The 67,565-nt window shown below is 60.9% G+C and overlaps 3 protein-coding genes across 4 annotated transcripts; all 3 read left to right on the top strand.

Moving 5' to 3' along the window:
• The first annotated feature begins 15,641 nt into the window (after positions 1–15,641).
• Positions 15,642–16,645, top strand: OTOS (otospiralin). Its single transcript, XM_037161373.2, has 3 exons — positions 15,642–15,783; positions 15,864–15,890; positions 16,461–16,645. Exons 1-3 carry the CDS (start codon positions 15,642–15,644, stop codon positions 16,643–16,645), a joined length of 354 nt encoding a protein of 117 aa, XP_037017268.2.
• A 2,547-nt stretch (positions 16,646–19,192) lies between these two features.
• On the top strand, positions 19,193–22,728 carry COPS9 (COP9 signalosome subunit 9). Its single transcript, XM_037161509.2, has 3 exons — positions 19,193–19,307; positions 20,746–20,818; positions 22,476–22,728. Exons 1-3 carry the CDS (start codon positions 19,245–19,247, stop codon positions 22,511–22,513), a joined length of 174 nt encoding a protein of 57 aa, XP_037017404.1. The 5' UTR covers positions 19,193–19,244; the 3' UTR covers positions 22,514–22,728.
• A 9,826-nt stretch (positions 22,729–32,554) lies between these two features.
• NDUFA10 (NADH:ubiquinone oxidoreductase subunit A10) lies at positions 32,555–50,680 on the top strand. Of its 2 annotated transcripts, XM_037161458.2 has the most exons (10): positions 32,557–32,701; positions 34,948–35,116; positions 35,819–36,034; positions 36,789–36,875; positions 37,788–37,909; positions 38,629–38,708; positions 40,171–40,225; positions 41,755–41,840; positions 47,294–47,402; positions 50,275–50,680. In XM_037161458.2, exons 1-10 carry the CDS (start codon positions 32,633–32,635, stop codon positions 50,341–50,343), a joined length of 1,062 nt encoding a protein of 353 aa, XP_037017353.2. In that variant the 5' UTR covers positions 32,557–32,632; the 3' UTR covers positions 50,344–50,680. The 2 variants fall into 2 exon arrangements, with proteins under 2 accessions (XP_037017354.2, XP_037017353.2); XM_037161459.2 differs by lacking the exon at positions 47,294–47,402 and having other exon boundaries at positions 32,555–32,701.
• The last annotated feature ends 16,885 nt before the right edge of the window (positions 50,681–67,565 follow it).

Genomic DNA, 67,565 nt, shown 5'->3' with positions numbered 1-67,565 from the left:
ACAGAGAGTGGCGCTTTCTTCTGCACTTCTCCGCTGTTGAGGCCCGGGACATAAACACATGTACGCGTGAATTATGCATGTAAATCACGTCTCCAAGGACACACCCATCATTTGTGAGTTATGTACACACAATCCGTTTATAAATTATACATTGTAGTTATACATCAATATATAAAGTGTATCCATATTTATGTCTCATGCATTTGTATCTAATATACTGCCTTTCTGCTTTCTATTTTCGCTTAATAATTAATGTTGCAATTCTTCCCTGCGGGCCGCACAGAGCAGCCGGAGCCCTGCAGAGGGCGGCGCGGCAGGCCTGCGTGCAGACCACCGCGGCCTGGCCCGTTCACTTCGCCTCCCGCGGGAGTTCGGCGCGCACTGGTTTCACGGGCGCACCCCGCGCTGCGGTGAGCACGCGCCTCCCCTGTTTCACTGCTGACGTGTAGAACGAATGGGTTTCTGGCATTGAACCATCCTTGCTTTCCTGGAGTAAATAAAGCAGTAAGTAAGGCAGAGCCCCGCGATTTTCAATGTACTCACAATGCCTGCTTCTGAATATTTTATTTAAGATGTTTATTGCAAAAGTTCATAGCCACGGCACAAGTGCCCCAGAAGCATGGTTCAGCTGAGCTTGCTGGGGGGTGCGGGGTGAGGGTGGGGCCAACCCTGGAGCCCGAAGGCCATCAGAAGCTCCCTGTCTCTGTTCCAGCTGCCAGTTAATTATTCATCGCAAGCCCCATTAATGCCAATCAAGTGACCTTCTATCAGGAGAAGAGGGGCTGACCAGGCACAAGGGCAGCTTTGGCTTCTCAACAGCAACCTGAAAGCACAGAGGGAACAGGACCATCCAGAAGCTCAGAGGGCAGGGAGAGAGCTCTGAGCAAGCAGAGGGCACTGCAGCGGGGGGGGGGGACGGGGCTTGGGGTCCCCCGATGCCAGCTGCACAGAGAGCATGGCACTTGGTGCCCTGGGAGACAGCGCGGCAGAGGTGAGATTCCCCCGGCACGCGGCACGGAGAGTATTCCAGGAGCCACACGCACCCCAGTGTGCCAGCCCGTTTTCAGGAGCCAGATTCGTACCACAGGGATTTCCGTGTTCCCAGCCACGCCCCGGCCTAGGGCAGCTCTGCTGTCTGGGCCACAGCGCTGACGCCATCCTTTGATGTCCTGGGATTTCTGAGCTTGGCTGGATTGTGAAGAGGCAGCTTTCCAGTCTCACTCTTACGAAGGAGTGACCTGGGTGCTCTGAGGATGCCAACCCCCAGGAAGGGGCTGTGCTCCGGAGCTCCCCCATCCGGGCGGGTCCTTGGTGGGGGTGGGCAATGGTGTCAGAAAACATTTCCGCCGGAGAGACTGCGGTTTAGTTTCTGTGGCCGATAAGCTCCCCTGGCAGGTCTCTGCCGGCTCCGCACACTTCTGTGCCCCCACCGCCCTCCAAGGTGGCCTTGCGCCTGCCAGTCCCCACGGCCTCTGTGATGGCCGCTTCAGAGGAAGCCAACAGCCATCCCGGGTTTCCATGCAGAAGACGTGCCCCCATCTGCCAGGTGTGCACGTGTCTCTGTTCCAGGCCCTCGAGCCCGGAACGGACATTCCTCCCTGGAAGGTGCCCACACAAGGCACCAAGGTGCTGGGCAGCACACGTGAACCAGGGGGGCAGGGGGAGTCCCATGGCTCCCGTGTTCACATGCATCTGCCCAGGGTGGGGGCTCTGGGGGTGTCACACACTGAGGGTGAGCAGGAGGCCCCGGGCAATGCTCAGGGGGCCTCTGTCCTGATGCCACCCCCCGCCTCCCCCACTTTCCTCAGTCACCCCTCCTCCAGGGGGCCTCGAGGGTCCCAGCACAGGCCATGCCAGCTCCGCCAAGGGTTGGGGACTGCGGCTCTGCAATCTGACTTGGAGGTAAGCGGCACACAAGCCATGGCCAACCCTGGCTCATGGCCACGGTCCTGGAGTGGCCGAGGCTGTGCCTGGAAAGCACTTCTGCCCTAGATCAGGGGTCCGATGTCGGGGGTGCAGGGTGGGAGCCTGTGGACCTTCTTTGCTTCTGGGGAATGAGGTTTTGGGGGGCAGTGAGCGTGGCTGGTGCCGGGAGAGCCCTGGTGGGGGGCTGGGCCCCAGGGCGCAGGGCCCGGGGGCAGAGGGGCCCAGGAGGCAGGCTTGGCTCACAGCACACTGGGATGGGAGGTCCCTCCTCCGTCAGACATTTTTAAAGCAGAAAACCAGAGGGGATGTGAGTAATTTCCAAAATGCATCAAATTAATAGGCATGTGAAAGCCGAGCCCACAAAAAATTCATTTCAAATCCACTAAGTTCTGCCACGTTCTGTGAGTTTCCGGGAGGCTGAGCGCTGAATACCAACCCCGTTTCCAGGATGGCGATGGAGCTTAACTAAATCCGCATGCGCAGAATGGCCGTCACGACGGCCCCCCAGCCGACTGCGTCGAGAAGACGCATTCTCCCCGCCTCTGTAATCAGATTTCACGATTTCCAGCGGATGCGCCGGGAGAGGCTCTGTTGCCTCTGGCGCAGAGGCTGGACCACTCCAGTCTCCCCCTGATTCCGGGGAAGGAGGGGAGGGTCTTTCCTAAGACCGATGGCACCACAGGTTAGAAAATCAACAAGGAGCCAAAGTGTGGAGAAGGTGTTTACGTGAAGGCAAAGAACACGGGAAGAGCAGATCGGTGGCAGACTCTGGAACCGCCTGGAAAACAGGCACCTCACAGAGGCGCAGGTCAGCGGAGACGCACTTCGAGGTGGGCGGCAGGTCGCCGGCCTCCAGGACAGCTGAACTGTGGTAGTGGCTCCGTGTCCAGCTCAGGTCCCTTTTACGGGCCCTCGGGCTGCCATCCAGCCACCTGCTACTCATAGCTGCCCCCTCCCTGGGGAACTTTCCGGGGACACGTGGAAGCCACCTCATCCCCAAGGGCCAGGCAGGGGCTGGTCTCCATGGAGACCACCTCCTGGTCCCCGAACCACATCCCTCTCTCTCCAACTCCTAGGATCACAAGCACCCCCGTTTCAGGCTCTGTTTGGAGGGACACCAAGATCCACCTGACACCTCGGCCTCCGGTGAGGACGGCAACCAGCCACATGAAGAGACAGGGGTCAGACGGGTGAGGAGGAGTGGGAGGAGTCTGGGGGGCACTGGGAGGCAGTCCCTCCGGAATTAAACACCAGATCACCGTGGGACGAAGCGCAAAAGCGGAAGCAAGTCTGGGACAGACACGCGGAACCTTGTCCGCAGCTGCATTACTGAGAGCTGGAGGGCAGAGGTGAGGCAGAGCCGGGGACGCCCCGAGGCGCAGCTGGACTCGGCCTTGGAAAGCACAGACGTCTGTCGCAGCTGCAGCGGGACGGGCCTGGAGGACAGCGTGCCGAGTGAAATGAGCCAGGTGCAGCAGGACGAACGCCGTGTGACCCCGTGAACGTGAGGTGCGCAGAGCGGCCAGATTCAGACACAGAGTAGGATGGACGTGGCAGGGGCCAGGCTGGGGCGGGGCCGGAGGCGGGGACAGAGGTTGGGGAGATGCAGACGTTCTGCAGATGATGCTGGAAATGGTGCACAATGACGTGAACGCACTTACGCTGCTGACCTGCACCGTAAATACGGTGAAAAGGCAGATCGTACGTCACGTCTATGCTGTAGACCGAGTGGCACCAGGACGTGGTCCTCGGAAACCTCCTAGGCCACAGGGCCGTTCTGACCCTGCCGCACCAGACAGAGAAGGAAAGGAGGAAAGGGGAAGGGGAGGCAGAGCATTTCCTGAAGGTTCTGTGCGGGCGGGAAAAGGGGCGGAGACTCGGGGGGGGGGGAGGAACCAGGAAGAGAAGCAGCCGCTGCCTCTGGGACCCCTTTTCCCGGCCCCCCCAGTTGACTTCCGCTCTCTGCTCCTTGAAGAGCTCTCCCCGCTCTCTCTCCACGTGTGGCTGAGCCCCCGCGGTGCCGGACTTGGGGCCCCGACTTCTGTCTTCCCTCTGACGCCGCCCCCTCTGTCCTAACACCAGTGGGTGGGGGATGTGCACGAGTCAGGAGTGGGTGAGTGTCCACCCTAAATCCCTTGGTGACCTCTCAGGGTGGAGGGAGCAAGCCCGAGCCCACCCAGGTATAACCCGCCACACAGGTGCCCTGACCCTGGTGGGGGTGGGGCATTTTCGAAATGGGGGTGGGGTAACCGACTTGACATCATACCCGTGGATCAAAAGTCCTCAAGTCCCATTTCAAATATTTATCCGGTATACCGGGCCCACATTTATCAGAAATATATTTTTAAGTTTTTTGTTTATTTATTTTTAGAGAGAGAGGAAGGGAGGGATAAACAGAGGGAGAGAGAGAACAATGTGTGGTTGCTTCTCATGTGTCCCCCACTGGGGAGCTGGCCCAGAACCCAGGCATGTGCCCTGAGTGGGAATCGAACCAGTGACCCTTTGGTTTGCAGGCCCATGCTCAATCCACTGAGCCACACCAGCCTGGGCCAGAAATATTCTTAGATCTTGCTCTTTTCTCTAGTATCACAAAGGATGTTCCAAGTCCAATGCTGGGAAGGTTTGCAGCTGCCGTCAGCGTGAAGTGCGGCCACGTCCAGCTGGTGGGCACAGTTCCAGGCGGCCGTCAGCATCTCCGCCTCCTGGACGCGGGCCAGCAGCAGGCCTGGGGCTGGAGCGCGAGGCGCTGGCGCTCTGGAAGCCATTGGGGAAAGAGAAGGGTTTCCGATCAGTAAGAAAACACGACTTCTGCAGACAGAAATCTGAGAACTGATGGGACCACGGAAAAAGGAAGCATGAATAACTGTTGTTAGGACAACAGGGGCGTACCTGTCTGCCACCTGTCAGAGGCGTGTGACGTGGGTGCAGTGGTGCGTGCTTTCTGGAGGGCCACCTGGTAACCCGCGAGAAAAGTGGCTTTACTCAGCCTTCATAGATCATAACAAAGCGCGAGTTGGACGGGGCCGGCGGTGTGTGTGGCACTGTTCGCAACAACAGCAGCTTGGAAAGGACCTTGTCCTCGCACACCCACACAGGGGATGCTGACCGACTCTGAAAATCTGGGTGCGGGTGTGGCTTCGCTGGCTTCGGAAGCTGCTTGCGATATGTCCTGAGAGGAAGGAAGGTCCGTTACAAAACCAAATGCGGAGGGTGTAGCTAGAAAATCCGAAGTGTCGGATTTGCAGACAGCATATACGCACAGGGCTGGGTAAATGCGGACGGGAAGGCCCTGGTGGTCACCTCCGGAGGAGGGTACAGGTGTGCACATTACCCTGACATCCTTCCTTCTCAGCGTCGCTCCACTCTTCCTGCCATGGGCCTGTGTTGGGCTGTCACTGAAACACAGACTGGGAGTTTCGCTAATGCTGTGGGTTGGGAATCTGGACTCTGGCTCGAGGTCTCTCGTGAGGCTGCGGTCGAGTTGCTGCGGTGGCCGTGGCCCCTTCTGAAGGCTCAGCTGGGAGACAGTCCACTTCCTCGCTCGCTCAGGTGGCCCCCAGCTGGACTAGATTCCCAGTGGCTGTGGACCAGGGTCCTTCCCTCATTCCCTCCACCTGGTGGCTCAACACCACAGTGGCTTCCTTAGAAAAACTGGGCATCAGGGCTGGAGGGGCCAGTGAGGCAGAAGCCGGGGCCTCCTACACTCGCTCTCCAGAGGGGGCCTAGCCACCTAAGTGTGCCTTGTTCCCTTAATTAGAAGCAGCTCACAGGTACCGCCCTGGCGAGGGGGCTGCACAGGCTGAGAAGAAGTGGGGGTCACGGGGCCACCCTGAAACCGCCTCTGTAGCAGGGAAATTCCTCCCTGGGGACCAATGCTCCCCAGCTGTTCCCCCAATGTCCCCAGGGAGCCTCTGAGGGGCTTCTCCTGGAGAACGCAGACACTGCCTCTGGCCCCTCACCCCACCAGCACCCGGCTCTCACTAAGGGTGGCTCCCGCGTCTCCCCGCACCTTCAGGTGTTGGAACCTGCTTTCCGCAGGTCTTGAGCTGGGAAAGACTGTTTGAGGAGAGGCTTTTGCAAAATTCAAGCTGAAGTACTCCAGAGCTAACACTCCTCATCATGGTGAGGCAGCAGGTGTAAAGATTTTCAATTTTCAGTTCGATCAAGGCGGCATCCGCTGGGGAAAACCTGCCAGGTCACTTGGAAGAGAGCTTGACAAGTCCTGGGTCCTGGGGAGACTTAATTAAAGCTGTGAAAACAGGGCAGGGAACTGCCAGCGACAGGGAACCGGCGCAGCAGCAGCAGAGCCATGGCGCACCCGTGCCGGCACCCGCAGACCAGAGCACCTCGCTCCCCGGTGCAGACAGGGCGCCACCAGCGAGTCCTGAGCGCTTGCCCGCCACACCTGCCTTCCTGTTAGGCCCTTTCCCTCTTCTCGGCCCGCCCCCCGCCACGGCCCCCTTTCCCAGTCTGGGCTGTCACCTCTCTGCTTCCTGTCACATCCTATTGGACTGGAAACTATGTCCAGTAGGGTCTCCTCTGAACCCTCACACCCATGCCTGTGCCCGGGTGCGGGTGGTGCTGTCTGCGGGTTAAAGCAGAGTGTGCACTTGGCCAAACCAGAGAGCAGCGGTGCTGCAGGCTGGCCTGGGCGGGGACAGTGGCCAGTGAGCAGAGGACCGCAGACACGGGTGACGGCCACCTCGTTTTTACGTTCTGTCTGCAGTCTTCTTCTTTCCATTCAATAATTTATGGATCCCGCTTCTACGTGGTTCTCATCAATCTGGGGCAGGCAGGGCGGTAGCCCCTCCAGGGCGCACACGGGTGGTCCAGCCACGTGGAGCGCAGGTGGCGCGCCCACCACGCTTCCAGCAACAGTCTGTGTCCTGCACTGGCTTATCTTGGGCTGCAGGTGGCGCCACAGAAAAACCCGCTGAACCACGTGGCTCCGTTTCCGTTTCCGGCGCCTCCGTTTCCGGTGCCTCCGTTTCCAGCCAGGCAGCCTCTAAGGACGCCGAGGCCAGGGCGCTAAGCCCAGCGTTGCGGCAGCTCCAAACCGGAGGTGGCTGTTCAGGGGCCTCACAGTCTGGGGACGCGAGCCTTCCCCATGTGGCCGCAGAGTCAGGAGAGCTGGGGGAACGGGCATGCGCACACGCGGCGGCAGAAACGTGGTGTGATGCTGCTTTCTGGGAGAAGGTCCCCAAGAAAATGCAAAGCCCTTTAGCAACGCACCTGGGTGGGACAGACCGACGCCAGGCCGCAGGCAACTGCGTGAAGATGTTCAGTGCAGTATTGTTTGTGATCCTGCAAATGGGGGGAAGGGGGTCTAGTGGACACTTAATACCCCCCTCTCTCGGTAGCGGGGGACTGAACAAGCAAGCAGAGCATTTGGTAAGGACGGAGAGGGAGCTTGGACGCGACCAACATGCACAGAACGCTCCCCGTGAGAGCAGCAGGACAGGCCTTCTCTTCAAGGGCGCCTTTGAATCGAGATGGACGTCCTGGGCTGTAAAACGAGCCTCAACGAATCTAAAAGGATTCAGGGAATACAAAGCACGCTGCCTGACCAAAGTGGGACTCAAAGTAGAAACCAACAGCAGAAGGATATCCAGAAAATGCGCCAATATGTGGGAACTAAACACTTCTAAGTACCCCGTGGTTCAAAGGAGAAATAAAAAAGAAAGAAAAACTTCTGAGTGAAATGAAAATGAAAGTAGAGCCTGTGTAAGGTGGTGCGGACGCCGCCAAAGCAGCACCTGCCCAGCCCAGAATGCCCGCCCTGGCAGAGCAGCCGGCCGCCTCAGAAAACCAGGAGAAGGAGAGTGGGCGACCCAAGGCGAGCCGCAGGGAAAGACGAAAGAGCACAGTGAAAGTCGATGACACAGGAGGAAAATAAATGGAGGAGCTCTGTGCAAGCAAAGCTGGTCCTGAGAATCGATCAATGAAAGTGATAAATCTCTGGTTGGACTGATCAGGAAGAAAAGGGAGAAGACAAACAACCAGGGAGAAGACAAACAACCAACACCAGGAACGAGGGGCTGACGTTATGATAGATTCTACTGATATTGAGAGAATAGAAAGGGAGCATCGTGCACAGCTTTGTGCTGCCCTGACAGTCACTTCTCCATTGTCTTTGAGCCCTGGCCCGCTGGTTCCAGGGTGCTGGGGTCCGGGGCACGGAGAGAGGGCCGGGATGGCAGTGGGTCAGGGTTCCTGCAGGTCGCTGTGCCTGGGGCCCAGAGACAGCGGGGGACAGGGCAGGGCTGACAGAGGAACCTGTTGGCGGCTCCTCAGAAATGGATCCCACCATGGGTGGAGGGTGAGTGGACCGTGAGCCAGGGTTTGTGTGGTCCATGCCCACAGCTGCAGACTCCGCAGCTGCTCCTGAGCAGGTGAGGCTGACTCCGTCTTCTTCACTCAGAGCCCACCCTTGGCCAGAGGCACCTCGCAGACACACCCTGACATGATGTGAGCGCCGTCAGGGGGACATGGGAATGAGCCCAGCCTGTGGCGGGAGGGGACTTGCCGATGCCTTATTGAGCCCCGTGGCCTCCACTTCAAACGATCTGAGCAGCTTCTGGCTCTCCGTGTGCCAGGCCTTGCCTCCCTCAAGGCGCACACATAGCTCAGCTCCTGGGCACCAGAGGGCTCAGCATTGTGGGGTGGTGTGACCTCTGCCCCGCCCCTCACCCAGGCTGACTAGCACAGTGCTGGCAGGAACCCCAATGCCAGCTCGTCGCTGCCCCAGGACTGCCAGTGATGTCACCTGGCTTCTGCCCAGAAGGGACTGCTGTCCTCATCAACCCATCCTGGGAGGCTGCAGGTACCCTCAGTGCTGGACGTGGGCAGCAGCGCCAAGACCAGGGGCTCAGCTGGGGCAGTAGAACAACAGGGTTTGGTTTTGTCATTTGCAAATGCCGTGGGATGCCGGGACCTTATGAACTGGGGCGTCGGGGCAGGTCCCCGGGGGTGCCGAAACTTCTGGTGAAGGCATGTCCTTTGCCTTTTGGAGGCCCCTGTCTGGGGAGCCGACCAAACAAAGTCAGACCACGAAGATAGGAGACAGTTCGGGGTGCCAGCTGCACTTTGCTCAGAGTGGTGAGGTCCCAGGAACAGCCAGGTGCTCACTGGTGGGGACCTGTTGAGTGAGCGTGGCCCCAGGGGCGTATGGCATCGTCTGGAGTCCTCTGGAGTTGTCACGACTTGGGACCAACATCGAGGGGGTGGAGGCCAGGGCCACTGCTGACCTCCCACCACTCCTTCCTCTGCCTGGATGCAAGGTCACGGCTGCATTGCGAGGCCGACTCACCCCACGCGGCCGTCCTACCGACCGTGGGGAAGAACGGTGGACTCTGACCGGGAGACCTGGCAGGGGTCAGAACGTAGCCCTTGGTGAGAAGGTGCCGTGGCGGACGGCTGTATGGGGTCCCCCCGTTTCTGCAGCATGAGAACCCCCCTCCTCAGCCCAGTGCTCAGAGGGGCCCGGCGGGAACAGCAGAGGGCTGTCCACTCGGACCTGACTTGGAGGACTCATCACACGGGGACACGGAGCAGCGAGCGGGGGCGTCACCTTTTCATTTTAAAAATACCCCTGTACCTGCCACGGGGGCCCATTATCTGGCCTGCTTGTGGCGAGAGAGGCAGGCATGACCCCCCGGGAGCGGCCCGAGCTGCACTTCGACTTTCAAGGCAGCCGCTGCCTCAGACATCCAAGGAGACAGATTTAGTGCATGTTCAAAAGGCACTTCCAGCCTTTCATTCTGAGGGGCCACTCTCGGCCTCCCGGCTCACAATACCTGCCCTTGGATGAATCACGAATCTAGGACAGCCAGTGAGGAGTGAGACAGGCAACCTGCTGTTTGTCAGCCTCAGTGAAGGGAGAGCCAGAAAGGCAGGGGCCGGGTGGTTGGCCACCCAGGCAAACGGGGTGGCCAGCACCCGCTCCCAACAGAGACGCTCAAGGCAGGGGAGCCCGGGAGCCCCTGGGGCGGCGGGACGAGCCCTGCAGCCTGGAGGCCTCAGCCAGGCTGAGAACCATGCTGAGCCCCCGTTCCCACAAATCCGGCCTTTATGTGGCGATGAATAGGGCTGCACGAGGGGCCTGTCTCAGGCCCAGGGGGAGCCGGCCCAGCCCAGGCCCCTCCCACAGGCAGGAGCCCCAACATGGTGGGTCCTGGGGCCTCAGGGCCTGTACAGCTCATGAAGACAGACAGAGGGCTGCGAGGCTGTCAGGAGGACAGTCCCATCCCCTGGGGCTGGCCCAGCCTCCTCCTAGACCACCAGAGGGCTACTGTGGGCAGACCCAGCAGCCTGTGGGCCCGGCCGGTGACCGCTGCCCCATTGTCCTGCTGTGGTGGACATGGGGTGGCCCTTGGCTTTGGGTGGTGTCTGCCAACTTTCCCCAGGACCGGAGCCCCTCCACTAACCCCTCACCCAGGGCAGCCAGCCTCCACTCCTGCTGAAGCCCACCCTGCAGGCGTCTCAGAAGCAACACCTGCTCCCACCAGGCACCGCCGCTGCCTCGCTCTGCCTGGGCAGATGCGGTGTGAAGGCCCGGGCAGGGGGACCTTCTCTCGGACAGCCTCCTGCCTGGCGACTCGCCCGGCGGCCCAAGGGGCGCAGGGCACCCTCCCCCAGACAAGCATCCCTGTAAAGTTCTTGTTTCCCGGACTGTCATCACCTTGTCCCCCCCCGTCCCCCAGGTGAGGAGGTCACAGGGGACAGGCCCTTCCAGAGGGACCGTAGCACCCGCTGCACTCTGTCAGCTCCAGGCCCTGGGTTTGCTTGCACCGTGGACAGGAAAGCTGCCGGCCTGACCCCCACTCACGGCCTGCCCCTGAGAAGTGGCCAGGTTCCCCCCCAACAGCGGGGGCTCCCCCACATGTGACGGTCCCAAAGGACAGGTGGGGACTCCGTGACGGTTGATCCGATGCCAGGCCGCAGTGCCTGTTTCTTGTGGAAGTGACAGTGGAGGCGTCACTGTGAAGGCGTTTTGCGTGAATGCGGATGAGCCGCCACATGGGGGTGGGCCTCGTCCCATCCGTAGAAGGCTTATGAGGAAAACCGAGGTCTCCCAGGAAGAGGGAATTTGGCTTCCAGGCTGCCTTTGGATGGACTCAAGCCTGCACATCAGCTCCATGCTGGGCCGATGCCACCCTGCTCTGCAGATTTCGAACTTGCCAGCCTCCCCAATCCCATAAAATAACCTTCCCCGCCTCCCTGGGACACACACGTCTTGCGGGCTCCTTCTCTGGAGAGCACTGACGAACACACAGTTTGTGATGACCAGTCGCTGCAGTGGTCCTCAGGACCTTCCCGCTGTGCCCCCCACCCCACTTTCCCTAGCTCCACCCACGGGGCCCCCAGCCCGCCTCAGACCGCCCCCTCTCCTGGCCATCCCCCAGCGTGTCTGCCTCGAGCCAGCCCGAGACAGCCCCCTGAATTCCCAGGAGAAACCTTTTTGCCACCAGCCTTGCTGAAGTTGGGCCCTGCACCCCAGCCACTGCGTGCAGAAGACCGGGCTCCAACAGGGACACTCAGGGGCCTGCAGGGGCCGGGCCGGGAGCCCAGAACAGCAGGAGACCTGCGGGGCACGGCGCGGCCTGCGAGGAAGCCTGCCCACACGGAGCTTCGAAATGCAGTGAAAACTCGCTCCTTTGAGGATGAAACATCTCGACAGGACCCCCCCCCCCAGGGCCACTGCCTGGGAGGGAGGCGGGCAGCCCACTCAGGGAGCGTTTCCAGAAAAAAGACCTGGTGCACAGGAGCCTTGGGGCAGGGGGGCGGCGCCTGTCCAGTGCTGAGGTCCTTTGCTCAGGCCCCATCACAACTCACCTCCGATGCCAGTGCTTGTCCCGCCACCTGCCTGCCTCCCGGGACGACCGTGACCCTACAGCCCCAGGAGGACGCCCCTTTTAAAAGATCCCTGTGCCCACTCCACGTTCAGGGCAGGGCCCCTTCTCACTGCAGCCCAAGCCGGGAGCCTCGGTCCCTGGCCAGGGCCTGGGCTGGAGCCTCAGGCCAGCCCTGAGCACAACTGCCAGGTCGGCCAGATTACCTTACAGGCGCCCTGTTCATCAGAATCTCCAATAGTCATTGAGTTCTTCTTAGTATTGGGGTGTCTGGTCTCCCAAGGGGTCCCCACTGCCTGGCCCCACTCCACCGGGGCCAGGATCTCAGTGGCTCCGGAAGTTTTCTCTCGGACTGAGCTGGTCAAAAACTCTCACACATCAGCTGAAGAAAGGAATGATTTGTGGGGTTTGGATATTTTAGCTTTGAAGCCTGCCTTGTGCCTTCGCAGGCCAAAGGTACTTGGGGCTTCCAGCCCAGCCTGCCGGTTCGAGGGAATGGCGCCCCCTGGAGCCCACTGCTGGGACGCCGGCCCTGGTCGGATCCGAAGGGTCCCGGGTCCTGACGCCGTGGCATTGGTTCCAGTCTTTCAGAGCTGCCCGCACCTAACGTGACAGCTTCTAGCACGTCACCTCGTCACCTCGAGGGGGCCTCTACCGGGTAGAGGCCAAACTTGATTTTCATCCCCAAACTCGCTCATGTTCATTACGTTTCATGATTTTTAATTAAATCGTCTCCTTAAAACGACAAGTGTGATCGGAAGCTGAGGCTTTGGGGACCAAACGGGTGACCGTGAGGGGCGTCCGCTTGCCTGGTGGGAGCCAAGGGGCAGACCTGGGTTGGCCGCAGGTTCTGTGGGGGGGAGGGGGAGGACACCCGGGGCCAGGTGCAGTGTCAAACCTGGGCTTCGCGAGACGCTCGAGGAACCACGAGCTCGGGAAGGAAGTGGCCAGACGCACGGTCAAGCTGGAGGGCGGGGTCACCCGCTTGGAACCAGAATCTGGGACCCGCCGGCCCGGCGGGGGCTGGGAGCCAGCGCCGGCGCTCAGTGACCCCAGCCAGAGGCCACGCTTGGTGTTCCTGAGCTGGGCGGCAGGGGGCGCCCCAGACTGCGCGATGGAGAGCAGGGGCTGCTGGCTGGGGAACATAGGCCCCTGGCCTCACCTGGGCAGGTGAGGCCGCAGAGCAGGGAAGGGTCCCCAGGCAGCTACTCTGGCTCGCTCCCTTCCCGCCCTGCTGGCCGAGCCCCGCGGCCTTCCCTTCTCTCTGCCCAGTGAGCTCGGGAGGGAGGCAGGCCGTGCGGCCTCCGTCCACTTGCATCACCAAGACCAGAAGTTCTTTCCACCGCAGGCGGGCAGGGCCTTCAGGGTGGTGGGCGGGGGCTGGGGGAGAGCAGGGCACCAGACCCACCTCCAGGCAGAGGGAGGCAACCCGGCTTCCCAGCAGAGTCACCTGGGAGATTTCACCATCACCCACCTGGGCCCCACCTGGACCCGCACAGCAGAATCCCACCCTAGGAGTCTGGGGGCGGGAAATCCCCAAGGTTTAATCGCTGGGCCTGTGCTCCAAAATGTAGCCCAGGTTACGAACCTCTGCTTCAGACTGCAGCTCCCAAAGCCCATTCCTGGGCCTGTTTCGGCACCCCTGGTAATGGGGTAGAAATGCAGAGTCCCAGGCCTGCCCTGAGTGTTTGAATCGAGGCTCTGAAAGGCAGGGACGCTGGGCTTTGCATTCTAAGGTATCCCCCAGGTTATTCCGCCCATGCCTCGCTCTCCTATGGGTGCTCCAGGGACCAGCCGCACAGGGGGCGCCTGGGCTGGGGTCTTGCTAGGAATGCAGAGTCCCTCACTCTCCACTAACCTGCTGAATGAGGACCTGCATGCTAACAGGACCCCTGGGCAGTCCGCGGCTCTAGGGTCCCCAATGAACAGGAACAATACGAGGCTGGGTGTGGGAACCCCAGCAGGGGCGCAGCAGAAAGGCTTCGACCTCCGAGCGGGCCCTCCGGGCAGGGCAGGGGTGGGCTGCGTGCAGGCCGGAAAGCGAGGGTGGCCTGACGGGCTCGGGAGAGGTGAGGGGTGAGCACGGGCGTGGCGGTGTCCACCGCTAAGAGGTGGACCCTGGACGGCGGGTCAGAATGCTGAGTCACAGGGAGCTACTGGCCGCGGTTGTGTAAAAGTGTGTGTCCCTGCACACGAGTCATAAACTAAGGGCGGTAGATACACCCAGAAAGAGGAGACGACAGACGCCATGGCTCCACCCCCCACACACCACCGCTGCTCAGGCTCCTTTTCCAGCTAGTTTTTCACCGAATGAACAGTTTTAAAGATAGAGTCCACGGCAGTTTATTTTCAGTTTTCACTTGGGCGGGGCCACGTGGGCTGTTCTGATGAAGCTGGGGGCCTGAACCCCTGCATTCTGCAGAGCCTCCTTTGCCAGGAGAAGCCACCCTCCCTCCCCGTGTGGGGGTCAGGCCCCCTCACTGGAGACCCCGCATGGTCTCCCCTGAAGTTCTCGTCTGCAAGGGGCTGCTGCCTCCTTCTCAGGACCAAGCCCACCCCGTCTCCACTGTTGCATCGAAGGGCAGGTCCTGAAGTTCAGACGTGACCTCAACAGTGAGGGACAAAGGGGGTCACCACATGTGACCATTTATGTCATCGAAACCCAGGGAACAGGAAAGGGGGGGTCAGGGCAGTGACAGAACATTGGATTGGCCTGAAGGGTTGGCTTGGGCCCGCTTGGCAGAGTTCTGGGTGGGGAGAGGCAGGGGCTCATTGACGAGGTCACAGGTGCAGAAGGAGGCTGAGGTGCCTCCATTCAGGTGCCCAAACGCTTGGGGAGCCCGAGGTGTGTGCTGGATGAATCTGTCACCTAAGGCTTCCTGGTCCCCGCCCCACTAGGTCCCCCAACGATGCTCTGGACACTGTGGCTGTGAAGAGGCTCCAGCTCCCTTGAGACCCTCTCTGGTGACTCAGGCTAATGGTGGGGACAGCCGCCCTGGACACTCCCCTGGAGTCTGTGGGCACTGGGACCCCTCGGGGCAGGGCCATGAGGTGTGGCTGCCATCGTGGGTGTCAGCAGAGCAGCCTGACCCACAGAGACCCTGGTGCTGTTGCTGATGGAGCCGCAGGACCCAGGACGGCCGGCCACCTTCCCGATGACGTGCTCAGCCACCGAGTTTATTCAGGCAGGGGGGTGCTGGTTTGCAGACACAAGTGGTCACTGGACACCCACGCTTCCTGCCTGCGGCTCCCTGAGGCCCGGGCCGTCAGGGCCCCTGCGGCTTCCTGGCCCCCCAGCCCCCGGGGGCAGCTCCATGTTCTCCCTGCTCCTGGAAGGGGGGCTCTCAGCCCCAGTGGCAGACTCAGAGCACCCTTCTCTCCTGGTGGCGAGCACTGATGTTCGATTCGTCCCTAAAACCCTTTGGAATGGCCCGAGCAAAGATGTTTTTCTCCCAATTTGATCTGCGGATCGGATTCCAGAAGTGGACGCTGGGAGTCTGCTGCCAGCAGCCCACAGTCCTCTGGCGGGAGATGAAATAAAGTCAGCGTGACAGCTCCGGTAGGTGACGTCTCCGTCCTCCTCCCGACGGTTTATAAGGAGGAGCCCAAGTGCCGGTGGCAGACGCCCCTCGGGCTGTGGGCAGAGGCTGAGGGGACAGTGGCAGGTAACCCCGGACAGGGCAGCTGAGGGGGTGCAGTTCCCTAAACTGTTACAATTAAATAGGCCGACAGAGCCTGGGGCTTGGCCTCAGAGTGACGGCTCGAAGCCACTACGGTGAAGTCCTGGGACAACACCGTCTTCTCACTGGGCTGGGTTCCAGGAGCTGCCCACCCAGGGTGGTGAGAAGAGCTGGGCCCCGAGGCATGGTTGGCCTCACCTACCTGCTTCCTCCCGCTGCAGGGGGACCTGAGCAAGTCACCGGTCGGTCGGTGCCGATGCCCCTGGGGAAGATGACCTGCCTGCTGCCCGGGGTAGCCCTCTGCCTCCTGCTGGGGTCTCTGGCAGGTGAGTGGCCCGGGGCAGTTGGGACCGAGTGGGGTCCTGCCCAGGGCTCTCCTGGGTGACAGCTGTCTCTTCTGTCGCAGGGGCCAAGCCGGTGCAGGACGAAGGAGGTATTGCATCGCCAGTTCTGTCCTCGTCCGGGCGGGACAGGGGGCAGGCGAGGGGCTGGGTGGGCACTGCTTCTTATTCCGAGGAGATGAGTGGAGCTCTGGGTCAGCAGGCAGAGGACCTGGGGCCCCTTCCCCAGGCCACACCCTGCAGACCCCTGGGGACCTACCTGGCAGGAGGGAGCCAGACTCTGTGTGGTGTCGGGACCCTCCGAGCTCGGGGACACTGACGTTCCCACCCTCATACCTGAGTCCTAGGGTGGAGCAGTAACATCCAGACTCCAGGACTGGGGCCGTGTGGTCCCCTGTGAAATCCCACCGTGTCCCCACCACACCAACCCCTCCCTTCTCAGTATGTCCAAGTCAGGGGCCCGACTTCCCCGTCCCCCTCCTCTGTCCCCTACACTGGGAGTCAGGGCAGGGCCTGGGCATGCCCCACAGCTCCTTGGAGGACTGGGGGTGACCCAGGGGGTGCTCCCAGCCGGGAGGGGCCCTTCACGGCACTGGTGCTGCTGGGGCCTCCGGGGCGGGGCACTGGCACAGCTCCTGAGCAAGGCTGCACACGTCTTTCAGACCCCTACGCGGAGCCGCCGGCCATGCCCTACTGGCCCTTTTCCACCTCCGACTTCTGGAACTACGTGCAATACTTCCAGACGCTGGGCGCCTACCCCCAGATCGAGGACATGGCCCGCACCTTCTTCGCTCACTTCCCCCTGGGGACCACCCTGGGCTTCCACGTCCCCTATCAGGAGGAGTGAGGGGTCCCCCGCCTGGTGCCCTGGCCACCAATAAACTCCTGACTTAAACGCGCAACACGCGTGCAGTTTTCTTTCGAGGCCCAGCTGCACTCAGAACCCGAGGACCTTCTCGCGTGTCCCTGCTGGTGGACACGTGACATCAGTAGCGGCGGTTCTGGTCAGGACGTACTGCTCTGTGTCACCCTCTCGTCTGGTCCTCATCACGTTCCTAGAAGGGCACTGTGGGTTCCCTGGAGTGTAGGTGGGGAAACTGCCTGACTTGTGGACAGGACTCAGGTCCCATCCGACAGCTGCTCCCTCCGCCCTTATCCTTCTTAGTGACCTTCTAAGGTCACTAAGCTGTGCAGCAGCCCGACCTGCAGTGGCCACTGGTCACACTCAGCACACTCCCAAGAGCCACTGGCCCCAGGCAGCCAGAGCTGGGAGCTGGGCACACACTCTGGCTGGACAGAGCCTGGGCCACCAGCCCCGCACACTCCAGAGGCCAGTGTCTTGGGGCCCATCCTCCGGCTGGGCAGGGCCCCTGTGCCAGCTGGGGAGCCCCCAGCTCACACCCCATCAGAAACTGGCCTAAGGGGCTGCAGCCAGCGCTGCACTGAAAATAAAACAGAAGAACATTTACTGTCTCTTTCACTGCAGACACTGCATTTGGATCAGCACCTGAATACAGGACCAGTTCCGCCCAACCAGAATAGAAACACGCGGGGCTTGGTGAAATGTGCGAGTCACCTGTTAGATTTGGGGGGAGGTGGGTGACAGACAGGGGTTTTGTCCTGCGTGCAGTCCGAGGGGCTTGGCCCTTGAAGGTCACTGAGCAGCCGCTGCTGCTCGGAGCCTCACGGAAAGTATCTCAAGAGAGGCCATCGTGCAGTTCTTGCAGCGACAGAGTGGGGTGGTGGGACCCTCCCCAGGCCCAGGCCCAGACGCCAGCTGGGCTGTGAGGACCCAGAAATGGGGAGGCAGCCAAGGCCGCCCGAGCAGGGACTGGTGCCTCCAAGGCCATGCTGCCCGCTCTGGCCCTCCTGGAGGCTGCCGGAGCTCTCATCTCCACTGGCTTGGGTAAACTCTCAAGAGAAAGACCTTTGGCCTGGCTGATTCTTCTGGGAAAAGCGAATACATTGTCTTTCTCCTTCCCTCCCTTGAGCTAGTTTGAATGTGGTTTCTGTAAATTAATTGCAGTTTTCTTTCAAGTCCTGATTCCTGCAAGAGCTGGATGTGAGGGTTTGTCAGAAGCTCCCACTGGGGACAACTGTGCCTGAACCACACACAGCAGGGCAGACGCCCCCAGAGCGGGATCTCCGTGACACTGACTTGCCTGTCAGTTCCCGTGTGTGAGAGTTACCTTCCACGGGATACTCGAGGCCCCGGTTACGATGAGCACTATGCTCTCTGCAGGCTGTTCAGAAGGACTGCAACCCTGGGTGCCTTCCTGGGGGGACCCCTCTGTGCCCTGGCCAGAAACATGTGCCCCCTTGGGTGTCAGCAGCCCCCACAGCTCCCTGGGGATACATGGCTGGGCTGCATTCATGGGTCACAAGGGCTCAGCTGACCCTCCCTCTTTGCTCAGAGGAAGAAATCTCCAACCCCAAGTCACCCTCAGCAGCCCCCTGCTCCCCCAGGCTGCCCACCTGGCAGCGCCTGGGACGTCTCACCCCCGGGGGGTTCAGGACTCCGATCTGGCTGGGTCCCCCCTCCCCGCCTGCATTCACCCAGGCTCACAGCAGGCTCAGCTCCCTTCTGTGCACCCCTCCCGCTTGGTTTCCCCTCGCGGTCGGACCTCGAGGGGGGCCCTGGGCTGCTTCTGTGTGCAAACGGGAGCTGATGTGAACGCGGGCGGCGGATTCTCTGGGACCGCTTCGCGCTCTCGGGGGTGCGGACCCGGAATGGGGGTGCTGCATCACACGGTGACCGCGTTTCGTCCCGAGGACCCTCCGTCCCGGTTTCCGCAGCAGCCGCCCCGTCGTCCGTTCCCGCGCGCGCTGGGTGTTTCTGGGGTGTGGACGGCAGCCGCCCCGGCGCGCTTCCCGGGGGGTCAGTGCTGGGGCGCATCTTGTCGGGCGGGGCCCACGCGCGTGTCCTCCGTGGAGCCGTGTCCGCCCCGGGGCTCGGCCCGTGTGTGAACGGGGCTGTTTGCTGCCGAGTTCCAGTTCCCGGCGCATTCCGGACGGCAGTTCTGAAGTCAGACACGCGGCCGCAAAGCCTCCCCCATTCCGGGGCCGCCTTTCCGCCCTGCTGACCATTCCCCTTCTTTTCTTTCCGCTGAACGCCTTGCTTTGCTTTTTTAATTAACTTTATTGACCACGCTATTACAGCCGTCCCCACACATTCCTTAATGAGTATTTCTTGGGCACCTCTCTGCGCCAGACCCTTTGGGCTGACCTGTCTGGGGCCGCGGGCCACGCGGACTCACTGCGCGGCGCTCCTGGTGCCACTTAAGCGAGGACCAGGGCCCGTGCAGTGCGTCCAGGCCACCGGCCAGAGGGAACCATAGAGTCGGCGGTCCTCCGGCGTCTACACCTGCCGCGGCAGCGCGCGCACCGGAAGAGGAGGCCTGCGGGCCGGAAGTGGGCCGTGGAGACCGGGAGCGCTGCGGGGCGGGATGAAGCCGGCTGTAGACGAGATGTTCCCCGAGGGCGCCGGGCCGTATGTGGACCTGGACGAGGTGAAGCGAGCGCCCCGGGCCGGGCGGATCGGAAACTGGGGTTGTGGGGCGAGAGAAGCGGCGGGCCGGGGAGAGGCGCGCGGATTGTAGTCTCGGGACCACGGGGCGCGCGAGCGGCTGTGGGGGTGACGGAGGCCGGAGCCGTGCTGGCGGCATGTGGCGTAGATGTGTATCCCGTGGGCAGGCGGGGAGACCGGAGCGAGGCTGGAACCCTCACCGGGAGCCGCGGGGCGTGGGCTGTTTGGCATCACGTGACCCTGCCCGTGGACGGGACGTTTAGTTCGGGGACCCTGTTCGGCGATGACACGGGGGTACGAGGTGGTCTTGCGCGCGTGCCACCTCGTCGCGGTGGCCTTGTCTGCCGCCCGGCTCAGCTCCCGGTGCCAGGCCCGCTGCCGAGGTTAGCCTCCTGTTCTGAAAGGTCGGGGAAGCCGCAGTCCGCGCCGGCACGCGCCAGGCAGAGCGGCGACTGCACACCTGCGCGGGTGGAGAGGTGGAGGAGCCCTGACTTCAGCGCCTTCCAGCCCGCGGAAGGCCCAGCAGAGGCAGAGAGCCGGACTGCAGCCGCGCGCTGCTCGGGCGGTGGGCCAGGTGGACGAGGGTGCAGGGAGGAGGCCGGGTGAGAGCGGCTGGGGAAGGGAGGTGGGGAAGGTAGCCGGTCCGTCCCAGACTACAGTATCCCTGTAGGGTGGCAGGACTCTCCGCACTCACTCCTGGCACTTCCACTGACCCAGGCTGCTCAGGCCTATGTTCAAGTCACCGCCCTGGGCCTCGTGGAACCACTGGCGGGACTGAGAAGCTCCCACCCAGAGAGTTTGGGGAACAGGAGAGTGAGCAAAGACAACACCAGTAGGTGGAGGCAGGGACAAGCTCCACACAGTCCATGGCTTGTGGTGAAGGGAGGAGGTGGAGAATCTGGGGCTTCGGGGACACGGAGACACGCACGGGCTGAGAGCCAGGAAAGTGCAGCAGGGCCTGTGGGCTCTGCTTCATTCTCACCCTGTGGCTGGGGAGGAGTCTCCAGGTCCTGCACTCACCAGGCAGCCAGCTCTGGTTATGGCCCGGAGTTACTGCCACCACAGAGCTGGGGCAGAGGCAGGTCCCCAGAGAACACGGTTTAGTTTTCAGAAGGAGCAGAGCAGTCCTGGGGCTCAGTGCTGTGTCCACCTGTGGGCTCTTGGGGTGCCCAGCAGGGTTTTGGACCCTCAGCTGGTGGCTGGTGGAGACACTGTGATCAGGGCAATGGCAGGGCTCCCCGAAAGGCAGGGGAGACTCAAAAAATGTCCACCTCCATCCCACCCACTTCCTTCATCTCCGGCCTGGGCACTTCTCCGGCTCTGACCTACTTGCTAAGGGCAGTGGCGGGCAGTGGTGTGGGCTCCGGATGGCCGCTGTCTCTGAAACCGCAGCTCACTCACCTGTCCTCTCCCTTCTGCAGGCCGGAGGCAGCACAGGGCTCCTGATGGACTTGGCAGCCAATGAAAAGGCAGTTCACGCGGACTTCTTCAATGGTGAGGGTGCGGCTGGGGCGCCAGCTGTAATCAGGACGCTCTTCCACAGGCGCGCGGTGCCTGGGTGACACGGGTGGTTTGGATCTTGGGACAGGAAAGCCCAGACTCAGTGCCATGCTCAGAACACAGTGTGTTTGTGCAGTGCGGCGGCGTGGCTGTCGGCTCTGGCTGTCAGCCCTGTCACTCAGGAGGAGAAAATAGCACAAAATTGCTCCCAGCTTTACATTCCGGGCATGGAGCCCGGGCTGCAGACACAATTCTGGGTCTGGGTCATGGCCGGTGTGGCAAGGACCGTCTGCCTTTCTCATCCCCCTCCCTCCCGGGGGGCTGGCCTTCTTGCCTTTCCCAGTTTGCCATGGGCCCTGGCCCTGCGCTGCCTTCACAGAGGAGCCCGTCTGCGCCTCTGAGACCGGGCCCTGGTGCTTACCCCCCCAGAGCTGGGCACGAGCTCTCGTGCAGTTTTCCCGACAGTCAGCGAGGGGCTCTTCAGGAGACCCGCACACACGTCACAGGGTGTTCCTCTGTCTTGGAGTTTTTCCAGACCTCGTTTCTGCGGGTTCAGTTCATTCTTGCCAGGGGTTTGATCATCAGTAGAAACGCGGGGTTTGGGTTTCTTGGGGGAGTTGAGTGGCGTTTTCTTTCTTCGTTACCCTCCTTTAATCCAGGGTGGCTGCCACCACAAAGAACCTCTGTCACTGGTTAGCAGCAGCTAGGACACCACCTTGCCACGTTGGTTTTCAGCAAACCCGAGGCCCCCAGGAGCCCAGCCGTCACCGAGGCTGCGGGAAGTGGCATGTGAGCCTCGAGAGCAGAGCAGCATCTTCACGCTGAGCCAGCGGGTGTGGGGGACAGGCCGGGAAGGTGCAGGGCCTTCCCTGAGCTGCTCACTCGGTGCGGCTCGGCCCCGAGAGACTGTGACCTCTGGCACCTGACACTGCGTGACCTTCTCGCACATCCCGATGCCCCTTTCGGAGCCTGGCACACCCTCGGCCAGCTCATGGCTTGGAGCATGCTGAGTCTAGTGTTCGTGCGGTTTCCCAACACGGTCCCGACAGCGTGTCTGAGAGGCGCCCAGGCGGACCTGCCAGGGGGTGTTTAGCAACAGGAGCAGTGCCGGCCCCTGTCCCCAAGTCAGGCGGACAGGGAGGGACGCAGAGGGGCTCCGTGCCAGAGCCCACCAACAGCGCCTTCTGCCCGTCAGCCAGTGAGTGGCCTGTGTTCAGAGGCCGTCACTCGAGGCCATGTGGACTTCCGATGGGGCCCCTTCCAAGTCCTTCCCACTCAGAGACCAAGGTCCTGATGGCCTGTTTCCCCGGGGGTGGGGTGGGCTGACCGGACTGAGGTCCCCCCTCTTCGCTTATCGTCTCACAGAGCGGTGCAGGATGAGGCGGGGCGAGGGCAGGGACAGTCCTGGGAAGGGAGCCCTGAGCTGTTCCTGGGAGCGGAGGCTGAGCGGAGGTCCAAAGGGCGTGGGGGGCTGGCTGGGCTGGGGACACTCCTGTGCCCCGAGGGGTGAGGTCTCTCTTCTGCCCTGGGAGAGGCCTTTACTGCACTCGGTCGTCCGAGTTTTCTCCGTGTTCCCACCAACCACACAGTTTTCTCGGGTTGTTTTCTGGGTCATCTGCCTGTGAGCATGTGGTTTTGTTCCTTCATGCAGATTTTGAAGATCTCTTTGATGACGACGACATCCAGTGAGGCGCTTGCGTGGGGCCAAGCCTGTGTGGCGTGGACGAGTGGCTCGGCTCCTCGGGACAGCGCAGTGGTTCTGAAGCGTGTGCCATAACGCCGGGCAGGAGGAGACGGCTACCCGGGAGGGAGGAGGGAGGAGGGAGGAGGGAGTCAGTGGCGTGGGTGAGCCCGGCTCCTTGCTGTCCGCCCTGCAATTAAAAGAGGCAATGCCACCACTCTCAGGGGGACTCTTATTTTTGCGTCTGAATGACTGGCCCAGTCCCTCAAGGCCCATGTGCACGTGTGCAGAGGGCACACTGGCGGCCGGGCAGTCGGCATGGTTTCCTGCGTGTGGCACTGCAGAGCCCTGAGGCCATGGCGCAGGTGCAGTCTGTGAGCCCCGGAGGCCAGGCCGAGCCTGCGGGAGTCCCGTCGGTCACCGCATCCGGACCCGACCCTGGGCCCTGCTGCTCGTTCCCCACAGAGCAGGACCCTGTGCTGCTGCCTTCCCGCCAGAGCAGCTGCTGTGCCCAGACCTGAAGCCCAATGAAGCAGGGCTGGGGGGTCTCAGTGGAAAGTTGCCTTCCTTGTGGGGAGCTGGGGGGGGGGGCGGTCCACGACGACAGTCAGTGTGACGTCCAAAGGGATTCAGGTCTAAGGTTGGTTGGGGGCTTTTTTCAGTTCTGCGTTGGCCCGGCTCAGCAGTTCGGAGTGGCTGTCAAAATTGAGGTCGCTCTTTCGGATCCGTCTCCAGTGAAGACGAGTCTTCACCCCGGAAGCCCTGTGCCCTGGGGGTGGGGGTGGGGGTGGGGGGAGCAGAGCCTCAGCTGGGTGGGCGGCGCCCCCCGGTGGCCTCGCTGGGAGGGAGCCGTGTTCCCGGCTGACCAGGGCAGCCTTTCTGAGTCTGGCTGGGCCCGGGCCCTGTCCCTAGGGCTACGGCCTGGTTCAGCGCCAAGAGGAGGGCTGCATTCTGGGAAAGACCCAGCTCGGAGACATGTGGGCAGCTGTGTCAGAAGACCCTTCGCGCAGAGCGCTCCGGGCCCTGGGCTGGCAGTGGGGCCGCCTCTCCGTTGGGCTCAGCGCCCACAGTCCGGTGTCGCAGAGCGGTGTCCAGTGCTGTGTTTGAGGGGGGTGCACAAGCAGTTCTTACAGCTCCTAAGTGCGTCCCCACAATAGGCCTAGGAGGGCATGTGGGTGTCCAGGTGTGTCCTCGGGTGACTGCCGGTCACCCCACCGCAGCGAGCCCAGTGTCTTCCTTGAGGCTCACAGACTGCGAGACTGGTGACACAGCACTAAATGTGTTTTTTGCTGACTTGGCAGAAAAAAGCTATAGTTTTCCCTCATTCACACCAGACAGTTCTGTGTCGGCTCTTGTCATTTTCTTATCCAGTGATTCAGGGGAGAGAGGCCAGCGCCCCCGACCGATGAGTCAGGCTCTTGCGTGTGAAAGGTTCTGCGGCGCATGGGTCAGAACTCGCTGTCCTGCCTACGCTCGCTGTCAGGAGGGTTACCCAAGTCCATGGGCCAGCCCGGGACCCCCTTAGTCCCTGTGAGGTCTGGCCAGGTCAACTCCCTCCCTGCTTGTGCCTCGGTTTCCTCACTGGTAGACGAGGCTCTCAGTCCCTTGGGCCCCCTAGTGCCCAGCTCGTTGGCTTCAGCAGGGAGGGGTGGTGGAGGTGAAGAAGGGGGGCTGATGCAGTCACCCTGTGGCCCCAAGAGTGGGCGTGTTCTCTCCAGATGGAGGCGCCAGGACCCCGCAGCTGCCCTGCTGACCTTCGGGCTGGAGACACGTGTGTGTGTCCTGCATGTGTTTAGACATGTTCGAGCCCTAGGCCTCCCTTGGCCTTGACAGAGCCCTGGCAGTGCCCTTGATGCCCTGAGACTGGGAGAACGACTGTCCCTCATCTCTAGGACCTGGCTATCGCCGGGCACCATGACTCCCTCAGGACACGGCAGCTTTACTGGCTGTCTGTCTGTGCCCAGTCCTTTAGCGAAACTGTAGCCATTGGCAGGGACGCTTTTGTCTGCTCAGACTAAACTGTCACTGCGTAGACCTGCCTGTCTCAGGCTCAGCTGTCGGCCAGGCTGTGGGGCGTCAGAGGGGCCGGGTAGGGGGCAGACACCACCGCTGGGAGAGAAGCAGGCCCCTGCCTCGGTGTCTTCCCTTCAGGGGGTGGGCACACACTTGGGAAGGCCTCTGATTGGCCCGCTCTGTCGCTCCCACACCTGCCAATCAGCAGCAGCCAGGCTTCTGGCCCAGAGGGTGGCAGCACCGTTAGCCTCTCAGGGCCACGGAGGGGCCTCCTCTGAGCGGATGGCTCCCCTCGAAGGCTGTGAGGGTTACCGGCAGTATTTTCTTCGAGCCTCACTGGTCTTGGGCCCCTGCTCAGCCACAGGCTCCCAGCAGTGAACGTCGGCGGGGGGGGGGGGGGGGGGTTCCTAAACCACAGGGGTCGGCAGGGTTTAGGGGCAGCGGGTAGTGACGGTTTTGGTGTTCCAGCCCCTTTGAGCTCATCCGTCGAGGCCTGTGAAGGGGCCTGTGCTTTTCCTGCCCTCCCACCGGTCTGTCCTGGGCAGGCGCGGGCCCCTCGCAGGCCCCTCCCCTCGGCAGCGCTTTGTGGGCCGGCAGGAGGGGGCCAGGGCTCAGGGGCCTGCCAGCGGGGGCACCGGCCTCTGAGTTCTCCCAGGGACAGTCACTGGCCTAGGGCACCTCCCAGGCAAGTCACACTAGAAAGGGCAGTGTTGCCGACTGTAGAACTCCCGCTGCTGTGAATGCTGCCTGGAGCCAGGATGGGGGAGTGTTGGGAAAGCGCCCGGATAAAAGCCCTTTGTCCCTCAGGGGCCCGCAACAGGCTCCGAGTCCAGGCCTCTGCGGGGTGAAGGGGCCGAGTCCCTGCTCGGCCTGTGTGCACCCCACACCCCCGGGGACAGGCTCGCGGAAACTGCGAGCGTTTGAACCTCGTCTCCCTGCGTCATGCCGACACCTCCTTCTGGTCAGCGCAGGGTGCTCCCCGCCCCACTCAGAGGGCTCTTAGGGCCCGTGTGTCAGTAACTGTCAGCCCCAGGTCACAGAATGCGCCATGGGAAAGTGTGGGGCTACCGGCTTTATCAGCACTGTGTGGTGGTGAGTGCCCCGTGACTCGAGACAGCCAGTGGATGGCTGTCCCTCTGGGGCGGAGCGGGGTGGCCGAGGGGGTCCCCGGGAGTGTGAGGGGTGCTGGGGTGCGAGCTGGATGTTCTCCCTGTCTCTGGGTCTGCCCCCAGCTGGGTCCCATGCCATTTTCTTTGGATCCTGGTTTGCAGCTGGAGCAGAGAAGGAAGGCCTGGCCTTCAAGGCCAAGGGCCGCTCACTCACATGAGCTCTGAGGAGGGGCTGGTTTCACAGCCGAGTCCCCAGACTTGGAGAAACTGCCCCCCAGGACCTGTGGGGCGAGAGTTTGCCTGAGGACGGTGAGCTGGCGCTTCCAGACAGGGCGCCGCCTCAGCTGGGCGTCTGCCTGCGGCACCAAGATTTCTGCCTGGCGAGGACGCACCGGCGTCCTGGCGCTGCCAGGGAGTGTGCACGGTTCCAGTCGCTGGCGGGGGGGCAGCTGGAAGCTTCCCACAGGCAGGGACCCGTGTGGGGACACAGGACGGCTTGTCCCCGCTGCCGTCCTTGGACGGTGCTGTGGGTTCGGTTGTTTGTTTTTCTTTTTTCCTTTTGAATCAACTTAAACCTTTATTTTGCTGAGACTTAATTTATCCTGTCACTTGGAAGGCTCGCTCCTGTCCCGCTGTGCCCAGTGCAGTTACGAAACTGTTGCAATAACCTGCTGGGCCTTCTGCTGAGACAGGAAACCGCTAAACCTGCCGAGGCAGCGACGTTCGGAGCAGTTGGCTGTACCTTTTCTTTACCGAGCGTCGTGCTGCTGATGCTGCTGATCCCGTAGATCTGCGCCTCGACGGCTGCTTTCGTGTTCAGCATCATGTCCGGAGAACGGTCCCGGGGTGGGGGCCCTCAGTTTGCGGGTGAGCAAACACTGGACCCAGGACGGGCAGAGCGGGGCTTTGCCCGTAGCAGGACCCAGGTCGCAGTTCTGCCCCCTGATGGGTGGCCCAGAGAAAGTTATTGAACTTCCTGCCTCTGTTTCCATCCACACAAAGGAAAGTTACACTTAGTGTGAGAAAAGAGGAACCACCCTGGCTGGTGCAGCTCAGTGGACGGAGTGCCAGCCTGCAAACCAAAGGACCGCCGATTCGATTCCCGGTCAGGGCACCTGCCTGGGTAGTAGGCCAGGTCCCCCGTAGGGGGTGTTCAAGAGGCAGCCAAACATTGACGTTTCTCTCCCTCTCTTTCTCCCTCCCTTCCCCTCTGTCTAAAGATAAATAAAAATCTTTAAAAGAAAAGAAAAGAGGGACAACTTCTATTCAGCAAAAAGTGCCCCGGAGGGGCCGTGCAGCAGCAGACTGAAGGTGTCGGCCCAGGGCGGGGGCACCTCTTGGCCGCGGTGCTGACAGGAGGACCCGGACAGAGGCCGGGTCGTGGCCGTTTGCAGGGCGTCCCAGTGCGGACGAGGCCTGCCCGGGGGTGCGGCTCAGAGAGGTGCCTCAGGGTTAGCAGAGGTGGGCTGGGGAGGGGGGGCTGGAAGTGTGGGCCGGTTACATGGTTGCATTTAACTGTTAACTGTCAGCTCTCACTGAACTGAGGGTTCAAGGTCTGTGTGTTTACCTGCACCCATGTTGTCCGTCGGCACTCATTTCAAAGCAAAGCGTCTGAGTCAGCTGGGGCCGCCGTCCTAGAGCCCCGGACGTGGTGGCCTGCACAGAGGAGAGCTGTGTCTCAGACGGAGGCGGGACGTCCCAGGACTTGGCGCCGGCAGGCCTGGTTCCCGCCGAGACCTCCCTCCGAGGCTCCCTCTGCAGATGGCCTTTTGTCTGTGCAGGTGGCTCCTGGTGTCTCCTCTTCCTCTTCGAAGGACACCTGTCCCTTTAAAGGAGGACCCTACCTGCATCACATCATTCAGCCCTGATTTCCTCCTCAAAGGTCCCATCTCCCCACGCAGTCAGTCACAGGGGGGTCGGGTTTCAACAAGGCCTTTGGGGGACACAGTGCGGCCCCTACCACGACGCCTGCCTCGTGCAGCGGCGGCCAGGACGGAAGGGTCAGACCAGGATGGGCCCTGGGCGTGGCCAGTGGGCACTGGCACAGGAGAGGAGGTGGCCGTGTCCTGCAGCGGGCCCTGGAGGGCACGTCGCTGTGCCCCTGTCTGGGACTGTCACCCCACAGTGTGTGGAGGCCCGTACAGAGGTGAAGTCACTGGGGCTGCACCAGTACTCGGGACCGACAGAGGCTGCTCCGCAGACCAGCAGGTCCGAGGGCCACCCGCATGGTGCCGTTCTCAGGGATGACCCTGGCCGCAGCCGCCCTGGGCATCCCACAGGCAGCCGCCTCTCCCTGGAATAGGGAGGGAACTGCATGTGGCTGGGTGGTCTGGCTGTGGGGGGATGTATGTTCCACATCTGGGAACATGGCCAGCTGCTACCCATCCTGAGAGAAGGCCAAGTGTGAGCCGGGGCCTGACCGACAGGAGGCTGTGTCAGAACCGCAGGACACGGCAGCTCTGCAGAAGCCCTGGGCCCTGGCCTGGCCCGGCCGTGAGACTGGCTCTGGGCTGCAGCCCGAGAGTGCCACCTGGTGGCAAACGTGGGGATTTGGGACCAGAACGTTTCCAGACCCAGGGACGTGGTATTCACCATTTGAAAGACAACTGCTAGTTTGTTCTTGGGAATTGACTGAAAGTGCCCCTAAGACTGAGAACAGAAAGTCATCTTGAAACCCAAAATACTCATGAGGCCTTGGGTGACATTGGAGAGCCGGTCTGACAAGGGGAACAGCGCCCGGAAGGCTCCATGATGGAGCGGAAATGGCTTAGCCGGGAGCCCTCAGCAGGGGGTGCTCACCCTCCACGGCTGACCTCGGCACCACCTGACCGACGAGATCATGGTTCAGGGTTCAAGATCACGGTTCACAGTTCAAGGTGGTTCAAGGTTTGGGAGCTCAGCCTCCCCCTAACCAACTGGTGGGAAGCCCTGACTGACTGAGGGAGGAAAGACCAGCTCAGGGGGCTGAGGGCGTGCTGGTTTCCTCACGGTGCTGCAAGAACTAAACAGCAAAACAGGACCTGCTCGCTCACTCACGGGCCGTGGCTGGTGGCCCAGCCTGGGGACCGGGCAGGTGAGCGCAGGAAAACCAGACTCAAGGGGATGCCGTTATGGGGCACGGCCCTACGGGAGTCACTCGGGGAGTTTGGGGCGCACTGCAGGGACACGTGGTGATGGCCCTCAGAAGAGCCCCTTCCACGACGGGAAGGTGGTGGGAAACAGCACGGGGCGACCAGGTCGGACGGCTGCAGGCCACCCCGGAGGCTACAGAGGGGTCCTGCCGCCGACTCCGGGCCAGCCGTGGGGGCACCCCATGGTGGAGGGAAATGCTCAAAACACCACGAGAGGCCTGGGAAGAAGACTCGGCACTGATCTGGACCACAGCTGTGGTTGTTCAGAGCAGGGCACTCACTCTGCAGCCCACGGTGTCCAACCGCAGGCACAAGGACACCACGTTGAATGGACGAGTCCCGTTGCCTCTCATCCCCAGAGCAGAGCGTCGATGGAAAATCGGAACAGGTGGCTGAAACACCTGTTTGCAGTGGCGGCGGATAAGGGCAGGTGCTGAGGGCTGGCCTACATGCCTTCACGATCCTGCTCACTGAGGGCAGTTGGGGAGGGTCCCTGCTTGATAGACTCTTCTCTGCCGGGGGTCTTGGGGAGAGGGGCTGGGGAAGAGTGGGCCTCATCATGTTTTCCCCACCTGGTCGGTGGTCCTGGGGCCAGGGCTGCAGGAAGCAGCGACAATGCTTCAGTGGCCATAAGCTGTAGTCCTGACTCTTCGTGCTGGGGTTCCTCGGGTGGCTGGGGTGGAGGGTGCCTTCATCCTCTCTGGGCAGCGTGACCCAAGATGGCCCCTGGCCCTCTGGCGACCCCACCTGTTGGGAACCGCTCTGCCTGGTTTCAGGAACTAACTGCCTTCCACAGATAAGGCTGAGTGAGCAGCCTCCGGAATTCGACTCGCAGGAGACAAAGCTTGTTTCTGGTAGCAAACGCCGCCTCTACTTACTCCCCTCCCCGCCCCCAGTGCAGGGTCAGATAGAGACGGGTGAGACTCCTCAGAGGAGGGGCAACCTAGGCCAGACACGGTCACTTGGGAGGCCATGATGGAAGGACTCGGGGGCCTGCAACAAAGAGGGAGTGATGGACCCTCGGCCCTCCCCTCCCCCCCCCTGGCTATTCTGACATAGCCCAGTCCCCATGTCTTCTGGGAGAAGCGCTTTCTGGCTCTAATACACTTAAGCCTGAAAACCTGTGATGGGGAAGGCGGTGCAGCCCTTTGCCTGGCTAGGGCAGGATCCGGGGTGATCTGGTATAGGAAAGAATTCCTAACAGTCCTGTGAAGCCTGCTTTGCTAAGAGTGCTTCTAGTTAAATGATAAAGGGCCAGGCAGAAAATGAGTTTATTTTCCCAAAGTCTTGTAGCCTTTTAGCTGATAGACCCTGACTTAGGAGAAGCCCTAATGGTTCTTTGTATGCTATCTACTGTTTACTGCCTGACAACGATTAATAAGTTGTACCTGAACTCCTGTGCAAAGAAACCAATAAAAGCCTGTCTAGTGAGGGTGTGCGGCGCTCTCCCCTAGAGAGTGGCCTGCCCCTTTTCTCCACAGGAGTTGGTAGTTGTGTGAATATTTCTTCATCATCCATAACTCCGCGGGCACTGCTGGTCAGTGCACGCGTCCGCACTATAGGTGCAGGCTGTGGACTGAGGCTGCGGCTCCCAGCTCGGACCAGCACCCTGGGCAACCGGGTGTCTCGGTGGTGGAGGCATTCAGGCTGACATCAACGACACGCCAGCGGAACACAAACGGTGCTCCAGGGTAAGGAGTGCGTGGGAGGTGGTGCCACGAGGGAAATGCGGGTGGCTGCTGGGACAGGACAGGGGACACCTTTGTGACACTTGAGAAGGCACATGGTTCTTAAACAGGACACTAAAAAGTGCCTACCTGAAGGAAAAATGAATTGAGGAGACCATTCACGGAGGGGCACCTCCCCACTAATAAAGAATACCGTCTTCCCACGAGCACGTGAGAACGTGAACTGTTTCAAGGACAAAGCCGTGAGCAGTGTCCCTAACCCTGCAATCCTATGGATCTATTAGAGCAGATGGACGTGGAGACCACACTTACCTTAGAGGCACAGATCAATCGATCCTCTTCCTGAGCACCAGGAACAGGTCACTTGCCCTGAGTCCCGTGGACTGGGTGGGGAGGGGAGGGACACCTTCATCTGAAGTTGGTAAGTGGAGAGCAGACTTGTACACCCAAACTACAAAGCCAGTTCCCACAGTGGGTGGGCCAGTCTCCACCTGCCAGCAGTGGCCCCAAACCCTCCCTGGCACTCGGCGCTGCATTTTCCAGGTCCACCATTCTTCTGGGTGGTGACGGTGCCTTGCTGTGACTTTAAATGGCACCTTTGTGTCGTTTACTGGTTCATCCCTGTGGCGGAGCCCTTTCCGACATGCCAGTTCAACAAAGTCTTTTTCCTATTTTTCTATTGAGTCATTTTTTTTCCTTTTTAAGATGCAGGAGTTCTTGTACATTCTGAACATGTGCCCTTTGTTTGCCCTATTTACTGTAAAAAAAAACCAACAGTTTCTGGGCCTTTTTGCTCTCGATGGTGTCTTTTGATGAAAAGAAGCTCTTTGTCTTGATAGCCAACTCGTCTGCTTTCCCCCTTTGGTTTTTTACCTTCCATTTAAGAAACGTTTGCCTAAACCAAGGTTGTGAACATTTCCTCTTTCTATCTATTGATTGTGTAGCTTTACAATCAATCTGACATTGATTTTTATTTTTGGCACGAAATTCTGGTTAAAATTCATTATTGTCTCTGTGGATATCAAGTTGACCAGCGCCCACCAATGACTGGGAGACCCGGTTTCCCCTCTGCAGTGCCCTCCTTTTCATAGCCAACGGCCGGCCGGCCAGCCACCTCCTGTTCCGCCCCATTTGTCTGCACTCGTGCAGCGATGCCACGTCGCTGTCGTCCCTGCAGCCTTTTGTGTATCTTAGTATCTGGTACTAAGTCCTCCCTCACTGTTCTTTGTCCTCGCCATCGCCTTATTTCAGCCCTTCCCAAGCAAGGTGGGGTATGTATGCATTTTAGAATCAGCTTGTCAACTTCAATAAAAGAAGAATGAGTAGGATTATTTAGATTGAATGGATCTGCAGGCGACTTTGGAGATAACGTGTCTTCTTTACAGGTCTGAGGACAAGACACACCCCTCTGTTCGTTTAGGGCGGGTAGCCTGTCACCACCAAGGTACTCCCCAGTCGCAGAACTCCAAGGACCCTTCCGAGTCAGTGCAGCGGCCCACCCTCGCTGCGGCTGCGGTGTGTGAGCGCTGGGAACTCAGCAGAAGCTGGGCTTGGAATTCGGATCTTTCCCAGGCCAGGCACGCGCCGTAGCCGACATTTGGGACGCTGGGCTCCACCACGCAGGACGGTGCACTGTGCTCTGAGCGCGCGCCTCACGTCCAGCAGGTCGGGTGTGTTAAATGCGTTTTTGACATGACCGGGCTGTAAACGCCACCCTAAGTCAGGGGGCACCCACCCCTATTTTGGACAAGCAGGACTTCTGATGTCAGCGAAACCTTCAAGGACACGGTCTCGGGTCGGCCCTGAGCCCCTCCTCCTCTGCGGCCCGAGCACCGGGCTCGGGCCTCCCTTCACCCCGGGCCCCGCCCCGGCCCGCCGTCCCAGCCGCGACGGTCTTCGCGCTACAGACACTTTGGCGGAGGCGACGCCGGGCGCCCCCTGGGTATCGGGGAGGGCGGAGCAGGAGCTGGCCAGAAGGGAAAGGAGAAGACCCGCACGGACCAGGCCCCGGAAAGCCTCCGCCCCGCCCCGCTCTCTGCGCCTGCGCCCGCCGCCCCGCTAAAGCCCCCGACTGGCGCCGCGCGGGCACCCTGGCCGTGACGTCACACAGGCGCGCCGGCAGCAAGAGAGGACCCGGGCGCGACCGCGTCCCCTCGGGTCCTTGAGCCGGTGGCTACGGCGGAGCTATGGCCTTGAGGCTGCTGAGACTGGTGCCCGCGTCCGCGCAGGGCCTCGCGGCGGGGCCCCAGCGCTTGGTGAGGCGGCGGGCGGGGTCCGGCCTGTCTTCGCGGCGCCGCCCTTTCCCGGGTCCCCGGACCAGGGGGCGGCGGCTCTCAGGGTCACTGTCTGGAGGGAAGGCCTTGTCCGGGGGCCGAGTCCCGGGCAGACCTCAGGGGGCCGCGAGCTTCTCCCGGCCTCTTAGTTTCGGCTTCACACAGAGGCCAGGGCACGGAGCGAACCGGCCGCTGGGGTGCCCCGGTGTGGGAGGCCGGCCGGCAGACCCCCTCGCCGGGCCGGTGCGGGCCGCGCAGAACCTGGCTCTAGCCATTTGCTGTCCGTTTGCTTAATTGCTTAAGTCTCGGGTGCGCGCATAGCGGTACCGGAACTGGCGGCCTCCGCCCCCGTGAGAAACGCCTTTATCTGAGAGACCACGGTTCCGCGTCCCTTCAGTTTTGCGACTCCACTGGTTCCCAGGCTCAGCGCCTCTTCCCGCGCCCTGCAGCGACGTGGTTCCGTACATTTGTGATTCGTTTGGTTTTGTCACGTTCTGCACTCCATCCTGGCATGTCTCTTCCCAAAAGGGTTTTCTTAAATTCGTACACACCGAGGTTCGCAGGTTGTGCTGTAGTGTGGCTTTGACGAGTGCATGGTGTGCCGTGCCCACCACTCAGTATCCCGCAGAGAAGTCTCCCTGCCCTCAGCGGTCCCCACGCTTCAGCGAGTCGTCTTCTCCCATAATCCTGGCGTCCCCTCATCTCTGCCGTCTCTCTAGGTTTGCCTTTGCTAGGACGTCATAGAATTGGAGTCCTACAATATGTTGCTTTTTTCATACTGTCTCTTGATACGTGGAGACATAAATTTAAATACGCCCCTGTCTTTTTGTGGCTGGGTGACTTCTCTTCATTGCTGTGATAGGCCACTGTTCACCTGTTCAGCCGCTTTCAGTCCCTGGAGACTATGAGTAAGGCTGCTGTAGGCACGTGGGTGCAGGCTTCTTTGTGGGAAGTGCTGGGTCGCATGGAAAGAACTAGTTTGGTTTTATAAGAAACCGCAGAGCCACCTTCCAGGGTGACTGTCCCCTTGTGCCCTGCAGTGACTGGCACACCTGTTGCACCGAGTCCTCACCGCACGCGGTGTTGGCCGTTACTGGGCTTGTAGCCATTCAGGGGTGAGGAGGGAAGTCTTCAGTTTTTGCTCACATTCCCTAGTCACAGATGACGGCAAGCGCACGTTCACGGGCTTATTCTGCATCTCTTCTCCTGACAGCTGCAGGTCTGCTTCCCGTTTTAATTCCATCATTGTCTTTGCATTCACTTTTGTGACCTGTTTTTTTCACTCTTCAGTAAACAATACAGTAAAGCAAGCACATCAAGACTGAAAAAAGTCTTGTTAGTGTTTTATATTCTCTTAGGTTATTTTTATTTCATAAAAAAAAACTTTTATTTTTGTCAGTACTTGGTATTCCATCACATGGATTTACCTTGAGTTCTTAACTTCTCTGTGGTTGGACGTGAAGGTTTTTTATTTCTGATACCATAACTTGTAACTGGATTTCGCTGAGCACGTCGGTAGCTCAGTCTTCGCACAGACCCCTGCCTGTTCCTTTGGGTGGACACCCTGTTCCCAGGGTGGCGGCCACACCGCCACCAGAAGTTTTGGAGGCTCAGTCTCACCCCCGAGCTGCACGCCATCATTTGAAAAGAAAAGTATTTCTCAGTTTGATACGGGAAAAAGTGTGTGCTGCTTGTGATTTCTCTTTGCTTTGTGCAGTGTGGTTGAGCGGGTCTTGTAGGGCTGTCAGCTGTTTTCAACACTGAGAGGAAGGAAGCCAGCCTTCCCGTCCATTTGTTACTGAGCCAGGTAGCTCTCTCTGTATTGCAGTTTTCTCAACTTTTGCCTTTCGATGCCTGTGTTGGGGGGACGGTTGTGGCTTTTGTGCGAGTAGATTATGGACGTTGGAGTCAGGAGGGGAGGCTGGTGTCTGCACTGTTGGTGAGAGGCGGGGACACGTGGGGATCCACGGGGGGTCAGGAGGTGACGTGCCCAGGGAGACGTGAGGCTGGGGTTGCCAGGGTGCCGTGAGTGCCGGCGGAGTTGGAGGAATGGGGTCACCTGTTCCAGGCCCGAAGACTCAGCAGTGACCCTCCCGTGTCCTTACAAGCTCACCTTGGGGGTGGGCGGGGAGACTTGTGATTAAATCAGCAAGTAACACACCAGTAGGCCTAGTAGCTGCCGCCGCCTGTGGTGGCCCACACGCTCACGCTGCGCTGTCGTGTCTCAGGCAGGAATCCACACGGGTGTGCAGTGCCCACGGCAGTACGGCCCACTGGCGTTTGTGCTCGGCGAGAGAACAACCAAAAAGCTGACGGAATCCAGCAAAGTGATAACGGTCGACGGCAACATATGCTCTGGGAAGAGCAAGGTCGCGAAAGCGATCGCAGAGAAGCTAGGTACGCCTGTGCCACGCAGAGCGGCCACGCGTCCTCGGGCGCACGGGGGCCTCTGTGGGCCAGTGTGCACTTCACGCCAGGTCTGGGTTGTGTAGAGCGGGACTGGGTAGAGCTGGGCTAAGGTCGGTATCTTAGGTTTTAAAAATATGTGTCAAAAAGCTGCTACTGATCATTTATACTTGGAGAATTAGAAAGCCCTCGCCACCCTTGGTCTGATGGGAGCTGTGGTCGGCTTGGTCGTGGACGTGGAGCGCGGCCCAGGCTCTCATGCCTGAGCTTCGTGTCCACTGCTGACACGGGCACGGGCGCCATCCCCACAGGAAGGTGCGCTCCACGTGGAGCTGGCGTCATGCGGCTGCTTGGAGCAGAGCCCGTGCCAGCTCGTGTCCTGCTCCGGGGCCAGTGTTTGCCCTCCTTGGGGTGCTGGGCCGGCACTTACCCGCCTGTACTCGGGGCTCCCGCAACGGTGGGAGGAGCTTGGACAGTGCAGCTCAGGAGCGGACATGCTTGACTCCTGCCCGTTTTAGATGTGTCCTCAGTGTCTTTGTGGTCCCTGGAGCCCTGTGAACACAGGCCTGTGGGTCACTGTCCCCAGCCAGCCCCACGCAGGCATTCCTGGTGGCTCAGTTCCTGGTAGTGCATGTGACTCGTGGGGTTGGGGCAGGTCTGCCTCTCCTCTCATGGGGCCCTGCCACCCCGCAGGCATGAAGCACTTCCCCGAGGCGGGGGTGCACTATGTGGACAGCACCACGGGGGACGGCCGGCTCCTGGACCTGGAACTCTCTGGCAACTGCAGCTTGGAGAAGTTCTACGACAATCCCAGAAGTAACGATGGCAACAGTTACCGCCTGCAGTCCTGGCTGTACGCCAACCGCCTCCTGCAGTACTCGGACGCCCTGGAGCACCTGCTGAGCACGGGTGGGTTTCCAGGGCAGGTGGCAGGTGTGGGGTCTGCACCTGAACGCTGCTCTGGAGCTCAGCCACTGCCGGTTGCCCCCAGTGAGCTGCTCCTTAGGGAGCCTGCTGGGCAAGCGTCCTCCTCCGTGAGGCTGTGACTCCCCAGGAACCATGTGATTGTTGCTCAGCATAACACGACTTCACGCTGTCCCGTCTCGGGTCCTGCAGTGAGACTCACGGGTAGCACTGGGTTCCTGTGGCGCCTGTGTCCACGCATTGGAGGAACAAAGAGCCTCCAAATGACGGGGTGGGGGTGGAGTCCCAGCCTCCAGGATGGGCCAGGGGGCAGGCGGAAAGAGGGCTGTCCCCCAGGTCCAAGGGCACTGGAAGCCAGCACCACACCCCGGGCTGGGAGTTAGCCTTTGGACGATGCTGGGGTGGGGAGAAAGCCAAGGGCAAGCCTCATGTGTGAGCAGCTGGGGCAGGTGCTGGGATGCGGTGGGCACCGAGACGGGAAACCAGGGGCTGGGAATGGAGACCCTTTTCCTATCAGTGACGCCAGGGCTGCCGCTGGTGGGAGGGAGCGGGGTGTGCTGTTGCCCCAGCCAGAGAGGTGGCGCTGCGGTGAGGGCGGCCCCACCGGAAGCGCACCTGTGTCCGTCCCAGGCCGTCTGGGATTGCAGACGCCTGGGCTCCTCCCCTCCGCAGATGGATGAGGGGCTGCTCCCAGCGCTTCCCTTGTCTTGTCCAACTTCCTGTTCTGCCCCTCCCACAGGGCAGGGGGTCGTGCTGGAGCGCTCCATCTACAGTGACTTCGTGTTCATGGAGGCCATGTACAAGCAGGGCTTCATCCGGAAGCAGTGTGAGTCCCACCACGGGCCAGCCCCGCTGCCAGCACGCAGGTGTCCGGTGCACACCCACTAAGCGGTGTGCAGGTGCTGAGACAGTTCCCTTTCTGTGGGTCTGAGCACCATCACCCAAGTTTGTCGCTTCGGGAAGTTTCCTCCTCACGACACTGCAGACCCTGCTTTGTTGGCCGTGCTCCGGTGTGGGCGAGGGCGGTGGTTGCATCCCAGCGCCCCACAGTGTGCTCTCAGGGGCCTCTGTGCCCGGGACGCCCGGTGTGGCCTTGTCCGCAGCAGCGGGTATGTCCTGAGTGCCACGGCCCTTTCTGGCGTCGTCTGCGTGGCGTGCTCTCTGGGATCGTGACAGAAGCAGCCATTCTGCGTAGCTGCAGGAGTTGGTCTAACTCACTGCAGTTGGGAGGGTGGTGACGCACTCATGGTTGTGTTCTCTGAGGGATGAGGGTCACAGAACGGGCTCCCTCCCTGGGGATCGTCTGTCACTACGACGGGGAAACAAATGCTGAACAGGAGGCGGGCGATGCCTTCCCATTCCAGGGACGCTCGTGTGGACCCCCCTTGCCTGGGAGGGACCGGAGGCCCTTAAGTGCATCCAAGACACACTTACAAATTTTAAGGCCCTCAAAGGCGGGTCGGAAGCCCACTACTCCCCTTTCTTCAGAGAAAGCGGCATGACCCCTCCAGGCCCGTGTCCCCGGGGACGGGTGGCAGGCACTGTGTGTGATGTGTGTGCTGGGGCGCCCGCCAGGCCACTGCGGGCAGGAGTGCAGCTGCACCGACCCCTGCTCCGGGTGTGGGTGGCAGAGCAGCAGGCGCCTGGCTCTGAGAACTGCGCGTGCCCTTGCTCTTGTGTGCGGGGGAGGAGCCTGGGGTGGACTGGCAGGCGACGGAGCCTCTCTCGTGTGGGCTAGGTGTGGACCACTACAACGAGGTGAAGAAGGTGACCATCTGCCAGTTCCTGCCTCCCCACGTGGCGGTCTACGTCGACGTGCCCGTTCCGGAGATCCAGAGTCAGATCCAGAAGAAAGGAGACGTGAGTCAGGCTCTTCCCGGGACCTGGCTCTTCCCGGGACTGCCTTGTCCCGCCGCACCCGGGCCAGCACCTCACAGCCGCATCCGCAGCGGGGGGCCTGCGCCAGTCCTGCTCTCCCCAGGGCTCTCCGTCCCCCGTGCTTGTGTCCCCTGGCCCGTCCTGCAGGACTGGCCCGTCTGCTGACAGTGCTGCCCTTGGCCACGACCATTTGCCCTCTAGTGAGGGGTCCGTGCCTCTTGTTCTCCCGTGAATCAGCACCAGCCTCTGGTGCCCCTCCCCTCTGTCTGATGTGAGTCCTCCTCTCCCCCGGCTGTCCGCCCTGACCCCTGACTCTGGAACGGTGCAGCGGTCACCTCCATACACTGCAGTCACTGCTGTGGTCATGGCTGAGACTGGGTCAGGTGGTGCTGCTGTGCAGGCGTGATGGGGACTCGGGGAGTCACTAATGAGGGCCCTGGCCCTTTGACCACTTCCTGTTGGGAGACGCTGCTCCTCCAAGGCACGTTTTCTGGGGGAGGGAGGACCTGCTTTCTGACACGGGCCAAGTTGGAGAAATCCTGCGTGGTCCCGAGGTCCCTTCTGATGCCCCCAGACCCCGACAGCACCCAGCACGTGTGGTGTGGAGGTGTCCGAAGGACACACTGTCTGTGGTGGCTTTGCTGCTTTGCACACCTGTAAGGCAGGCCACGTGACTCACCCCTTCCTCCCGCTCTGTGTAGCCCCACGAGATGAAGATCAGCTCCGCCTACCTGCAGGACATCGAGGACGCCTACAAGAAGACCTTCCTTCCCGAGATGAGGTGAGCCCAGTGGACGGCATGGCCCCCCGTGCAGGGAGCTGCCCGACTTGCCACTGGGCGCTCTGGCCCGCTCTCCATAAGCAGGAGCCACGGCGGGTGTTCCAGTGCTGAGTGGTGGGGTTTTGGTTGGTTGGTTTGCGTATTTTTGTCGGTGGTTTTTTTTGTCTTGTTACCACGTTCCGGTGCTAGAAGCCACATTGCACCAGGGTTTCAGCACCAGAGAACCCACATGTGTTTACCTTTCGTGGCAACCGAACGTGCACACTGACGGGGCAGGGGCGCAGGCCCTGGGGACCCCGAAATGAAGTCTTTCCCATCTTCCTTCGTTCTTTATTGAAATGAGATTGTATCCCAGTGACCTACCATTCAAGTGGTTCTCGAGAACCCGGAGAGTGCCGTCCGCTGGGTGGTGTGGGCTTCAACCGAGAGCAGACTGGGCCTGGGCAGGAGGTGCGGGCAGGGAGGGAGTGTGGGTGGCCGTGCAGGCCGTGTTACACGTGCACACGTGTGAGTGCCTCGCCTAGTCCTGACAGCAGAGCCTCCTGGCAGGAGGCGGAGCAGCTCCGGGCACAGCCACCGTTGGAGGCCCGTGGCTCGCAGAGACGGCGATGTCTGCCCTGTGGTACCCGGTCACTCACGGGGTCCAGGTCGAGTCCACCTTATACCTTCCTGGTGTTTCCTCTGGGGGTGCCTGTCCTGACTAGGCAGGCGCTCTGGTCCGGAGACCCGGATGGGATGATGTCATGTCGGGGTGTCCCTGGGACACTCTGCTGCCCCTGTCAGGAGCGGGGTCCAGCGGTTCTGCAGGGCTTGGCACTGCAGCGGCCTGCTCTGGGCGGCCTCGCCAGCCTCTGGCCTTGGAGTGGCCTCTGGTCTCCGTCTGGTTGGTCCCAAGGTGGTGGCCCGCAGCCTCCTTCATCTCCTAAGGCACAGACACACCAGCCTGGCAGGGTGACCGGGCCTGTAAGTGTGAAGAGGAAGTGGGCACGAGTGTGGGAGTGGCATCTTCTGTCCCCTTCTTTTGGGGGCCCCCCTGTGATTTCTCAGTGCCCCTTCTCTGAGGACTAAGGGAAGGAGTTGCTGTCTTGTGGCCCAGTTTGATCAAAACAGCTAGGTTCCATTCCTCTCTGAAATGCGGGTTCTGGCAGCCCGAGTGCTCTGGGTGTGTCTGCCGCCGCTCGGGCCTCAGTCCGTACGCACATCACAGAGACATCTGCCCGGCCCCTGCAGATGCAGCCATTCTGGTTTGTTGTGCCCATGGGCTGCGGGCATCGGGGAAGCCAGGGGCAGATCCACTGGCTTACGGTCCAGTCATGGGCACATTCCTGCTCACACCTTGTCCTCCTGACCAGGGCAGGGGGTGATGTGTCAGGATTGGTAGCAGGCGACCTCATGTCCGAGTGTCATTTGTGCAGTGACGGAAGCTCAGAAAGCTTACGTGGACTTTCCTCTTTCCTCACAGTGAGAAATCTGAAGTTCTGCAGTATAGTGGGAGGGAAGCCCAAGACGCAGAAAAGGTAAGAAAATGGCTGAACAGTTTGTGGCCATTAAGTTCGACTCGTGTGTGAGGGTCTTGCAAGTCAGATGGTCAGTCCCCTTCCCACAGGTCTGGGAAGGTCTGGGTCGCTAACCTGAGGGGTGTCCCCCATGTGCCACAGGCCCTGGGTTGGAGGCTGCAGTTTTCTTTGACGGGACTCCGGGTCTGTGACCTTGAAGCCCCAGGGTGGTAGGGTTGCACCGGGCCAGGCTGTCTGCTCCAGCGCTGAGTGGGGCAGGGCCGAGGCTGGGAGCTGACTTAGCCCCCGAGGAGGGGTCAGTGCGTCAAGGCGTCAGCACTCCCCAGGCTCGTAGGTGCGTCCTGTAGAGAGTTAGGTCTCACTGGAATTAGTAGCAGCCAAAAAGCCCGTTTTTTTCAAGAGCACCGCAGAAACATTCGCCACCTCCCACCACACGGAAACGTGTTCCACAGCAGCGGCAGCGGGGGTGCTCGTGGCGGCAGCGGTGGGTTAGTGAGCAGGCGGTGGAACAGAGCGGGGTCCGGAACGAGGGGTGTGTGCGCTCGCCTGTACGTGTACCGGCCTGTGTGTACCTGCACGTTTGTGAGGTTCTTGGTTTGGTAAAGTCGGTATTTTACAGGATAATGAAAAAGTAGAGGAAAACGGGTTATTTCTTGAGGCAGTTGACCATTCATTTTGGTCAAAACAAAACAAAACAAAACACCCCGTATCTTCTGTAACATGTTAAGTGTGAATTTCTTAAAAAAAAAAAAAAAAAAAAAAAAACAATAAGTACAAGAATCTTAGAAGGAAAGCCAGGCTCTGTGGTCTGGGCGAGGGCCGTGCCGCAGGTTTGGGTGGGGCGGCCCTTCCAGACGTGGCCAGCAGGTGCCAAGAGTTGTCCCGGCCGGTCCTTCTGCTGTGCACGGTGACGCCGTTCCCTCCCTTCCAAGCCCTGTGTGTCTGCGCTGCCGGTTTGAAACCTGCCGGCGGTTTCTGCGTCTTTGCTGAGGTCACTGGGAGGCGGGGGAAGATGATGCACTTTAGCTCTGAGACTGCCATTGGCTGAGTTCACAGCTGGATATTTTCAAATCCCCGGAACTCGGGCGAGTTCTCTGAGTTGGGGGTGTCTGGGGACCTGAAGGTGGCCCTCGGGGCCAGGCTGCCCAGCCTCGGCTTTGGGGCTAAGAGCCTGAGTCCTGTGCCTCTCTGGGAAGTGCGTTGACTGTCTCATTCTTCTGTAGCTCATGGAGTGAAGTCACTGTGGGGAGTCACTCGCCTGTCCCAGGTGCTGGTCTCCCTGGCCAGCCTCTTCTTACCTGCTCCTTCCTCCCAGACTGTCGGGTGGCGCCTGCTACCCGGCATCTGCTGGGCAAGGCCCCCGCCTCGAGGGGCACCCCTCAGTCCCCTGCCACACCAAAGGCCGCCTTGCCTGGCCACTGCCTTTCTCCCTGACCTCCGTAGCGGCGTTCCTGCTGCCCACGTGTGTCACAGTGCGTCGCTTAAACTCCCAAGGAGCTTCGCCCTGACATTAGAACCCTCCCGTCCAGGTGGTGGAGGACATCCAGTACCTCAAGTATGACAAAGGGCCGTGGCTCAACCAGGACGACCGCACCTTCCACCACCTGCGGATGCTGTGAGTGCCGGGACACTGGGGACAGCGGGCAGGGGGCCGGCGTGGAGCCGGGCATTGCCTGCTCTGCGCCTGATGGATTGGGGGAGGTCAGGTGTTCGCAGCACCAGCCTGTACTGGGACGGGCTTCCTTTCCCTCCCAAACGGGCTCCTGCCCTCTCTGGTCTGGTAGGGGACTAACTGATGGCAGGACTGATTCCGCAGGTACTTCGCCTTCACCGCCTGCCGGGCGCTGTGCCAGGCTTAGGGGACCCCTTCGGAGACGGGCTTTGTGGGGAGTGAGAGCACCCCAGTTGCAGACCGGTGTTGGTGGCCAAGGCTGGGAAGAAGGCCACCCTGAGTAATGGTGCAGCGCGTGGCGGGGGCTGCTGTTGGGGGAGGTGTGGGGGAGGCCTGTCCTCTGACGAGGCCCGAGGGACGCAGGACTGTGATGGTCGGGGTGAGCACGGGGCAGGGCGCTGGGGGGGCGGGTGTCACGTGTGCCCCGCAGCCCAGTCCCGGTGGTGGGAGCAGAGGGGACTGCAGGAAGGAGGTGACCTGGTGAGGAGGGGTGAGGGACCCGAGCAGGTGGCGGAGCGAGGGGGGAGGTTGGCATTGCAGTTGCTTGTGACAAAGCAGGGGCTGAAGCCTGGCCCACAGTGCGGGCACCCTGGCTGCCGCACCACGGCCCCTGCGGCCGCCGTCACTCGTGTCACTCCCGTGTGCTCTTGCAGCTGCCCTGGGCGACGGGCTGCGTGGGTCTGCGTGCCCTCAGTGTCGTGAGTGTGTCTCCAGCACCCAGTGTGGGAAGTTTCTGTTTACATACGGCTCTTCGTGTCCGCCCTGTGAACCTGTGGACCGGGGTTCCCGGCAGGGCAGCCAGCGGGGCCCCACCCTCAGCTCTGCTGAAGGGCTCCTGCCGCCATGAAGGGCAATAAGGAGAAGGCCCGGGGGACCACGGCCTTGCGTGGGCCTCGAAGCCCAAAGCCCATCTGGCCCTTCCTGAGAGAGTTGCTGCCCCCAATGCAGCGCAGCTCACTCCGTGTCTGCGACGCCCGTCCTCCTCGCTGTGTTTACTTACGTTCACATCGCAGTGATGGGCAGCTGTGCTGTCCGGTCCCCTCCCAGGCTGCACCTCCACACACGGCGGCGTGGTTGGTTCCACAGGGAGCACCGTGGCTGGTCTGCGAGGTCCTGGTTTTGCACCAAAGAAAATTACTTGTTTTCTGTTGCGCTTGTAATCATTGAACCTCAGACGGTGTTTTTATTAGCTACTTACTTGTTTTTTGTTCTCTTCATGTTTATCCACTTTTTTGGAGAATCAGCTTTTTGTTTTGTTGATATCCTCGTTTTCAGGCCATGGTTCCTTCTCCAGTTTTTATTCTTTTTAACCTGCGTCCTTTCGGTGTTGGCTGCTCCTCTCGGTTGCTCCTGTAGCCGAGCGGCTGTTGCATTTGCTGGCGTGTGCGTCCAGTGCTGCGTGTCCCCTCCGGTGCCCTTCCGCTGTGGTCTGAGGACGCGCACTGTGTGGCCTCTGCTCTGTCGTGTGGGTGGGACGTCTGATGGGGTCAGGCGTCCCCTCTGTCCTGACCAGTGTCCCAGTTGAGCAAAAGGAGGGGGGCCCCACTGCTGATGCCTGGGGGTGCCATGCCTGGGGCTGCGTGGGCGGAGGGGCAGTGGTCGGCCCCCAGGTCCTCCCTGGGGTCCTGTCTGCCAGACGTCCAAGACCGAAGGATGTGCTTTGGCCCAGGCGGCGGTCTGTCTGCTTCTCTCCCGAGTCCTGTCCGCCTCTGCCCTGTGCGCCTGGTGCTGAGCTGTTAGGCACGCACGCGTCCGGTGGTTCTATCTTCCTGGGGGACGGGCTCACTGACCACTGCACAGTGCTCCTCTGACCGGGACAGTTACTCCGGCCCTGGCGTCTGCTCGTTGGGGACGGGTGCGCCTGCTACAGCTCTGGCCAGTGTGACTCTTGTCTGTCTTCCCCCACTCCTGACGCTGACCCCACCCAGCCTCGGTGTTTATGCTTCTCATCAGCACACGTGGGGTGAGGGTTCCAGCCTCCAGATGCCTCACTTGCAGCTGACACTGGAGTCCTCTTAGTTTCCTAAAACTGTACCTAACTTTTTTTTGGTGGATCCTTACGTCACGCATGTGTCTTTGTATATGGACCTGAATGGTGTATGCACAGTGTCATCCTGAACCTGGCTTTAAAAGTCCACATCCTTCCTCTGACCTTTGACCGCTGGGTAGTGGTCTGCCTCCAGGCCTGAAGCCCCAGGGCCTCGGCCACAGTCATGGCAACAGGTCAGCGTGGGCCGGAAGGTGTTCCAGAAATCCTCTGGGCTCCCCAGCTCTGCTGCCCGGTGGGAAACACGGCCACACTACAGTGGCCCAGAAGGTGCGCCTGTGGCCGAGCACAGCCACCACCTTGCCCTCCCTCCTCTCGGCGGCTCAGGCCGAGGTCCCAGTGGGATGGAACTTCGTGCGGCTGGCACCTGTTAGACCCCGCCTTTCCCTGCTGGTCCCTCACCGTCCCCTGGGTCCCACACGGAGGTTTGTCCCCGGTGACTCCTTTCCCTTTGGTTTTCTGTCACTGCCCCCGCTGCTGCGGAGGCTCGAGCCCTTATTCTGCAGCCGTGTAGAGCGAGGCAGTGCTGTGTGAGCTCAGGAGTCCCGGTTTCACTTCCCAGAATCCAGGCAGGGTCCTAGTCCCTCTGCTTGGCCCTTCCGTCGAGTGCCCTCCCCCACCTGCCCGGTCAGGACCCGGGAACCCGCGTGTCCTTCTAAGCCTGGCTGCAGGCGCCTTCGCTTTTCCTGGAAACCTCCTCTTATCTTTTCTAGGCTGTGGCCTCACGTGTGACTCTGGTTAGTGTCGGTCAGCTCCTGCTGGCAGACGGCACGACATGCCGCCTGAGAGGGGGTGTCTCCCGACATCCTGCCCGGGCGGGGCCGCGTGGGTCACTCCTGCCGCTGCTGCTGTGCTGTCGTTCCGCAGACGCGATCGTGTGTTGATTTGATTCTAGGTCGTGCCCAGGATCTTCTGTTGAAGTTGTCGTTACAGCGTCTGTGTGTGCGGTCGGTGGCTCTCAGAGGAGAAAGCCCCTGTAATTCCCACAGAGCTCGCAGCTACGACACGCAGTCGATCCTTGTAGCGCACTTCCCAGAAACGCTCCTGTCCGCTCCTCCTCCCGGTGCTTGCTCCTCCCCCAAGGACGGTCCACTGTCCACTGTGGTGATTGTGTGTGTTCGAGTTCCAGTCCCATTTCTAATTTGGGGGCTCGAGTGAAAATTACGACCAATTTTCTCAGATAATTGCTGTAAACGTGCCATTTACTTGCTGCCCTCATTTTGTCCAGAACTTGACCAAATTACCGGTTCAGAGTACTTGCGTGCCGTCTCAGCTGCGTGTGTCGGTGTGTAATTGTGTGTGTGTGTGCTTGTGCTGAGCACCGGCTGTCTTCCGCATTGAAGGAATGTGGTGTTCGCAGCCTCCACCCACAGCTGACCGGCGCCTGCACGTCGGCCGTGGCCGGCCCCCCTCCCCGCTGCCCCAGCAGTGCCGTGAAGCCCAGAGCACGTCTCTGATGTGGCCCAGTGCCCGGGGAGCGTTCTGGGGAGATGGAGACACTCTGTTGATCGGGGGGCTGTTTGAGTCCCAGGATGGACGTTGCTGTCTTGCTCTCTCTGTCTTTCCCCGCCTTGCTCTTTCTAAAATGCCGCGTGGCCCTCGTGCTGTGAGCCCGACTCGTGTGCGTTCTGTCTTAGGTGGGCGCTTGGGCCCATGGCGTGTGGGGCTGCACCGCATCCGCCGGCGTCTGAATCCTCCCGAGTGACGCCGAGGGTCCTCTTGCTCGCTGCTTCCTCACCCCGACCTGCAGTGGCCGCAGTGGTGAGGGGTGGGCGTGGGTGGCAGGGCACCGGGGCCGGAGTCGGCATCCTGGCCCGACGCCACACAGGTTGTGAGTGGCTGTGTGGTGTTTTTTCAATCTGTGCCCAACGGTTCGAAGCTGGCTTGCTGGGCTGTGTCCTTTTGGGGAGGTTCCGGTGGGTGTAATTCTGCCTCCCCGAGCACAGGTGGCGCTGTGGCGCTGTGCTCCACTCACGGTCCCGGCCAGCCAGCGCTTCAGATTGTGCAGAAGTGTTCCAGGGTTTTGAGCTACAGAGAAAAGCAAGCCACGCCCGCCTTGTTATTTGTTAACATTTAAAAATACCAACTTCGTTTTTAGTTGAAATCGTTTATGGTAATATCACGTTTGCAATTTGTCCTGTACAGTAAGAATAGCGGAGCCTTATTTGTGTTAAAAATGAAAACGGGTGTGTTGACACATCAGTAACAGAACTGACCTGTAACCGCCCTCCCGTTAGGGCGGGAGCCCCATCCGAGTGCGCACTGCGGCCCGGCCTAGGGTCAGTGGCTGCCTGAGCCTGGGCCCTTGGGGGGCGAGCAGTGGCCCTGGCAGCACCGCTGGGGCGATATCTGGTTGCAGGCTGATGTGGCTTCGCTGGTGACACCCGGGTGTGTTTCACCTGCTGCCCAAACTCGCCTTCTGCCTGCCACGGGTTCTGCAGGTGTGGGAGCAGGGCCTGGAACCGATGGTGCTGCCGGGTGCAGGGGCAGGTGTGGCCTGGCCTGGTCAGGTCGGACCCGGCTTGCAGAGTGGAGGGGAGCCGGCGGCGGGCAGCACTTCCCTGGGGCCGCTGCAGAGCCGTCCGCCACTCTAGCTTGTAGCGGGAAAGTGGCCACTTAAACCAGTGGTTTTCTTTGTTTTGGGCCCTTAAGAAAGGAGACTTTGTTTTAATGTTTCTTTTTAAAAACCCTGAAAATGCTTTTCATCTTTGAGTATAGTGGTTATGTTCAGACTAAATTTGAGCAAGTTATAACTAAGCATAAATATTTTAGCATCTAGCAAAACAAGACGGGGGAACAAGGACAGGCCCTGTGGCTGGTGCTTCCCGGTGCCGAGAAGGGCCACGGGCTCCACCTTCTCCAAGTCACGACTCCGCAGCCTGTCCCGGGTGGGCCTTCGGCCCCCCCCCCCCACTCCGAGTCTGAGAGCCGGTCAGCTTCGAGGCAGGCTTGACGCCATGCTGTGAACCTAGAGGGATCGCCTGACTCCGGGCTCTTTTCCGTAGGATTCAGTCATTTTGCAGGTTTTTAACAACACTGTGCTTGGCGTTTGTTTTTACTCCTTATTCCTGCTGTTTTTATGTTTGAAGCAGCTGTGGCTTTTGTTTCATGTTTCCAAACTGTATTCATTTCCAAATTCGGCCACTGAGGCTCTTGAGAGGCCGCAGCCGGGGGCGCAGGCTCTGCAGAAGGGTGGCCCGCAGGCCCGCTGTCCGCGGCGCGAAGCCACGCTGAGGGAGGGCTGCTGGGGAGTGGGTGGCACCTGTGTGGACACGTGAGTGTTTTAGCGTGGCCGTGCTCACACCCAGCTCTGTGGTGCAGCATGAGCCTTCTCTGTCCCCTTTCGTAGGGTTCAGGACAAGCTGCAGGTGCTGAATTTCACCACCATTCCCATCTATCTCCCGGAAATCACTGTTGGCGCGCACCAGAGTGACCGGATGTTCCGAAGGTTCATGGAGGTGAGTTCTGCCCCGGGTGGGTCCACAACCCCTGGTGGCCGTGCCGCTCCTCTGAAGAGCGGCTTTTGCTCGCTGTGTCTGACTTGTTAGTGAAAGAGCCTTCTCTTCATTGAAACGGTTCTCCTGTGTCCCCTTCCCTGGTCTGCGAGGCTGTCGTGTCGCGGGGCCTGCCAGGGCCAGCCGGGGGCAGCGAGGTGTCCTGGGCGGGGCAGGCAGCAGCCATCCTCGTCGTCTATCCTCTCGGTGGGCAGGTGTCCCTGCTCCTTGGGCCTCATCGACATTTCCCCACAGCCCATTTGACTTGGGGGCTGGCTCTTCATGGCCCCTGCCCCTCGACTACAGGACGGGGCAGGGGGTCTCTGCAGGGGGGTGCAGTGTGGAGGGCGGGGACCTGCGTGTGAGGCACTCACCGGTGTGAACACAAACTGAGTGGTGAGCAGCTCGAGTGTCCTGTGGGCACCAGGCTCACGGCCCGTGGAGGTCCAGTGGCCTCTGTTGTGACGTCCGTTCTGCCCCCAGGGGTGGCAGCAGGCACAGCCGTGTGCAGACAGTGGGCCCCATTCCCGAAGCCATCAGTGGCTGGATCCGCCCCGCACTGGGCTCCGAGCCTGGTCTGGATCCCACAGGGAAGCCCTGACCCCCACCAAGGACAAGCAGCAGCGTAACCCTCGGGTCCAGCCTCTCACACATTAAAGGTTTCGCTTTCCCAGTGCTCGGTCAGCAGCTCTCTGTGGGCCGGCCTGTGTTTTCCTCCAGCTGGCAGTTCCACTGCGAGGAGTTCATCCCGAGCCCGTCCGAGGGCCGCTCCTCCCCAGAGAGCAGGGTGGTCGGTCGCTCAGTCAGGCTGCACCGCAGGCCTCACTTGGGAGGCCTGGGCAGGTGCTGGGCCGGGCAGCCAGGAGCAGATTTGGGAGCCGGATGCTGCCGGCCGTGTCTAGAGAACACACGGCAGAGCCAGGGAGGGCCCCCACGCCCAGGGCCAGAGCTGAGGGGATGAAGGGTGGCGGCTCCTTCCGAGAGCAAAGCCCTCCCTAAGCTCCCCTGAGCCATGGCTCCTACTCGCCCCTCCTGGGGACCAGCAGCTCCGTGAGGGCCCCAGGGCAGCGCCTGCTCAGGGTGGTCCTTGGTCCTCTCCCTGGTCCACGCTGGGTCAGAGCCCTAGGTGGCTGCTTGTGCCCTGGAGGAGAACCTGGAGGGTCTGTGGCCTGCTGGGCTTTCTCCTGAAGTGGACTTGGATCTTTAATGGACAGCGGACCAGGGTGGGAAGGGACCTCCTGAATGTGTCTAACGGCCGACCCTGGGCACTCAGGGTTGTGAGCAGGTCTTCCCCGCCCTCCCCACCCTGCGCAGGCAAGGGGGTGCCAGGGGCCTGCGCCCCGCCACTTAGCAGCAGGTGCCCCCACTCCTCCTCTGCCTTTTGGGGTTTTTTTGTTTGTTTGTTTTTTGCTTCTATAACACTTGGTAAGTTATTTTTCCTGTCATTTTTACAGAATGTTATATGGAGCTGGATAGGTAATAAAGAGGGTTTTTAATAAAGAGGGTTTTTAAGTTATTCAGAATTAAAAAAGACGTTTTACTCTGCAAGAAGAAGACATTCAAGGTTAGAATGAAGTTTGTCTGGAGGCACCAGAGAACCAGACCTGGAGTAAGACGGGGGCCTGCTCCGTCCCTCGTGAGGACCAGAGGCACGTGCTGCAGAGGCGCTGGGCAGCCCTGTGCCCGGCCTTCTGGAGGCAGGCTTCGTCCACCAACAGTCCCCGCCGGGGTGGACAGGGCGGCCGGGTTCCAGGAGCTGAGGGAGGAAGGAGGCAGAGGGAGGGGCCCAGCCTCCTCCACGCGTGCTGGGGACGTGTGCGGTGGCAGGCGGCCGGACCCAGGGGAGTGCAGCATTCGGGGGAAGGCCCGGTGGCTGGCACTGTCCCCAAGTGCTGTTCGCGGTGGGGGAAGGTGCCAGATGCTCTTCTTGGTGCTTTGGTGCGTTTGCCCACGAGGTCTGGAGAAGTGAGCAGCGCAGTGGGCAGCGAGGTGAGGAGCCGCTCTCTCTGTGATCCTGGGGGACGGGTGCGGCCTGCTCCACTGTGACCCGCCCGCCCTTGATCTCTGTGGCCTTAGAGGAGGGACCTAAGGGTCCCGACCTCATCTGTGGCGCCAGAGGCCCGGTGAGCGGCGCCCCGGAAGTCCAGAGCAGATGTCGTGGGCCAGTTACCAGAGGCCAGCCATGCCTGGCAGGTCCCATCTGCGGCTGGTTTTCATTCCCTGTGGTCGAGAAGTTTGTGGTCAGAGCAAACCGTGGCCTGTGTGGCCCGGCCCCCAGCGTCAGGTGGGGGACCTGTGACCTGAGCCTCCTGGGGACACAGACCGAGGGTGTTCAGAGCTGCTGGTGGCTGGAGCACATCTGCTGCGGCCGTGGGGCGGCTGGAGAGCCCTTCAAGGCTCTCACCGGGGCGTGTGGCTGTGCCTTCACACCAAAGGGCCCCCCCCCCCATAGAGGGCCTCTCGCCCTCCAGCCCGAGTCCCAGCTCTGTCCTTGGCTCCCACTCCGCACAGGCTCGCCCCGTGTTCCCGTCTCAGAGCTGCAGGCCCCACACGAGCTCCCTGGGCCGCTGCCACCAGCGCCCAGACCGAGTGTCCCACAGCCTGGGGGCCCAGGTGCAGCCGGTGTCAGCAGGCTGGGTGCTCCTCAGGCACCTCCAGTTCCCCCATGTCCTCACCGTAGCGTGTCACCCTCCTGACCCTGCGGCACCGGGTGGGGTTGCGCTTGCAGGCCCACCACCCACGGCCACGCAGAGGCCTCCGGCGTGGGGAGTGCGGGGGCGGACTGGGGGCCGCTGTGGGCTGAGCTGATGGTGACTGTGGCCGCTTCCCTCCACAGCTGCCAGGCCGCCAGTACAGCCCCGGGTACAACGCGGACGTGGGTGACAAGTGGATCTGGCTGAAGTGACGGCGCCTCAGCAGCGCCGTGGCGTGGCCACGAGGAGGCTCCGGGCCGTGCATTCTTGGGACTCCTCCTGCTTCAAAATCGGGGGAAACGATCAAAACTCGCTCTGCGGAAGACCCCTCAGTGTTGTTGGGGGTGGGAGGGGGCGTCTTCTGCTCCAGAGGGCTCCCCGCCGTCGGGCTGTGCGTGGACCGACTGGTGACTGTCACTGGGGGGTCTGCCGGGTGACCAGGCTCGGCTGGAGGCTGTCACATCCTTGCTCAGGGCCCCGTCATGCGGGTTTGCACGCTGCTGCTTCCGACCTTGACAAATAAACGGCTCTGAGACGCCTGTCTCGGTACACGCGTGTGTCGGGCCTGGGCTTGCACTCAGCTCGTGCGCAGCCCTGTTTGTGGACCAGCCCGCTCACCCCTGCCTGTGAGGTGGTTCAGCGTCACTCGGGTGTGTGCTGAGGTTGAAGCACTCGTTCCGTTTGCTCCGACCATCAACCATCGCTGGGAGAGAAGTGAGGAGGGGACGCTGAGGGATGGTGGAGGCTGTCGTCAGTTGCCGGACTGCCGTTCGGGTGGCAGCCCCTGTGGACGTCTTGGGTGACGGGCCTGTAGCCGTCCTCCGTCGGGGGTGGGGAGCAGGGTACGGGTCGGCGGGATAAATCACAAAAGCAAAAGTGTAGCCCTCGCTGCCTCAGACCGGCTGGTTCGCCAGAGAGCGGAGAGGGGGGACCCTGTTCCTCACTCACCCCCACTAACCAGAGCCCGGGGCACGGAGTCTGCCCTGTGGGCTGGTCGTGTCGGCTGCTCGCTCCGAACTGCAGCATCCATGCAGTAGCCCCAGCTCCGTGTGACCAGGGGGTTCAGTGGGTCACAGGGCAGCTGGAAGCCCAGGTCCTTGGCTGCCCTGACCACAGCCCTGGTGCAGCCCAGTGACCGCAGGGCCAGTGGCTTCCCTTCTCTCTCTCTCTCTCTGTCTGGGTTTTAGGAATTGAAAATAAACCTTCCCAGCAGTGTCGAGTTGGAGTGCAGATCTTGGAGGCCAGGGGTTTGGGTTTCCCCAGAAAGGAGCGCAGTTAATGACTCCTGGGTGGGAGCAGGCAGCCAGGGGCGCGGCCGGGTCAGCACTGCCCGGAGCCATTAAGGAGAAAGAAGAACAGAGCACCCACCCGTAATTGCCTGGCTGTTCTGTCTCAGGAGGTGAGCCAGCTCCTCCCTTCACACCTCGGGTCCTTAACAGTGGGGGTGGGGAGTGGGCAGCCTCGGGTCAGCCCTGCGTTGGGGGAGGGCTCGTGGGGCTGCTGAGACCAGCACCGGTGCCTCCCGCTGCCGGTGCGCCTGCCCCATGGGCGCCTGGGCGTGTGGCTTGTGCCTGGTGCGAGGCAGCTTTGTCGCTCTTGTTTCCTGCTGTTTTCTTTCCTGTGAGGGTCGGGCAGAGAGAAGCAAATAAATACTGTGCCAGTCTCTGAATAGACACCTGAGAGCCGAGGCGGTGGCCCAGAGCAGGACAGACTAGGCTCCCAGGAGTGCTGCCGACCCCCAGACAGATGGCCTGTGGGGACGTTGCGTGTGGGGTGCGCGAGGCCTGGAGACTCGGGCCCCGCCCTCGTCTCCACGCTGCAGCTCCTTGTCTCCCGGCCTCGGGGTCCTGCACTGAGCAGAAAGCACTGGCTGTTCTGTCCCGTGAGGTTTGGGGGCTGCAGCTGCTGGGAGGGCATTGCAGACCGTCGGCTGCGTGCACTTCAGCACAGCAGGGCCGCCCGGGGCAGCCAGTGGCCCGCCCAGCCTCACTGGCCCAGCCTCACCGCCCCGCTGCTGCCTGCCGAGCGGCCTCCAGCTCAGCCTGTTGTGCCGACCAGGGGTGCGGTCAGCACGGCGGGTCAGCGGCTGCCCCTTGAAGAGCAGGTGTCCGTCCACACGGCTCCGGCGAGACCGCTGTCAGTTGAGCCCAGGTGTCAGGCCCAGCTGTGCGCACGGAGTCCGAGGTGGTCTTGGGTCTCGCCTGCCGAAGCCCGTGGCTGTGCTGGGCCTGGCCCGGGGGGACTGGGAGTTTGTAGTGGCTGGACTCGGGGTTGCTGGTCTCGGCAGCACGTGCCCCTGGGGGGGGGGGCAGCTGCTGCTTCGTGAGAACAACACCTGTGCTGCCCGCCAGGTGCAGGTTGGGGTTCGGCTGGGGTGGGCGGGCGAGTGCAGGGGCTGTTGTCCGTGGGGGTCTGTGTAGAGCTCAGTGACGGGGGCGGGGCCCAGGATCCGGGTGGGGTGTCTGCAGAGCAATGAGCCTGGAGCCCGGGCTCCGGTGTGTCACCGAGGAGGGCGCGTGTCCCGGGAGGGCTCGCTGCCCGTCCTCCTGAAGCTGCAGCCTGTGTGCGGTCCTCGGGCCTCTGTGTCCGGGGCCCTGAGATCCGCAGGCCCCAGTGGTCCGCCCCAAGCCCCCAGGCCGTGTGGCCCCGTCTGCAGGGCGCTCCGCAGGCTCAGCTCAGGCTATTCTCCCGGAGGGCGGGGCGGGGAGCAGGAGAGCGACTTTCCTTTGTCTGTACTGTCGACTGAGGAGGCCTGGGACTCCCACTGAAGAGCGGTCTGGCCGGCTGCGTGGGGGGCTCCAGGCTGGGAGGGGCTGGGGGTCGTGCGTCTGGCGTCTGGACCTGGGTCCCCCAAGGAGACCCGGTCCCGGTCCAGCGAGAAGCTTCTGGACGCCGGCGACGGGGGCTTTGTGGGGACGCACGTCCTGCCGTCTCCAGGGCAGTGGCCCTACTCTGGGGGCTTCCGTGAGATGCATGCAGGGCCACTGTCATCGCCATGCGAGACTCCCCTGTCACAGCTCTCGGGAGGGACAGCAGGGTGCCACCCTCCTCAGCCAGCATGGCCGTGCCCATCTCGCTGGAGCGGGGCCCCGGGAGACGCCCCTGCCCTTTGCTGTCCCCATCCCGGAGCACCTGGGCCTCCAGGAGAGGTTGGCACTGGGGCTGCAGGGAGGGCCGGCAGGCAGGAGGGGCCCACAGACGAGATCACCGGGCCGTTCTCAGAGCTACGCTGATGGGGTCTTCGTTCCAAGTGGGATGACCGCTCCAGCAGGTGTGTGACCACTCCCAGGGTGTGTGACCACTCCCAGGGTGTGTGACCTCTGCAGCCAGGTGTCGGCTAGGCCACGGGGAAGGACGCCTGGCCCCACGCGGCTGGGTCTCGGGAACCGGGCCCTGCGAGCTCCCCACCTCTGAGAACCAGGAGGGCCCTCGGGCCGTCACAACACTTTGCTGTGGCTGCTGGTGTGGAGGCAGAGGGGCGTCCGCTCCAGGAAACTCACTCCGGGGCGGGGTGCAGCTGTGCGGGCCGGGCTGGCCAGGGGAGTCAGCTCCTCGGTGTGGATGGACGGGGACACCTCTGCCCCTGGGAGACTCGGTTTAACGACCGGTTCGGCCCTCTGTCCCCCCGGCACCCTCAGCCGCAGGCGGCAGCCTGGGTTCTGCTGGCCGGGACCCAGGTAACGTCAAGGGCTGCAGAAGAGTCCCAGAAACCTGAAAAATGTGGGACAAGGGAAGAGACTGTTCAGTCAACCAAAACAGAGATGCGGTTTCAGGGCCCTGGGCAGAAACCAGAGACGCAGGAGAAGCGTGCGTCAGAAACCCAGGGTGGCGAAGACCGGGGCGGGGCCCCGGGGAGGGGCTGCACCCAAGTGCGCGCCACGCGAGCTCGTCTGCGGACGGCCGCCCAGAGTCACAGTGGCGTCCAACCTCGGCCCAGCCATCACAGTGTCACTTAGCCACAGCCTTCAGACTGAGGCGGGGACGGGCCACGGTCACTTCATGTGGGAGATGGAAATGGGCGTCTCCGACCGGCAGGAGGCACCTCCGTCGGCCCACGTCTGACCACGGAGACGAAGACGTCCTGCCGTGGTGTCCGGGGGTCTCACGGCCGGTGGTGGTCCCGCAGTGACACTCGCATGGACCCCGCACACGATCACAGAGCACCGACCCGGACACCACTCGAGATGTCGTGTGACCGCCAACACAGCAGCAGTAAAACCGGAAGGAGCGTGTCGCGTGTGCTTCAGAAGGCCAAGTTCTGGCTGTGTTTCTGGGTGGCTCTCGGTGGCAACGAGGACCGGACACGAGGGCCCGGACGTGCCGCAGTCGAAAGCGTCCTCTCAGAACTGCCCTTGGGGTGGTTTCCACTGGAGCCGGTGATTAATCGCTCCACGGCAACCAAATTAGAAAAGTCTAAATGATTTCGGTAGAGAAGCCAGTAGCTGTGGTCCTGGGCCCTCAGAGGCAGCGTCCCTGGCTGGCGGACAGTTCGGAGGCTGTCCACTGCTGCCCTCAGGCGGTGCGGACACGGGGCCCGCAGGGGGCCTTCCAGGGGTGGGGGCAGGGCGGGACCCCCCGGGAGCTCCGGGGCCCTGGGCCGGGCACGGCCAGCTGGTACCGGTCTCACGGGAAACCCGAATGGGCAGCCGGGGAGGGCCCATGGCTCCGTGTACGTTCTCACATCCGAGCAGGCGTGTCCGCCGCGGACCATCTCCACGCAGAAGAGCAGAGGCTTTCGTTGCTGTTGCTTCCCTGTGGGCGGTGCTGTGTGTCAGGCAGGCCCTATGTGCGGGAGCCACCAAGGACAGAGGCACGGCCCTCCCTTCCCGGGGACGCCTTCCACACCCACCCAGGCGGCTCAAACCCTTGGCCTGGGTGCACACGAAGCCCCGCTGGGACTGGCCAAGTGCAGGCTGGGAAGCTGGGTGCTCAGATAGGGCCCACGCGCTCATGGACGAGCCTGGGACACGCTGTCTCCCACCCAGACTCCCCCCACCCCACCCACACACACCGTCCCTGCCTCCCTGGTCCTCACTGCCCTCCGTGGTCAGCCTGCATGTGGGCGAGACCTTCTGCCCCCTCTCTGCCCCCTAACCTGGCCCGACTGTGCTTATCTCTTACCCATGGCCTGTGTCTGCCGTGTGAGTCAAGTTTGAGCGTGGAGCCTCCCTGTGGGGTGGGGTGGGGTGGGGTGGGGTGGGCGTGGAAGCGCCTCCAAGTGTCCTCGCCCGGCGCTGCAGAGCCTCACGCAGCCACGCAGGTGCACGAGGCCACACGGCCCTCCTGTCTCGGGTGCACAGCAGCGTCTGCTGGCCGCTTCCAGCTCTGTCCCCAGGGCCCCTGTGCTCGGCGCAGGAGTCCCCCATTCTCTGACCCTCAGCCCCAGCAGAGGAAGCCTAGGGTTGCTCCGCCAGGGCTGGCCAGGGGCCCTCCCTCCACCCTTTCTTTCCGGGGTCAGCAGCCCCAAGAGAGGGACGTGCAGCTGGGAGGGGTCCGTCAGCAGCAGAGCGGCCAGCCAGGAGCCCGGTCCATCGGTCCTCCGATGGCCCCCGCAGCCTCGGGCCGCTGTCTGCCGCTCTGGCGCTCATGGGCTTCAGGATCACGTTTTCACGGCATCAGCAGGAAAGTAGGAAATGGCTTGAAAAGCAGGGTGACAAACAGTGGTTTAAGTGACACTGGAAAAGACACTGGCGTTCAGGCCGCCTGTCACTGCCAAACCCAGTCAGCAATGACAGCGATTGAATCTTTATGGGCACTTCATTCAGAAGGCCTGTGGTCTGAGAAGACGGAGGGTTTACGCCCTAACAGACCACCTTGCCTTCTCTTTCCAGGCCAGACTTTTCATACCAGGGAATAAACAAGGTGCCGTGAGGGCTCAGATTCAGGGAGCATTAGGTGACAGAAGCTGCAACATTCCTGCCCCGGGCAGTGAGCTGTTCCCAGGGGCGATTGTCCTCGGTCTCTCCCTGGAACACAAAGGCCAGGGTGCCTCCAGTGGCCCCCAGGTGGTGGTCTCTAGCCAGCGCCCCAGGAGGCCGGCTGTTTTCCCAGGAGCCAGGACGGGCCTTATCCGTAGTTTCTGAAACAAAAGCTTTAACATACACATTACTTGCTAGACTTATAACTTTTTACCTTAAACTAAAATTTTCCAAGTCTTGGGTCCCCTTTGGTTCCCCACTGTTAATATTAAACTATCTCAGTTCTGTGAGATGAGAACTTAGCACTGGACTGTCTGGTGGGGGTCAGGATCCCGCCTGACTGCAGACCCCACACGGAGGCACACCGTGTGCAACAACGCTATGGTACCGAAGAAAATGACAAGAATAAACGCTAAATGTCCCTCGAAGCCCAGGGACGCTTGGCAGCCAGGAGGTGTAGACAAGTCGGCAGACCTGCGGGACCAGAGAATCACTCTCTCTGTTTTACACCAGGCACACATCGTGTAGTTGCTTTACTCTGTGTTCTCTGAGCCGTGAACTATCGGTTGAAGCAGCAGAGTCCTCTGAATTCCTCACCTCCATGACTGTGCCTTAGAGAAAGGGAGTGTACAGCCACACGGTTTTCCAGGGCTGCTTCTCTGACTTGTCCTAGTTCTTGACTGATGGCACCAGTGGACTGCGAGGTGGCATTGAAAGCTTTTGCCACAGCGCAGGCTGCTCTGCTTGTTTCTGCATTCAAACAGGCTACCATGGTTGGCGTTACAAACACAGTTAAAGACACATACTCAATGGGGCTAAAAGGGGTAAGTCCCTGGTACAATCGGATGTAATGCAGAGATCCCGTCGAACCCGGGCCATGTGGGGCTTCTGAGGCATGAACACCGTCAGTCTTCCCGGAGAGCGTGGTCCCCAGACTGTTCGCTGGAACGTAGGAATAAACGTTCCACGCATCAGAGACCATCCTGGGGGCAGTGTAACGAGCGTGAGCTATGTCGGTGGTGGTGCTGCGGTTCGCCTTCACACCTGCCGGGAGCACGGGATGGTCTCGGTGCAGTGACGACAGCTGCGCACTCTCCAGCTGGGGCACACGAGTGACCTTTAAGGGAAACACTCCCCGTCCTTCATAGTCGCCGCCGGCCCTCGATTATGAACACCGGAGCAGGCCATTTTCTTTCCCATACACTCAAGCACAGTGTGACTTACGAGGCTTTCCCAAGGAGCACAGGCACCTAGGAGACGTGAAGTGGAGGGTTGTTCAACAGAAGTTCCTCCTGCAAAACAGAAGTCAGAAATAGAACAGTTTTTGCTAAACGTACCCAAATATTTCCCTCTTGTATGAAGGGAGTAAGTTGTACATAACAAAGGGTTAAACAAGAGGTAAAGAAAACATAAGTCAACTGCCGGCCAAGATGGAGGTGCAGGTGGGCACCCTGTGCCTCCTCGCACAACCAAAATAAGGACAACGACTTAAAAAACAACCAGAACTGACAAAGTTGAACTGTATGGAAGTCCGACAACCAAAGAGATAAAATAGACACATTCATCCAGACCGGTAGAAGGGGTGGAGTCTGGCAGCCGGGACTGAGGGGTCACAGCAGGGCAGCTGGCGGATCCAGTGAGGTGGCACATCGTAGGGGGGCTCAGTGCGTTCGGTCCCACATCGTCCGGCGAAACGGGAGCGAGACAGCACAACCCAGGGTCCCAGCTCGGAAATAAAGCCTCACAACACCGATTGGAAACACCTGTGGGGGCTGAGGCGCAGGGAGAGACTCCCAGCCTCACAGGAGAGTTCGTTGGAGAGACCCACAGGGTCCTAGAACGTACACAAGCCCACCCACCTGGGAATCAGCACCAGGAGGACCCAATTTGCTTGTAGGAAGTGGGGCAACCGACTGAAATCTGGCAGACAGCGGAGCAAGTGCCATTGCTCCCTCTCTGACCCCTCCCAACATACAGTGTCACAACCCAGCCACTGGGTTGCCCCACCTGGGTGAACACCTAAGGCTCCACCTCTCATACGTAACAGGTGGGGCAAGACCCCCCCCCAAAAAAAACAACCCAAGAGAAAGATCAAAGCTCAGAAAAAATAACAACTAAGCAATGAAGAGATAGCCAACCTATCAGAAGTACAGTTCAAAGCATTGGTAATCAGGATGCTCACAGAATTGATTGAATTTGTTTGCAAATTAGATTAAAAAATGAAGGCTACGCTAAGTGAAATAAAGGAAAATGTACATGAAACCAACAGTGATGGGAAGGAAACCGGGACTCAAATCAATGGAGTGGATCAGAAGGAAGAAACATTCAATCAGAACAGAATGAAGAAACAAGAATTCAGAAACATGAGGAGAGACTTAGGAACCTCCAGGACATCTTTAAATGTTCCAATAGCTGAATTATAGGGGTACCAGAAGGGGAAGAGGAAGAGCAACAAGTGGAAAACTTATTTGAACAAATAATAAAGGAGAACTTCCCCGTTCTGGCAAAGGAAATAGACTTCCAGGAAATCCAGGAAGCTCAGAGAGTCCCAAAGAAGTTGGACCCAAGAAGGAACACACCAAGGCACATTATCATTACATTAACCAAGATTAAAGATAAAGAGAGAATCTTAAAAGCAGGCTTGGCTGTATTTTTCTTCAAGGTGATTCATCTTCTCTGCTTCCCAGAGGCCTGAGGTCTCCATGCCCTGTGGAGTCTCCAACTTGATTCCTAAAATTTACTGACCCGTGTAATTTCTGAAACAAAAGCAGGTCTGTCATCAATCTGGACGCTGCCGAGGAGGCTAAAGTGAGGGATTTTTTTCCTTCAGCAAAGCTCTCCCTGCCTCCGAGGATTTCTCCATTTTAGTAGGTGAGCTTCTGTCCATCCTGGAATAAAGGTGTCAACAAAGACTAACAAATATTTCCACTCTCAGACCATTGGCATCTGAGTAAGGTCTGTGCCAGTCCTCAGGTGGACACTGTCCTTGGAATTGCTTTCTCTCTCTTCTTTGACGGGGATCTGTTTTGGGGCTGTTCTTCCGGCACACAACACATCCAGCGATTACTTTTCTTAGGGCTCTAGAAATTCCAGGACCTGTGAGCCACGGCTTGATGTAGGTGGTCAGTGAGTCTCTTCCACAGTGTGTGGCCTCATGCAAATGCGTCATGACTGGCTCCGCCCAGAGCAGAGGCTGAGGGCTCTGGGGGCAGCTGCCTGCTGACCTCGGGGAGCAGCTGTGCCCAGGCCGCTCAGGTTCCGGACACGGGCTCAGAGGAGACCGGCCGAAGCGGGTCACGGACTCGGGTGTTTCAATGAAGACGTAAAGTCATTACTCTCAGTCTGTATAATTTTTAAATAAATAATTCCTTTCCTTTTCACCAATCTCTGGCATTGAGAGACGTCTCTTCCTGGCAGCAGGCCAAGCAAGCCTAGTACGGGGCGGGCCCTGGAGAAAAAGGGGGGTCCTTTTGATAATAGTATGTCGTCTACCCTCCTGAGTCTGCTGGGTAACACACGTGCCGTCCACATGCTGATAGGTAGGGGACTTCGTTGGAACATTTTAGTTGAAGTGACAGCTGAGAAGCTCAGTAATCCGTGCAGGTAACAGCTTAGTCCAGGAACTGAAGGTGGGACCCACCCTGCCTCCGTCAGACCTCAAGCAGCCCCACCTGTGATCCTCAGGAGGCCAGCAACCAGTTCCAGATGGAATCTGAGCCACTGTGCTCCAGGGGGAGGGGACCACCGCCCAGGGCAGGGTGCTGAAGTTGGTTTTTAATCTGATTAACTTTTCCCTGAATTCCAAACTCGGTACCTACACTTTGTTCTCCTTATAAAAAGCACCATTTTAAAATGGAACTTAAGATGGTCTGTTAGGGTGTGAACCTGCCATCTTCTCAGATTGCCGGCCATCTGGGTAAAGCGCCCATAAAGATTCAACCCCTGTCTCTGCTCATCGGGTTTGGCAGTGATAGGCAGCCCGAACTCTGGTGTCTTTTCTGGTTTCACAAGGATGCCCAGCTTTGGATGAACGGCCTGGTCGGCCTGTGGAATCTTGGTGTTCACACACTCAGGAACGTGTTCTGAGCCCAGAGATAAACCAGCTCCAAACCACTAGGCCAGCACTTCCTTCGTGAGCCGGCTGGCTGACGCGGCTCGGCGGGGTGGCGGAGGGAGCCCCAGCTGCTCTGGAACACCGGCGCACCTGGGGCTCATCCACGACCTCGGCAGCGCCGCCCCCACCGCCCACCTAGGAACCCGACCCAGCTGAGCCCGTGTGGGGCCGGGGGCCCAGCCAGGTGGGCTGCACCTGGTGCCTGCGGTGCCCCGCTGCCCAGGGCATGTCCTTGTGGCCTGTTTCTGTGACCTATTTTCTGACAGGCTCCAGGATTTGGGGGAAAGAGAGTCTTGGGATGGAGCTTCTGAGATTCTCTGTAGGATTAGGGGGTTTTGGAGTCTGTGTTAAAGATACGCTCACCCAAGCAGCACAGTCCCCTGGAATTGGCCCGCGGCCCCCATGTCATGAGAATTAAGGGGGGGCCTGCATAGCTGGAGCTGAAGGTGACCCCAGATGGGCAATACATGTAATGCCTGCCCCACAGGTGTCGCACCCACCACTGAACTCGACCCTTTGGTCGGTGCCACAGGACGGGATGAGCATTACAGCCACCTCCCTTCTGAGACCAAGACATGAAGTCAGCCTGGGAGGGGCGGCTGCCCGGGTGGTGTTACAGCTGGAGACTGATGACGAGAGGCGAGCAAACCTGGCCGAGCTTAATTAGGGTGGGAGCTACGGCTTCCTGTGCCCCAGGGAGCACAGCGCCGCCCCACTGGGCGAATCGACACCCATCGGGAGCCCGTAGAAGCCGGGGTGTCCACCCCACAGCCCCAAGTCCACAGTCCGAAGCCCCAGGCCTACAGGCGGCCCAGGATAGCTATGAATGCGGTCCAACACAGATCCGTAAACTTACTTAAAACCTTGTTGTTGCTCATCAGTTTTCAGTTGTGTATTTAACCTGTACTCAAGGTGACTCCTCTTCTTCCAGTGTGGCCCAGAGACGCCAAAGGCTTGGATCCCCCTGCTGGGGAGGAGGGACCTCCGGAGGGAACAGTGGGCCCTCCCACCAGCACAGGGAGCGGTGGCAGGGGGAGGGGGCAGAGGGAGGGGGTGCCTGCGCTTGGCACAGGTTCAATTAGGGGCCTAGGGGCTGCCATAAAGCAGAAGTGTCTGACCAGGAGGGGGACTGGATTGGCTGGGGAGAGGAACCAGCACAGGCCTACACAGATGGGGAGGGAGATCGGTTAGTTTGAAAGCCCGAGACGGCGGTGTCTCTGTGGCAGCCACGGGCGGCACGGCAGCTGTACGAGCCCTGCAGCCACACAGGTTCCACTCGCGGATCTCGGCCTGGGCACAGCAGCACAGCGCTGGCTGGCGGGCAGCCAGGGGCAGAGACGACGTGAGGGTCCGCACCTGCGGTGCAGTCCCTGGCCCTTCCTGTGGGCTTGGTGGGGACAAGGCTGGGCTTCCTCCGCAGCGGGACAGGCAGAGATGAGACCCAGGGACCGGGGGACGGCCTTTCATTTCCACCCCAATGGTTCTCACCACCGCAGCCCACCCTCGGGCACACGGTCCTCGAGAAGCTCTCCTTGCCGCCCCGGGAAGGACTCTACTTCCACGGCAGCACCTCGGGCTGGGCCCCTATGGGAACGGGGCGTCCCGCTCCCAGGGCTCCTTCTGTCACTGGGCCACCTCTGCCACACGGTGGGTTCCAGGCCCATGAGCCCCAGGAACATGAGTCGGTCTGAAACTGCGGTCTGGGTGTTCTCTCCCCCGTCCGTTTGGAATCGAATTCCGGGGCCTCCGGGGGACGGGCAGTTGTCGCCGAGCAGAAGCCTCGGCCCAGGGGTTTGGGCCCCTGCCTTGCTCAGCGGCCACAGCAGGCCCTGCCCCTCAGCCTGCTGTCCACCGTGTCTGCTGCCGGGGGTCTCGGGTGCACCACTCACCCGCCCAGCCCCTCCGCCCAGTTCACGTCCGTGAACGTCACGGGGCAACGGTGACATGGGGTCCTTGTTTACAGCTCACATTGGCTTGCAGGGCCTGCCTTGTGACAATCCTTGTCCACTCCGCAGGTAGGTAGGTGGCCTTCAAAACCCCCCTCCCTGGTCTCATTCTTGGCTCTGGGGAGGAGGCTAGGACACGAGAGGTGCTGGCCAGGCGGGTGCAGCAGGGTGAGCCGGGCTCTCGGGCCCCTCCCGGTCCCGTGTGGAGACAGTGGCTGTGGCTCAGGCTCTGCGGTTCAGGCCCCGGTGCTCCATGGCTCTGCATCCCCGGCCACGGGAGGTGGCCCCGTCGCCGTCTGGGGCTGTGGCTGGCCGACTGGCTGCCGCTGTCTGTGGAGACCCACCATCCCTTTCTCCAGGGTCCTGTGGGTTCCCACGTGCAGGCGAAGCAGGCTCTTTGGGAGGAGGGGCGGCGATTCCTCAGAGCAGCCCCTGGGCCGTCCCGGGTCCTCGTCTGGGCCTCTGTTCCTCTGGGGGGTGTGGGAGTGCGGCGAGCTCTCGCGTCACCGTGAGGCTGGTCCTGTCTGCAGGCTGGGTCACCGAGCTGGACTGAGCCGTCTCACCTGCACACGCACCTGCGGAGCAGGTCCACCCACCTCCCTGATGACCCCCACAGCCCTCACCGGCACAGCCCTGGGCCACATGCCACATCTCACTGTCTCATTATCTCAGATTTTCAAGTACTTGACGGTGCCTGTGCCTCTTCCCCTGAATTTCCTTTTACAGGATGAGTGTCCTCAGTTCTCCCATCTGATCCTCATATGGCAGAGCTTCTGGACCTCCTGCTTGCTTGTCCCCAGTGCTCAACCTGGGGAGTTGGTGGCGGTCTCCCCGCAGCCCCAACGCTTGGCAGCACTACACTTCCCAGCATCCCTTGCTGTTAGGGTTTACATTTCCCAGCATCCCATGCTGTTAGGGACTACACTTCCCAGCAGCCCATGCTGTCACTACACCTCTAGTGTCTGGTGCCCTTTGGAGCTGCTGCATTCGGACCTGCTGAGTCCTGGCCAGTGCTGTGTGGGCAGCACTTTGGGTGTCCTGCACACCTGCAGGAAGACCCCCACCTGCGCTCCTCCTCCATGCACTTCCCCCGCCCTGGGGTGGAGCCCCAGGTGCCCTCTGGAGTCACCTGCTGGCGCAGCCTGTCTTGTCAGTGGGTGCTGCCCCATGACGGCAGGTGGCCTGAAACCAGGGGCTTTGTCCCGCACCTGCCAAGACGCCACGTCTGGGCCATTGTCAACTTCCCGCCACCCCATCGAAGGCCCCCCAGTGCTCCGTCCTTTTCTGTGTCGTACCATTTGCACATTCGAAACTTTGTTACGAATGTGACTTTCTCCAGCTGATCTACATTCTAACAAATGTGATATGTGTGTTTACCTACTGCCAGTTTCTTTTTCCTTGATAGTTTCCACCTGCTCTCCCTTCTCTGCCAAGCCCGCCCCACACTGGGCCGCTGCACATCCCCTCGGAGGGCACACAGCTGTGGGGTGGGCCGGTAAAGTGATGTCAAACCAGCTGAAGGCCCCGAGCAGGCACCGGGACGGGGGGGGGGGGCGCGGCGGGGTGGCAGCGCCCACCATTCAGGTGTGGGCCCTCCGTGCGCACGAGAGCCCCGTGCTCCTTTTCCCGAAAGAACGAGAGTCCCATCTCGGCATCCGTGGCACAAAAGGGAGCCGTTCCTGGGGCAGGTCACCAGCAGCCTGCTGCCACTCGAAGGAACTTGGAGCACAGCCACCTCCCCTTCACCCCCCAGGGGGGCAGCCCCACCTGAGCGCTGGTGACCTGGGGACACTTTCACTTCCTGTTAATTGAAAATGAGAACTGACTGGGGTGATGAATGACCAGGCAGCCCTGCCAGGAGTGACGCACTCGCTCCAAAGCAAAACGGGCACTGGAGTCCTGGAGCCCTGGTGTCTGGCTCCCGGGGTGGCGGGGAGGGGGAGCACAGAGGGTCCGCCTCCTGGGGAGTTGGATGGAGGGCAAGGGGCTCCGAGGGCCACTTGAGAGTCCCTGGGCTGTGCCCGCTGGGATCGTGGTCTCCTGTGTGGGAAGGAACAGCTGGACGCGTTTCTAGGTCCCAGGTGGGCCGGGGCTCTCCCAGACCCTGCTGCTTGGCTCGGGCGGCTTCCCCAGCCCAAGGGTGGGACAGGACCGAAGCTGGGTGGTGGCGCGGGCGTGACCTCGGCAAGGCTGGGTTTTGTGACCCTTTCCCAAGTGACCTCGCTGAGTCCCCAGTTCTGTGGTTCACGAACAAAGAGAGCATTGTAGAGCCAGTGAGCAGTCTGTCTGAAGCCACAGAGCCCGTGGGACCTGGGGCTGAGAGGTGCCCCCCGGACCTCGAGGAGGAAGGGGCCAGGAGCAAGCCCAAGACCGAAGGGTTTGATTTTGAAAGTGGGGACATGCCCAGTGGAGGCGTGGAGGGGTTCAGGGGCACACGGCCACCTGGCGCTGAAGATTTGCCAGGTGGGACAGGGATGGGGTCTCCTGGGGTGGCACATGAGAGAGGGGACATGGCGAGTGGACAGGAAACTCATCCATCCGTGTCCTGCTCAGCAAGGCCAGGGTCCCCTCGTCCCCACAGCTTCTCCCCAACCCTGGGCACCCACACGGCCGTGGGGCGGGGGGAGGCCGAGGGAGCTGAGACCCAGGTTGGGAGGCTGGCTGCACACCCGCAATGCTCCGCTGTCCCCTCGGTGTTCACTCGGAAAACCCCGTTCCCAAGATCAAGTTGTTGAGAATTTCCAGGTGATGGCCACAGAGCAGTGACCCTCTGAGCTCAGTGTCACTGGGGCCACTCACCCTGAATGGAGGGCCCTTGGAAGTACACAAGTCATACTGTGTCCCTCACCTGGTCGGTCTCCGCAGTCTTCCTGTCTCACTGGGAACTCCATCCAGAGCCCCTCAGCCGGTGCCCACCACCTTCTGGCTTTGCCTCTGCCTCCCGTGAGCACCTGGCCCCTCACAGCCTGGCCCCTCTGTACTCCACCTGGGTCCCTCTTCCCCTGGTGCAGCTCGGTCCCTCGGGGCCCTGGTGGTCCGTCAGGGTCTGACTCCAGTGCCTCCAGAGCCTCCCGGGGGCGGGGGGAGGGGCGAGTCCACCCCCCTGGGTTTCCCTGCGTCACCACTTTCCACTTGGGACGCTTGCTTCCTTGTTTGTCTCCCTGCCCCCTTCCCCAGAATGTGACATGCACTTCTGTCCACCCCTGCAATTTGACGCCTAGAAAATTGCCTGGTGCCCCATAAATCGTTGGCTGGCTGATGAAGGAGAGGCCTGGGACATGCATGTCATTGTGACCCACCCAACCCACACCGCATCCCGCCGGACTCGGGGCCGGGGGTGGAGCCAGCTGGTCCCCAGCCAGGGCTCCACGACATTCGTCTCCTGAGCTCAGTCGAGTGTTTAAACACTGAAATCCCTTTATTGAGGTATGTGTGACACACAGCAGGTCCAATGAGTTTTGACACGTGTCACCACCCAGTCGAGATTCGAGTGAGCCCGCCAGCCAGGCTCCTGCCCCTGCAGCCGGCTTTGCAGCGGGGGCTTCTCGGATTCGGAGCCGAGGCCCCGGGGGTCTCCGCACCGTGGTCCGGCCTCGCACTCGGCCCCAGGATCTCAGAGGTTCCCTCCTCCACGTCCCGCCTGTCAGGACTGTCTCTCTTCCCTGCTCCGCGGAGTGGACCGCACAGGTTCACCCACTCACGCGCGGGAGGATGTTGGGTGTGTTTCTGTCCTGGGCTGGTACGAACATTCGTACCCATCTCTCCCGGCGAAGATGCCTCACGTGGGACTTGTGGGCTCTCGGTGCTTGGTGTCCCGACTGACAGCGCCCAGCGCCTCTGCCTGGGCGGCTGCCCCCAGCAGCGTGTCCTCCGGCCGCCTGGGGGCTGCACGTCCCGGGTCGAGGCATCCGCAGGGCTGGCTGTTCGCTGCCAGACGCTGGTGATCCCGGGTGGGCGGGCCTCTGCTCTGTCTGCCTGTGTGTGTCTGTGTCCCAATGTCCCCTTTTATAAGGACACCATCTCAGCGAATCACGTCTGCACTGACCCCGTTTCCGACTGGCTCACACGCTGAAGTACCGGGAGTGAGGGCTCCGCGGGAAGAATCTGGGGAGCTGGGGGCACAGTTCAACCCGTAACAGTTGAGTAGGTGAACTTGAACTTTATGAAACTCTGACCGCGTTCTCCAGGAGGTGGCCTTCCTCGGCTTTGAGGCTCCTGCCCCCTGAGCGAGCCGCCATTGGCCCTTCCTCGTCTACGGGCCCCCTGACCAGCCCCTTTCCCACGTTGCCCGGGCACTTGGGGAACTGGCTCACCTTTCTGCCCACACCCATTCTAGATGACAGTCCCAAGTGGGCCACGTGTCCGCCACGTGGACACCAGATCCCGCAGCCTTCACAGCGACATTGACCTTCACAGCTACTCAGCCAGATGAACACATTCAAGGCCAGGAGCCCCGCCTTGGCCTCACCCAGAACTGCAACTTCTCGGCTCGCCTAGTCCGTTAGTCTGACGCTGGCCCCAGGGCACGGGCCAGAGGTCAATTCAAGAACTAGTCAGGCTCCTTGGGTTTAGGCCACAGGGAGCGAAACCCGACCTACGGGGTCAGTTTACCCAGCAGGCAAATCCAGGCTCGGCCCTGGGCTCAGGCAGGCAGCTCTTCCTGCTCCGGCCCTTCCCTCGCTCACTCCCGGCTCAGTCGATGCTGTTCAGGCTGGAGTCCTACGGCGCAGGACCTGGACGAAAGAAAGAGGGTTTCTTTCTCAAAGGGACCGGACGGTAAATCCATGGAAGCGGCAGGAAGAGGCCGTGCTTGGCTCGGTGGACAGCACGGACAAGGCTGGCTGGTCCCTGCAGGCCCCTCCCGAGTCGGGCGGCCTTGGCCTCTCCATTCTGACCCTGTAGACACACGCACCCTGAGAGTCCTGGACTCTCAAGTTCATGAGCCGCGTCACCTTGATCAGATTTTGCTGACCGTGGTCAGGACACCGCTGACCCATTTAAGCCAGTTTAGGTCTTGGATGGACCCATTTTCCACCCAGTGCCGTCAACCAAGTCATTTCCATTTTTGTTTTCCACGATGATCCCACACACCCATTTTTGTTGGATTTCTGCTTTTGTTTTCCATGCGTGTCCAGTCTCAACAACTGCGTCTCTGGTGGCGTTACTTCTACACAGTCGCCTTTCTCCAAACGTTCATTGGCACAGATGGAAACTTTGTTACGAACGTGACTTTCTCCTGCAGATCTACATCCTAACAAGTGTGATGTGTGTGTTCACCTGCTGCCAGTTTCTTTTTCCTTGATAGTTTCCACCTGCTCTCCCTTCTCCGGTTTGGCTCCATAGTTTCCAGGTGCTAAAGGCAACTTCCATTCAGTTTCCACCTCGAACCACTGTACTGTATGCGGCTTCCTTATCTGGTGGCTTTACTTGGTCTCATCTCTACCGGCAGCATCAAC

The sequence above is a fragment of the Artibeus jamaicensis genome, unplaced genomic scaffold (genome assembly GCF_021234435.1).
Source record: "Artibeus jamaicensis isolate MK-2021 breed Jamaican fruit bat unplaced genomic scaffold, CSHL_Jam_final contig_944, whole genome shotgun sequence".
NCBI lineage: Eukaryota > Metazoa > Chordata > Mammalia > Chiroptera > Phyllostomidae > Artibeus > Artibeus jamaicensis.
This window is presented reverse-complemented; position numbering and strand designations above follow the sequence as displayed.

Coding starts and splice junctions, on each gene's coding strand:
- COPS9 (XM_037161509.2), top strand. CDS start 19,245: ATGAAGCCGGCTGTAGACGAGATGTTCCCCGAGGGCGCCGGGCCGTAT. Junction 19,308..20,745: donor CGTATGTGGACCTGGACGAG/GTGAAGCGAGCG, acceptor TCCCTTCTGCAG/GCCGGAGGCAGCACAGGGCT. Junction 20,819..22,475: donor TCACGCGGACTTCTTCAATG/GTGAGGGTGCGG, acceptor TCCTTCATGCAG/ATTTTGAAGATCTCTTTGAT.
- OTOS (XM_037161373.2), top strand. CDS start 15,642: ATGGTTGGCCTCACCTACCTGCTTCCTCCCGCTGCAGGGGGACCTGAG. Junction 15,784..15,863: donor CCTGCTGGGGTCTCTGGCAG/GTGAGTGGCCCG, acceptor CTTCTGTCGCAG/GGGCCAAGCCGGTGCAGGAC. Junction 15,891..16,460: donor GCCGGTGCAGGACGAAGGAG/GTATTGCATCGC, acceptor CACGTCTTTCAG/ACCCCTACGCGGAGCCGCCG.
- NDUFA10 (XM_037161458.2), top strand. CDS start 32,633: ATGGCCTTGAGGCTGCTGAGACTGGTGCCCGCGTCCGCGCAGGGCCTC. Junction 35,117..35,818: donor AGCGATCGCAGAGAAGCTAG/GTACGCCTGTGC, acceptor GCCACCCCGCAG/GCATGAAGCACTTCCCCGAG. Junction 36,876..37,787: donor GGGCTTCATCCGGAAGCAGT/GTGAGTCCCACC, acceptor CGTGTGGGCTAG/GTGTGGACCACTACAACGAG.